The sequence below is a fragment of the Microcaecilia unicolor genome, chromosome 2 (genome assembly GCF_901765095.1).
Source record: "Microcaecilia unicolor chromosome 2, aMicUni1.1, whole genome shotgun sequence".
In the NCBI taxonomy this organism is placed as follows: domain Eukaryota; kingdom Metazoa; phylum Chordata; class Amphibia; order Gymnophiona; family Siphonopidae; genus Microcaecilia; species Microcaecilia unicolor.
The window spans coordinates 347,635,774-347,707,862 of record NC_044032.1 but is presented as its reverse complement, the minus strand read 5'-3'; the positions used below and the strand labels follow the sequence as shown (position 1 = coordinate 347,707,862).

General features: G+C 45.1%; 1 protein-coding gene across 5 annotated transcripts; it reads right to left on the bottom strand.

Annotated features, from left to right (window-relative positions):
• Positions 1 to 34,073: 34,073 nt before the first annotated feature.
• LOC115463717 lies at positions 34,074 to 67,994 on the bottom strand. 5 transcript variants are annotated; one of them, XM_030194438.1, is made up of 6 exons: positions 67,894 to 67,994; positions 64,333 to 64,444; positions 47,013 to 47,151; positions 46,597 to 46,744; positions 45,901 to 46,026; positions 34,074 to 36,504 (listed from the first exon to the last, which is right to left on the bottom strand). In XM_030194438.1, exon 6 carries the CDS (start codon positions 36,478 to 36,480, stop codon positions 34,918 to 34,920), a length of 1,563 nt encoding a protein of 520 aa, XP_030050298.1. In that variant the 5' UTR covers positions 36,481 to 36,504; positions 45,901 to 46,026; positions 46,597 to 46,744; positions 47,013 to 47,151; positions 64,333 to 64,444; positions 67,894 to 67,994; the 3' UTR covers positions 34,074 to 34,917. The 5 variants fall into 5 exon arrangements, with proteins under 5 accessions (XP_030050298.1, XP_030050297.1, XP_030050299.1 ...); XM_030194437.1 differs by having other exon boundaries at positions 45,925 to 46,026; XM_030194439.1 differs by lacking the exon at positions 47,013 to 47,151 and having other exon boundaries at positions 45,925 to 46,026.
• Between the last annotated feature and the right edge of the window lie 4,095 nt (positions 67,995 to 72,089).

Sequence of the window (72,089 nt, the reverse complement as noted above, 5' to 3'; positions counted from 1 at the left end):
GGGCAGGCCTCAGGCAGAGAGGGGAAATGCTGGATTAGGGATGCATGGAGGGGGCAGGTGACAGAGTAAACATGGATGGCCATGGATTGGGAGGGCAGGGCTCAGGGAGAGAGGGGAATTGCTGGAAAGGGATGAATGGAGGGGGCAGGGGACAGAGGAGCATGGATGGGCATTGATTGGGAGGGCAGGGCTCACGGAGAGAGGGGAATTGCTGGAAAAGGATGAAATGGAGGGGGCAGGGGACAGATGGCCATGGATTGGGAGGGCACGGCTCACACTCTCTCTCTCATATACAATGTTCTTTCTGACTCTCACTCTCACACACTCTGTCTCACACTGTATCACATTCACTCTCTATGTGCCACACAGTGACTCACACACTCGCTTGGTCTCATACACTCACTCTCACAGAGAATCTGTGTCTCACACACACTCTCTCTCTCGCCCACACACACACACTCTCTCTCACACTGTGTCTCACATACACACTTGCACACACTGTCATTCTCACACACACACTCTCTCACAAACACACTCACACCCAGACTCACTCTCTCTCTCACACACTCACACTTTCACTCTGACTCTCAAACAGTCACTCTCACATACACTCTCTCAAACATACACACTCCAAGGAAACCTTGCTAGCGCCCGTTTCATTTGTGTCAGAAACGGGCCTTTTTACTAGTTTTTAATACTTTGCAAACTGATCATTGATGGGTGGTATACCAAATAAACTATAACCTAAGGACCTAATATCGGTTGCACCAACATAACAGTACCAGTATCCCTTCCCAATCCCCTTTCCCCTGCACACTGTACCCAACAGCTTCCTCCATTCTCTCTCTCACCCCTTGCACTTCCCCACGGGCCACTTGACTCTCATTTCTTCATCTCGCACTACACTTATCTTGCTGTCTCCTTAGTGTCTCTCTCTTCTCCCATCCTCTCACTTCCCACTACCTTCTCTTCCCTGCCCCTCCTTACCCCATCTCCTCTCTACCTGCCCCCTTCCATTCAATCTTCCTTTCGTATGCCCCAGACCTCCCTCACTCTGCCCACTACACCCCCTTTCTTGTCTTTTCCCCTCCTTTTATCCTCCACTTCCCCTCTCTCGTTCTATCTTGCCTCTGCTTCTCACTTCCTCTCTTGCCACCCTAAACTCTCCTCTCTGAACTGTCTCTGTACATCTCTTCCTCCAATTCATTCCCTCTATCATTTCTTGACAAGGCTAGAGATATGCAGCTCAATACTCTCTTCTGTATGCACCTTCTCCCTTTCCCCATCTTTCTTCCTAAACTCGCCACTTTGGCCACTCCTTACCAGGCACAAAAGGGCACTGGACCTCACGCAGAGATAGGAGAAGGGACCTGTTATTATGATGACCAGACCTCTCTTTTCTTTCTTCAATGGTTCATTGGCCCAGCTGGGCCACACCAGCCAAATTTAGCAGGTAGCAAAACTAGTAGAGACACACTGACACTTACAGGGATGCTGATAGGCAAAGTCAACACTGGCAATCATATGAGACCCAGAAGAGACATGGCAGTAGGCTCAGGAGAGGGCGGGCATGCGGACCTGAAAGCAGTCAGGGCCCCCCGGGCAGTAAGATCATTATGGTCCCACCCCTGGCCACTGTCCGCAGTCACCACCACCCCCCTCCTGCATTGCCACCACCCTCCCTGGTCTACCTTGAAGGGCTTGGTGGTCTAGTGGCTTCTTTATGGGCAGGAAAGAACCCCTCTCTTTCCTGCCCATTATTGAGGCAGCACCACTGTGTTTTTCAAAAATGGCTTCCGAGACTTACCACGGTAGTCTTGTGGGTTTCAGCAGTCATTTTTAAAATTCAGCGGCACTGGCGCCACCATGCAGAGTATCAGAAAAAAGTGGGATTCTTTCCTGCCCTTGCAAAGGCCACTAGACCACCAGGCCCTTCAAGGTAGGACCGGGGAGTGCTGCAACCAGGCAGAGCCAGGCAGACGTTTACGGTCTGTGTTCCAAAATTAGCAGGGATAGATAGGGATCAAGTATACCAGTATTTAATCATTAAGAAGTGGAACCTATGCAGAATGCCAGATTCAATTTTGGCCACCTTGTTGGATGGACCATGAAGGACTTTATCTGTCGACACTTACATATTACTATACTCTCCCCCCCCCCCCCCCCCAGCAGTTTCCCATGCACCTTCCTGCAGACCTCAAACCATTCCCATAGCACGCACGCACACACATTTTTCCAGCCCCCCCCCCCCACACACACACACTCCATTCACCTTTTCTAGCCCCCTACCCCACACTCCATCCACATTTTCCAGTCCCCCCCCCCACAAGCACACCATCTCTTTTCCAGTCCCCCCCCCCCACAAGCACACTCCATCTCTTTTCCATATGGCCTATCCAGTCTGTCCAGATGAAATTTAAACAAATTCACCACTCCCTTCACATTTGCCCTCTCTCTCTCTCTTCTGCATCCAGTATCTCCCGCTCTCTATCCCTCACCTCAGTCCACCCTATTCCCCCTTTAGCCTAACCTAGCATCTATGTTTTCTCTGTCTATACCGGTCAACCCAACATCCCCCCCCCCCCCCCCCCCAGCTACCTCTCAGCCCATAAGTTTCCATTAGCCAGGTCCCCAATTTAGTGATACAGTTTTTCCCTCATTGCAAAAAGAAGATGCCTATTTGAAGATTTGTTTTGAGTGGGCATCAGAAGAGGATGGAGCAGGAAAGCAAGTATTCTACATTAAGGGCTTTATAATTTGGAGTCCTATAGGTATTAGGTTTGCATCTCCTGTTATTTAATATCTATATTGCACCCATAGTACCCTCGTCAAGGACTTTGGATTTCCACCTTTTCATATAATATGAAGTTGATTTTCCTAATGATCATAGATCAGCTACAATCCTTTCAGAAACTGACCCCGCTCCCCAATATTCAGCAGGTGGCAGTCAGCGAAATCAAAGATACAGCCTGCTGTGGCTTGCTTTGTGCTCAGATCTTCAGTGTCAGGCCCTTTCTGGGTACCAGTACTGAATGTTTAGGCACTTCACAGCTCAGAAGTTATCCAGCTACTGGTGATATTTAGTGCTGGTTCCTGAATATCACTGTGGCAGTCCCTGAATTTACCTAGGCACCAATTCTGCTCTCAGACCACCCTGGCTGACATGAGGGAAGCTATCCAGTCAATTGCCACTGAATACCAGCAGGAGTGCCAGAGGAATTTTCTACCACCCCTTTCAAATCATTCTGAATATCTACCCCTGAATTATTATCTGCAGGACTGTATCCACTGCTTAAGCACCCATAAACTGAAACTTAATCCAGAGAAATTGTAATAACTCTAAACTGAAAATAGGAGACCCACTAAGCTGAGTGGGAGTCCTACACCTATAGTCCTGCCAGTGGGGGGCACTATTTCATTATCACAATTTCAATAGATAGGGACAGGCAACCTCTGCAGGATTCCAGGGAACCTGCCTGTCCCTAGTACTTGAAAACACAATATTGAAACAGCCCCCCCACACACACACACACACACACACTGGCAGCCGTGCAGTTGGAGGACTCCCGCTCAGCTTAGAGGGAACAGTGCAAACACCACTTGTAACAGTTCCAGAAATAATGTGGATAACACCGTTTCCAAAACAGTAATTATTTCATTTGATATTAAGTTAAATAACCTATTAACCATGAATTCCCACGTCCCACACTGTAAAGGCAATTTTCATGACTACACATCAGAGAAAGGGCTTAACTATGGTGGACTCTGATTTCACATGCCCAGATTATTGACATGAACTATACCAAAGTCCGCCTGTCTGTCAATAAGAGCAAATGTTTTGCTGCTATTACAGAACATAGTAACAGAGCTAGTAATTGGTAAAAATAAATTTGATCCTGTTGCTCCCTTTCTGAAGAAACTACATGGGCTTTACTATCCATTGTTCTGCTGATAGCCAAACATCACAAATATCATAACACTGCATATCAGCCTTCAAATAGTCTACAATGGTAGCATGTACTAGGCAGGAAACTTAGTTAAGGTTAAAGCAGGGCTGAAATGTCCGAGATGGCCTTATAAGGAGATTTTGCTGGTATTTTCATTTCATGTTATAATTTAAGTACATGAGTATAATCTATGCTTTGAGCTCTCACTATTATGCAAAACCATAAGCAGTTTTGTTCTCTCTCCTCTACTTTTTAACATTTTCATCAGCCCTCTTGCTTCTCTCATTCAGGAGTCCTTCATTAAATGCTATTTCTATATGGACAACATTCTCCTGGTTTCTTCTCAGAATCCCTGCAATCCCGACCTTACCTCTCTCAATCCTGTATTGATAAAGTTACCGTCTGGCTCTTGGACCACCACCTTCACCTCAACCAATCACCCTTTGGATCACAGGCCACTACTCTTACCCATCATTTTCTCTTATTATCATTGGTTCCCCCATCCAGTTGGTGGATTCTTTCAAATATCTTGGTGTTCAGTTTGACAGTGTCTTGACCTTCTCTTCTCACATGGCTTCCACGGTAAAAGCTACTTCTCTCTCCAACCTTACCTCACTGATGAAAGCTGCGCCACTCTCCTTTATATTCTTTGTAGCATCTAAGCTCGACTACTGTAATATCATGTATGCAGGTCTTCCAGCTATGTCTCTCCGAAAAACTTCAAACAGTACAGAACACTGCAGTGTGCATTCTCTCCAATGCTAGATGTTTTGATCACATCTCCCTTCTCTTAAGCCAACATCACTGGCTACCTATAAAATCCCATATCCTTCACAAAGCCCTGACTCTCACCTTTAAGGTTCTGTACTTGGGTTCCACCCTTTACCTTGCAAGTCTTATCACTCCTTACACTCATAAGAATATAAGCATTTCCATACTGGGACAGACTGAAGGTCCATCAAGCCCAGCATCCTATTTCCAACAGTGGGCAATCCAGGTTACAAGTACCTGGCAAGATCCCAAAATAGTACAATACATTTTATCCTAAAATAAGCAGTGGATTTTTCCCATGTCCATCTTAATAATGGCTTATGGACTTCTCTATTAGGAAGTTAGCCAAACCTTTTTCAAACCCCACTAAGCTAATTGCTTTCACCATATTCTCTGGCAACAAATGCCAGAGTTTGATTACACATTGAGTGAAGAAATATTTTCTCTGATTCGATTTAAATTACTACTTTGTAGCTTCATTGCATGCACCCTAGTCCTAGTATCTTTGGAACTAGGGTTTTCATGTGGAATTCTGTACGAATAGCTAATTTATGGGCTCTATCTATATCTGCCCAATCAAGAGTTATACTTTCCTCAGCAGATGTGAACAACCTATCACCCATCAACAGTTCTTGTATGCGTTCAGCAGGTAACCCAGATTTGGAGCTCCAGCCTGTCGCCATTATAACCCTTGAGTCTTAAGTAAGCTTGATAAATGTTCTGGGTTTCAAGAGAATTTCGGTTTCTGATCAGTGAACTGGAAAATGTTAAAGAAACCAAAGGAAATATAAAATAAAAACAAAACTGTGTCTTTTGTGTGTAAGACTTATAGTGCGATAATAAAATATGTATTTATAAAATTATACATTGTGCTCAGTTTTTGGTGTATTACAGCGACCCGAAGACTCGAGATATGTAAAAACACCATTCCACCATCATAGCACTCCCTGCCTCCACTCCTATCTATTATGGCATACCAAATTTGTTTGCACCGCTTCCAGTCTTTTTACATCTTTAGCAAGATACGGCCTCCAAAACTGAACACAATACTCCAAGTGGGGCCTCACCAACGACTTGTAGAGGGGCATCAACACCTCCTTTCTTCTGCTGGTTATGCCCCTCTCTACGCAGCCTAGCATCCTTCTGCCCACGGCCGTCGCCTTGTCACATTGTTTCTTCACCTTCAGATCCTCCAACACCCCAAGGTCTCTCTCCTGAGTCGAGCTTACTAATCTCTCCCTTCCTATCCAGTATCTCTCTTTTGGGTTTCTGCACCCCAAGTGCATCACTCTACACTTCTTGGCATTAAATTTTAACTAAATACTCATTTTAAACCCCCAAACCTCTGTTCAAACATTCAGAAAATCAAAATATAAATTGTGCAAGCGTACAAACTCAATTTTTTATTTTTTTTTGCTAAATGTGCTCAGTGTTAGGGTATACCCTTATTGCATCAGCTAGTCATCCAGATTTTAGGGTTTTTCCCTTTTTAACATCATAGCACCCTACCGCCTTCTGTGGTGTTTTTCTAATGTTCAGTTCTTGATAAAACATCTTCCAATTAATCATTGGTTATATCATTTATACCACATAGCGGGGTACTTATCTCACTGCTTGAACTGATGACTTCACTCCTGCTGGCTAAGCCCCAAATTCGTAATCTCTTTAACGTGTATTTCTAATTCTCTGAGGTATTCATAGTCCTTGATGTTATGATGGCATCATATCAGCAGGTCCCGACATGTATACACATTTCGCCCTAAGCGTCCTCAGGGGAACCAATGGACTAGGAATGAATTGACACCAAACAACTAGTTAAAATATGAGAATTCTATTATTCAACCATGATCTATACTCTTATAAAATTAAATACAAGTATATACTACATTGATTGCTTCTTTGTTATTATCTCAAAATTTATATTATACTCATAATATATCGTATAAATTCTTAGTGGCTAACCTGTGATGAATCAGCCTTGCCTCCTCTCAACCGGCTGGAAAACGCCGGTACATGCGCAGTAACAGCATGCAAGCTAACCGCCAATCCCTTTAAAACTCCTTAGGGGTGTGTCACAGTCCACCAATCGATCTCCTTATTCAGTCCATGCGGGATCACAGTGCACCACTGGTAAATCATCCACTGCTCCCTCCATATTGCTCCGGATGACCAGCCGATGCAATAAGGGTATACCCTAACACTGAGCACATTTAGCATAAAAAAATAAAAAATTGAGTTTGTACACTTGCACAATTTATGTTTTGATTTTCTGAATGTTTGAACAGAGGTTTGGGGGTTTAAAATGAGTATTTAGATAATAATACCGAAAACCTGACCAGTATAGACACCCCAGTGGAGAACATATTAAATTTTAACTGCCAGACCCTCGACCATTCTTCTAACGTTCGGAGATCCCTTCTCATCGTTTCTACTCCCTCCAGGGTATCCACTCTATTGGCTATTTTCATGTCATCCACAAAAAGGCACACCTTTCCTTCCAACCCTTCAGCAATATCTCCCACAAATATATTAAACAGAATAGGCCCCAGCACCGACCCCTGAGGATCTCCACTGCTCACCTTCCTTTCTTCTGAGCGGATTCCATTTACCACCACCCTCTGCCACCTGTCGGTCAACCAGTTTCTTATCCAGTTCACCACTTTCGGTCCTATGTTCAACCCTTTCAGCTTATTCATGAGTCTTCTGTGGGGGCCCGTATCAAAGGCTTTGCTGAAGTACAAGTAGATTACATCTAGCGCACGTCCCTCATCCAGTTCTCTGGTCACCTAGTCAAAAAAGTCAATATTCATTTGGCAGGATTTTCCTTTGGTAAAGCCATGTTGCCTCAGGTCCTATAACCCGTCGGTTTCTAGAAAGTTAACTATCCTTTCTTTCAGCAGCAACTCCATTATTTTTCCTACCACCGACGTGAGACTTACCGGTCTGTAGTTTCCCACTTCTTCTCTGTCTCCACTTTTGTGAAGAGGGACCACATCCGCTCATCTCCAATCTCGCGGAACCTCTCCCATCTCTAAAGATCTATTAAATAAATCTTTAAGAGTTCCCGCCAGGACCTCTCTGAGCTCCTTCAGTATCCTGGGATGTATCTCATCCGGCCCCATAGCTTTGTTCACCTTCAGATTCTCCAGTTGTTTATAAACTCTTTCTTCCGTAAATGGCACAGTATCCACTCCATTCCCAGACGTTCCCTCAGCAGCCAATCGCGGTCCTTCTCCAGGATTTTCCTCCGTGAACACCGAAGAGAAATAATTGTTTACTTATTTATTTATTTATTGCATTTGTATCCCACATTTCCCCACCTATTTGCAGGCTCAATGTGGCTTACAGAGTATGGTTATGACATAATCATTTCGTGATAACAGGTACACGTTCACTTTATCTTCATCACTCTCCACATAACCATTATCATCTTTCAGTCTCGCAATTCCATTCCTATCTCTTCTCCTTTCTCCAATAAATCTGAAAAAAGTCTTGTCACCTCTCTTTACACCTTTGGCCATACTCAGGTCCATCGCAGCAGTATGCAGGTCCATGGAGCAGTTTTAGTGAGTGCAGTGCACTTCAGGCAGGTGGACCCAGGCCCATCTCCCCCCTACCTGTTACACTTGTGGTGGTAAATGTGAGCCCTCCAAAACCCACCAGAAACCCACTGTACCCACATCTAGATGCCCCCCTTCACCCATAAGGGCTATGGTGGTGGTGTACAGTTGTGGGTAGTGGGTTGGGGGGGGGGTTGGGGGGCTCAGCACACAAGGTAAGGGAGCTATGTACCTGGGAGCTTTTTCTGAAGTCCACTGCAGTGCCCCCTAAGGTGCCCAGTTGGTGTCCTGGCATGTCAGGGGGACCAGTGCACTACGAATGCTGGCTCCTTCCACGACCAAAGGGCTTGCATTTGGTCGTTTCTGAGATGGGCGTCCTTAGTTTCCATTGTCGCCGAAAATCAGAAATGACCAAGTCTAAGGACGACCATCTCTAGGGATGACCTAAATGCCAAGATTTGGGCGTCCCTGACCGTATTATTGAAACAAAAGATGGACGCCCATCTTGTTTCGATAATACGGGTTTCCCCGCCCCTTCGCCGGGACGTCCTGCAAGGACGTCCTCAGCAAAACTTGGGCGCCCCTTTTGATTATGCCCCTCCATGTCTACAGCACTGGTCCAAAGAGACAACTTTGGAACAGAGATTCCGATAGAGTCTGGGCCCCTGCAAGTTCCGTTTGGTGACTAGCTTTCTGTCTCTCAGAAGGCCGACCAAGAGTAGTTGGTACACTAGAATCAAGACATATTTTCCAGTGTGCTAAGCCAAACCCACCTACAATCTCCCTTCTGCGCTCAGATACTGGAAATCACCCCAGGAACGAAGTGAAGCCTTGGGAAATATTCTGCAAACAGACTCCATAAAGGGGTCCCTGGTTAAGAAACCAGACAAAAAAAAAAGGGGGAGGACACATATTTCTTTTGTAAGCCAAGCAGTATGAGACTGAACAATAACATGGTTGAATTCCTGAGGCCACAGAGTTTTACTATTTACAAGTTAACAATTAGTGCAGCCTACATGTTAGGGGTCTGCGCAACATTACATAGTTTTAGCAGCTGGATTTTATACTGATGAGGAAGAAGAAAGGTGACATCTAGTGGTAGAAAGTGGAACTTAACATATAACCATGGAGCATTCTAAAAGTAAACCAAGTTGCTGATGTTTACCTCTGGTGCATTGCATAACCTTATTTCAAAGCTGACATTTAATTTCAAAGCAGTTCAGAGTTGCCAAAGTAACAGTCCCAGGAAAGAGAAGTTTTTAGTCAGTCCTGGTTTTGAAGCAGAGTGGCAATTGTAGGCCTCAATTTTGTCCACTGAAATCAATGCTGCAGGTCACATATTGCATTTGGACATAATCCAGCGCTAGCCTAAAAGTTCCCTCCTGGAAGTAGTTAGATATGTGTGGTTCCTACTGCCACACAGGGTGCAAGGGAAGCCAGGGTGGCAAAATTGCACCCCATCCATTGGCTTCCCTTGCTGATGTCATACAAGTGGGCAGGTGGGAGGGTGATGGGAGTACTTTGCACAGGGCCCATTTGTGATTTGCAACACTCCTGTCTTAGCATTCTGAGACTTTTATACATCAGTTTCAGTAATGGGCTTCCAAGGTTGTCATTCTCAAAGTATCATCAAGGACCTCTCAGGCAGTCAGATTTTTCACATATTCACTGTGAATATGTATGAGACAGATCCTTATGTATTTATCAAAAACAGTTTGGGCTCTCAGCTTTGTTGTGTTTTGTAACTGGCAATCATCTGCACAAGGTCAAGAGGAAGGGTGGCCCTGCATTCTTCTCTGTTCCCCCATATACTCCCCACCTCATCCCTATACACAGAAACTACCCTCCAAATAATGTACAGAAAGCCACCAACTTACCTCCACTCATCTGCTCAGCCCACTGGCATAGCTATGGAGAGCCACAGGCCTGGGCCCCCCCCAAAAAATTTTTTACTCTAAGCCCCTAGTCCAGCATGCTCATTTTACTGAAACTGAGCATGCACGCATGCTCAATTTCATTAAAATGAGCATGCCACATGTAAGGGGAAGAGAGAGCAGGGCAGGCAATGTGGTGGTGCTGGAGACCAGCGCTAGATGAAAGCTTCAGCTGATGTGGGTTAGGGACCGCCACCAGCCAACATATGTACAGCAGCGGCAGTGGGTGGGGAGCAGCAGACCAAAATGTGCCCCCCACCTTGGGCTCTGGCCACCTTCTACCTCGAGGTCTGGCTACACCCCTTACCCAGCCTACTAAGCCCCAAGCTTAAAAGTATCAAGGGTGGGGGTCTTTAACATCACTTTTGTTGGAGAAGCTATGAGGAGGAAGGGAAAGGAGGACTAATGGGTACAGAAGACACAGTGCAATTTATTTATTTATTCATTCATTCATGACATTTATACCCCACGTTAGCCCAAAATAGAGTCAAGTTCATTTTGGCTTACAAACAACAATAAAGTGAATAAAACATAATAATGTACAGAATATAATACAAATTACAATACTTCAAGAAGCAAATTAATACATGTGCAGAAGATTCACAGGGAGAGGAAGTCTCCCTGTCGCCACCATTGTTGATACTCCCTCGTTGCCCTGCGACGAAGACAGCCCTGGAGACGACGTACCAGCCACCGGAAGTGTGGAAGAGAAAATGCCATCTGAGGGACTAGCGCTGTCGGAGGAGACGTCAGGAACTGAGACATGTTCTCAAGGAAAATCTCTGGAGGTAAATCTGGGAATGATTTGGACTATGTTGAATAAAATAGAAGGAACTTTGCACAAGACATTGGGTGAGTTATAAACTTTAAATGGAAAATTTGATGAGATGAAAAATGTTGTGGACACGGTGAAACAAGAATTTGCCGCAAAAACTAGCAAACTAGAGAGAGAAATAGAACAACTACAAGACTTTAAAATAACAACAATTAAAGACACTATATATTTAAGGCGAAAAATAGAAAAAATAGAAAATTATAATAGACGCCTGAATCTTCAAGTCCTGAACTTCCCTAAGCTCTTAGGAAATTCCCCGTTGGACTTGTTTAAAAGATACCTTAGTGAAAATTTAAAAATTCCTAGAAATGCTATACCTCCAATAAACAAAATTTATTATATTGAAAACTCCAAAAGGGAAGAGGGAAAGACTGGAACCGACGGTGAAGGACAAATTGATATAAATAATATTTCGCTTTTACTAGAACAGTCTTTGGAAAATGTAACACAAAGAGCTACTCTCTTAGTATCGTTTGTGTTTGAGCAGGATTTGAATTCTGTTATGAGATTGTACTTCAGAAATTCAAAATCTCTTTTTGGAGGAGAGCAAGTGTGGATTTATCCCAATGTCACTAAACAAACTCAGCAAAAGAGAAAGGCATTTCTAGCTTTGAAAAAAAGGACATTGGAAGTTGGGAGTTCCTTTTTCTTAGCATACCCATGTAAATGTATTGTAAAGCTGGGATTAACAAAATATGTGTTTTATTCACCAGAAAAGCTCAAGTCATTTCTAGAGATGAGACAACTGAAATGATAAGTAAAATGAGAGATATGCAACCTTGTTTAATTACAATAATATATGATAAGTAATCTTCTCTTTTCATTAGCCCCATGATTGCACTATAATTTGTGGTCTAAGGAAGCATGATCATTTCATTTTGCTGGTTTTACCTATGCTTTGTAAAATATTATTGCTGTATTTCATACGACCTTTGTTTAAAAGGTTGAAATAAAGAAATATATTAATCTTAAAGATTTTCTTACTATTTCTGATTAAGTTCTTGTTTCTTTTTAAGATTTATTAAGAGGTAGTCGTGATCTTAATTTTATTGTAAAATGCTTTGAACAGAATTGGTATTAGCGGTATATAAACTGTAACCTCCTTTAGAACATAACTCTTAGCTCGAGTACCCCCCAGCCAGTGGTGTGCTGGAGCAGGCTCTCACAGGCTCTCGAGAGCCGTTTGTTAAGTTTTTAAGAATTTTGGGAGCCGGTTCTCTATGGCTACTTTAACAAATGGATCCCAAAATGTGGGCTTGGGCCCCTCCTGAATTCTCTTTTACTTTGCTGGCAAGAGAGAGCCCCCTGTTAACAATTTACCAGCACACCCCTGCCCCCAGCTGCAATAAAGATCCCTGAAATTGGAGCAAAGATGCCAGATTTAACAAACAATCAGATTAAGCAATGAGGTGGGGGGCAGGCTGGGACAGGTGAATGAGCCACCACTGAGGAGCAGGAAGAATCCTGAACCTGAGGCATTTGCTTAATCCAAAAGCAAAGACCCCTCACCAGGGACTGAGGAAATGCTCCCCATTCAGGGAGAATATCTCACTGCTAAATTTTAAAATTAATCTGCACTAGCCAAGCTCCCTGCCATCCTCTTGTTTTGGCTCCTTCTTGAGTCATCAGGCCATCCTCCACCCCTTAGTTCCTGCTAGCCCCCAATGCCACGTTTATCCAGACTCAGTTAGGTGCAAGGGATTTGGGCCTGTCACTGCCACCTATGAGCCATCCCCTGTAAATAGGTGGGCTTCTGGACAAGCCATCACCTTCGATAGCAAACAATAGGGAAACATTTTCTTATATCACACCTCTTGGCTGCCATTTTTGTATGGGCAAGGTGCAGGATCTTCAACATTCCAGATTATTACAAATTAATCTAATGAGACTCTTGTGCATTCGCTTGTTTCTTTTGGAAAACCCTGGTCTCTGAGAACAGCAGCTACAGAGAGAAACATCTTCCAGTCATGAAAACAAGACACTTATTTTAGTCCTTCCCCTAAAGCAAGCCAGCCCATCCAGAGGGATAGCGGCATCAGACTTTTTGTTTACATATACCAAAATGCAAACAAAATAGGTTTGGGTTTTTTTACTTTGTTTACACAGCTGACAGATTAAACAAAACAGGCTGGGTGTTTTTAAAGCAGAAACACAGGATCTGGCTTGTACCCAGTGTCATGGCTCTTGGAGCTTTGTAATTAGAAGCCCCAATATCATGGAGTATAACTCTGGCCAAGCAATCACCTGAAGTCTCTATTATTTTATGAAGTCTCTTTTATTGAATAAATCACAGATAATTTACTCACAGATAGATGTTCAGGATACAGAGACTTCTTAATCTGGAGGTTGTGGGAGGTGGAGATCTGAAGAGAGGTAGTTGTATTGCAGGGGGAGGGGAAGGTAGTTGAACAGGTAGAAATAGTCCAAAGCTGGGTGACTGGAATGTGTGATATCTCATTTGGAAGGAGATATTCTCAGGGTAAAAAAACAGGTTCTTTACAGGGAGTTCTCAGCAGGACAGAGCTGTCTGGAGCCAGATGGTGTTAGCTCCATGTCCCTGGCTAGAGTGGTGAAAGAAGCCCCTCGTGGCTGAAAAGGACAAAGAAGTGGTGGGGCTTCACACAGGGAGGTGCAGATAGAGACCAATGGGGACAGAGCCTGCCATCGGATAGCAAGGGGTGGTCCTAGGGATAGGAGGGGAGGGTCATACCTGGCTGACCTCTTGGGACAGAGATAGTAAGGCTGAACAGGAAGTGGTAGCAGAAAGACAAAAGAGCCAAGCTCGGCAGAGAGGGAAAGGAGGTCTGGGCAGCCTCACAACCAGTGGTAACAACTCTTGCACAACCAAGCAAGTGTGGTTGCATTGCCCATGTATTTTTCCAGTGAGAAACTGCAGCAATGATAGTCCTTGGAACTGAGAATAACAGTAAAGGCATTACACACATTTCAGGATCACGTTATAAACTAGTGCGAGGCTGTCGGAGGACAGAACACCCAGTATCAAACATATTTCCAGCCATGCAGGAATATTCTGAGAAAAGGTCCCAGGTGGCTGCCACATAAGCCACAGCACCCTAGCCTGGACTCCCTGGGCCAGCGTGCCCCTGGTCTGGTCATCCTACACAAGGAAACCCTTGATCAGAGATCCCCCAAAGCTGCAACACCCTGGTGCAACAGTACCTGATGACTTTTGATATAGCTTTCTTTGATGAGGAGCGTATGTATCAGAGATTACTGATATTCTTTCCTATCTACATTTGTGGAGTTCTTTTCTCATTCTTAATTAGTCTTTGTAAACTGTTTTGACCTTTTTTTAGCTAGGTTGTGTAGCAAATTTTTATGTTGTAATTCAACAAAACCCAACAACAGCCAAACATTTTATACAAAGAAACCACAATTCCCCCCCCCCCCCCTCATCTGGCAGCCCCACCGCACCCCACCCTAACAAAGGCTACTAATAATGACAAGCTATAGATCACTTAAATATTCAAGAGGTAACTGCGGGCTCTCAAAGTTAATGTTTTCCAAAATGGCTCCCAGTCTGAAAGTGGATTCCTGACGTATGTGTAAAGTCCTTCACCACCATGCATTCCAGTCTCATATAAGCAATCATGAGGACTCGCCACTGCTGTAAAGAAGAAATTTTTTTAACACAAACATTTTTTTATAGATATATTGCTTACCTGGTACTGGAGAAGCATTCTGCAGTGTCCTCTACTTGCATCACCATCAGACCAAACCGCTAGGGGTCTGCCTGCCAAATACAGTAACATCCCTTACTTGGCAGGCTGACCCTTTATGGTACATTGCGACATTGCTAGGGATCAAGCATCACCCTTTTCTAAGATGCAGCATCATTCCTGATTCCCAATCTAAACAAGAGTTGCTGAGGGAGGTATGGGTTTGGGTCTGCCTACATACAAAGGATTGTTTCAAAGAGGAGGGGCTTTTAGGCCAATAAGGATTTTTTTTTTCTGGAAGGGAGATGGGTAGTTTTGGACACACTTGGACCATCAGGAAGTACTTTTAGGAAGGGCAAAGAAAGGTTTTTGAGCCTATCTTGATCACGTTCAGGAAGGTGGAGGGGGGGGGGGTTGAGCATCTGATCCACTTTTATGAAGGGGGAAGAGTGCTTTGGACTACTTGGACCACCAAAGATCTTCATATAAATAAGGAAAGGGTCTTTGAGGCCCAGTTGGGTCAGCAAGGGATTTTTTTAATTAGGGTCATCTGAATTAAAATGCTGAGGAAAAACTAATAAAACTTTTAAATTACAAAGCTGAAGTGTCATTAAGTTTCAAAGAAGACAATGCCAGAGAATCTTAGGTTTTGACATAGGGACAGACCGAAAGGACAGACCAAAGGTCCATCGAGTCCAGCATCCTGTTTCCAACAGTGTCCAATCTAGGTTACAAGTAACTGGTAAGACCCCAAAACCGTACAAGAACTTTTTGCTGCTTATCCTAGAAATAACCATCAAAAAATAACACAAAAATGGCAGTGCTCCACCTTATTATAATTGAAAATACACAACAAACTGCAGGAGGAGCAGCTATTACTCAATACACCTTATGCTGTTTACTAAGGGGACGTCTCATACCATCACATTGGCATTCTATATCATGCCTCTCTTAAGCCTCTGCTTTTGTAACTCTTTATAATCATAGACTGCCCCCAGCCTCCGATAGTGCACTCAACTTGCTTGCTATAAATGTCCTTTAGTGTATAAACTTGTCTGTGCAACAATTCATTATATATTTTTTTTGTATTTTTATAGTGCAGTGTCGCTTAAATTCTGGGCTGCAAACAAACTGCAGCCCTACTGAGCTTAATCTAGTATTGGTGTACTGAAATTAATCCTAGAAATAAGCAGTGGATTTTCCCCAAGTCCACCTTAATAATGGCTTATGGACTTTTGGGAAGTTAGCTAAACCTTTTTTACCCCGCTAAAAAGCTAACTTCTTTTACCACATTCTCTGGCAACAAATTCCAAAGTTTAATTACATTTTGCATAAATAAATATTTTCTCCGTTTTATTTTACGTTTACTAACTTTGTAGCTTCATTGCATGCTCCCTAATCCTAATATTTTTGGAAAGAGTAAACAAGAGATTGACGTCTACCCGTTCCACTCATTATTTTATAGACCTCTGTTATATCTCCCCTCAGCCATCTCTTCTCCAAGCTGAAAAGCCCTAGCCGCTTTAGCCTGTCCTCATAGGGAAACTGTCCCATCCCCTTTATCATTTTGTTGCCCTTCTCTGTACCTTTTCTAATTCCACTATAACTTTTTTGACATGCAGTGACCAGAACTGCACACAGTATTCAAGGTGCAATTGCACCATGGAGCAATACAAATGCATTATAACATCCTCATTTTTGTTTTGTTTCTTTCCTAATAATACCTAACATTATTTGCTTTCTTGGCCACCACCGCACACTGAGTAGAGGGTTTCAAGTATCATCAACGATGCCACCTAGATCCCTTTCCTGGTCACTGACTTCCTAATGTTGAACCTTGCATCACATAGCTATAAGCTCGGGTTCCTCTTCCTACGTGCATCACTTTCCACTTGCTCACATTAAACATCATCTGCCATTTGGATGCCCAGTCTCACAATCTTGTACTCTACTCTGCCTAGGGATGGAGGCAAACTCATAACTGATTTCCAAAAAGACGCCTTTCATGAGGTCGGAATAGGCTATGTGAAGAAGGGAGGGTCCCTTGGACCGTCTCTGCTCTAACTTCCTAGCTAAGAGTCCCTGCTCTAGTACTCTAGCAGCATGCTGTCCCCAGAAGCAATATGCCTGATACATCATTGTTATAAATCCTGGAGAAAAAAAAATCTGACCAGAGTTCTCTGTGGTCAGAGAAAGCCCTGCCACAACACTACTTGCAGTCCCTATTGCCCACTGTTCTCTTTCTGGGATGCAGAGCCAGCTACCATTCTACACTGTGGGGTTGTGCTGGTGGGATATCTCCATTTGCACCAGATTCCTTATGCAAGGTTATTTCAGGGAATTCAGGCAAATTTATTCTGCTACTCTGCTTTGTCTCCCTGTACAGGAGCACCTTCTGCCCCTCTTTTGGGCTTTCAACATTCTGGTCGAGGGCCCTAAACCCCTGCCATGGGATTTGAACTAGAACACTCAAATGCAAACACTCAGAAGAGAGACTTCTTTGTAGTAATGGAAAATAGAGGCCCCCAACAGAAGTATGCAAGATTACAATATAGTGGATGGGGACTAATCGCAGGAGGCCTATAAAGGCTTCCTGGGATCAAACAGCTCTTCCCTTTTATGTTCCTCCCTACCCCTCCCCACGTTCAGCAAAGCAAACTGCTGAAAATGCATACTAAAGCCAATATAGTAACTACTGTTGTACCTGCCTACCCAGCCTACCCAAAGACAAAGGAAGGGAAACCTGGCCCCTCCAACAGGCCTCCATATGACCAAGAGGCAGATCACTAAAGCTAAATGAGCCTTTAATGACTCTCCAACGAGGAAAATTTGATCCGTTGCATGCATCAAAGGGCTTTACCGAGGAAGCCAGCAGCTAACGAAAACGGAATGGAGATGAGCAATTAGTGTGAAAACCCCATTGAAACGACATGCACTAACCTTTTCCGATTGCTTTACGGCAGGAAAAAGGCAGGAAAACTAACGAGAGGTCTGGACCTCTCGTTAGGACAGCTCTGTGCCAGGAAAAAGTGTTAAGTGAAAAAATAAACAAACTTTGAGCCAATCCCAGGCATTAGCAGAGCTAAAAGCGCTGTGATTGGTCCAAAGGACCTCAGAAAACACATAAAAAAATAAAAATAAAATAAAAAAAAGGATCGGGAGGGGGCAAGGGCGCTCATCAGGAGCGTCCTGTACGGACGGCCTTGCCCCCCCCCCCCCGCTGCTCCCACTTTCCGCCGCTCCCCCACCCCGAAAAGCAAACTTCTAGAAGCCCCTGCCCCCCTCCCTTCCTCACTACTCTCTCACCTCAGCTCCGCCTCCCGACATCCTCCGTCCGTGCCCCGCCCCCTTTTGGGTCGTCGCCGCCATTCCCCTCCCTCCTCCATCGGGCCCCCCTTCCTCTTACCGGGCCCGTGCAGCGCCTCTCTCCTCTGTCCAGAAGGCGCTGCACGGGCAAGAAGAAAGCTGAATCAGCTGATGCCTGCCTTCGCGATGGCGCGTCTTCTCCTGCTGCGCCCGCCCTGTCTGACGTCAGTAACCTACGTAGGTTACTGACGTCAGACAGGGGCGGGCCCAGGAGGAGAAAGACGCTCTATCGAAGCTAGGCGAAGGCAGGCATCAGCTGATTCAGCTTTCTTCTTGCCCGTGCAGCGCCTTCGGACAGAGGAGAGAGGCGCTGCACGGGCCCGGTAAGAGGAAGGGGGGCCCGATGGAGGAGAGGAATGCAGCGACGACCCCAAAAGGGGGCGGGGCACGGACGGAGGATGTCGGGAGGCGGAGCTGAGGTGAGAGAGTAGTGAGGAAGGGAGGGGGGCAGGGGCTGCTAGAATTTTGATTTTTCGGGGTGGGGGGAGCGGCGGAAAGTGGGGAGGCAGCGGGGGGGGGCAAGGCCCGTCTGTACAGACGCTCCTGATGAGCGCCCTTGCCCCCTCCCGACCCTTTTTTTTTATTTTTGTTTTTATTTGGGAGCCATGTGCTTGCGATTTGACTGTGTTTGACTGTTTGTGGCATGCGCAGAGCAGCTAACATAACGCTTGGCTGCTCTGCGCATGATTTGGGGGCCGATTACACGATGGTGTATTGTGATTCTTTGATACATTGTACGTTTCACTACCGATCTCAGCATGTGTGACTTTTTTTTTGGTGCATTTTTCGTTATTTTAAAATCGTTAGGGACTTTAACGATTTAGATTTTTTTACGTTTGGTTGCTGCATCTGCCTCCAAGTCAGGAACCAGAAAGAAGTGGAAAGTAGTGCTTGGTATCTAGCAGCATTTTCTTTTCACTATGCACTGCCTCGAAAACTTATTCAAAGTTGCCAGTCATGCTGTCTCCTGTGCTGGCCAACTTCCCCAACAAGCTTGTTGCCTAATCTGCATTGGTTTCCTTTAAAACTGTATTAATCTTGGACCTGTGATTCCTGCCTGGAATAAAAAGGACTCCACTCCAGTGCTCTCAAGTGGAGAGAGGTGTGAACTCAGAAAGACACAACAAAAGCGGAAAAAGGAGATTGAGACCAACACAAAGAGCAATAAAATGTAGGCATCAAATATGGAAAAGATACAATTTTATTTTACATGTCTGAGAAATGTGTTCTTTTTTTGTATTTTGCAAAATATAGGAGGAAATGCATTTCTCATTTTTTATTTTTCAATATTGTACACCTCAGAATTTTGATTCTTAGGGATTCCATTTCAGTTGTTTGCATGTTTGTTTCTAGTCTGTGGTTCCTTATTTTGTATTAGGTGAATGACTATGGAACGTTAGGTCCATGTTTTACAGAATTATGCTAATGTATTTTGTTTTACTGCCTTTCTATGGTATAACCAAGGTGGTGTACCTATTATATACAGAACTACAGACAGGGTGAGGCAGATGGAAGATCCAAGGGAGGAAAGATAGTGTTGGAATGGGCCAAAGGGAAGCGATGAAAAAAGCTCTCTCTGTCACCTCCACTGTGGTGTTTCCTTGCTGGTTTTTTGTGGATTGTGGTTCTTCTGTGTTTTCTTTGAATGGGCCTAACGAAACAGAGAGACTGGTGTAATCAGCCACGAGTACATAGAGGTAGTGGTAGAGGTAAGCTTGCAAATGATACAGTGGTATGGGAGGAAAGAGAAACGTGTGAATTGGCTAGAAATTGGAGGTCCATGCAAACTGAGGATGAAACCGAGACATGCTTGTATTCCTAAAGAGGTGGTGGAAAATAGTTGGAAAATGTATCAAGTGGTGAGGGTCTAGAGGACAGGAGAGGAGAGGGGTGTAAAATAGTTTGGAAAATTTATCAAGTGGTGAGGATTTGGAGGAGAGGGGACGTGCTAAAGAAAAAAAAAACACACCTTCCAGAGGTATCTGACCTACAAGGACTGTAACCAGCAGTAGTGTATCTCACCTGTATTTCTCAAAATTGAGTCTGACAAGTGACAGATCCACATCCGGGTTTTTAGCCAATCAGAAGTGAGGACATGCCCAAGCCACGCCCACTCCCTGCCCCTTGAATGATGGCTTGACCCTAAGCCCTGCCCCTTTTACGTAACTCCACCATTTACCCCAGCTTATTTGCATAGCCCCAGCCCAAACCACCACCCCCTTTGCATAACCCTGGCCAAAGAAAAATCACACCTTCCAGAGCTACCCGACCTACAAGGACTATAACCAGCAGTAGTGTATTGCACCTGTATTTCTCAAAATTATTGATTTTGGACAGGTGACACACTCACATCCAGGTTTCAGCCAGAAGCAAGGGCACACCCAAACCATGCCCACTCCCTGCCCCTTGAATGACAAGATATGATGGCTTGACCCCACCTAAGCCCTGCCCCTAACTCCAACCTTTGTCCCACCTTATTTGCACAGACCGAAAACACTATATATGCCTTGTATCGCTCCATGGTGTGTCTGTATCTTAAGTATTGTGCTCAGTTCGGTCACAAAATCTCAAAAACATATAGCTGAATTAGAAAAGGTTTCAAAAGGTGACCAAAATGATAAAGGGGATTGGAACTCCTCTTGTATGAGGAAAGGGTAAAGAGGTTAGGGCTCTTCAGCTTGGAAAAGAGCCGGATGAGGGGAGATATGATTGAGGTCTACAAAATCCTGAGTGGTGAGAACGAGTAGAAGTAAATCAATTTTTACTCATTCCAAAAGTACAAACACTAGGGGGGGACATCGAGAATGTACATTGAAAACAAATAGGAGGAAATATTTCTTCACTCAACGAATAGTTAAGCTCTGGAACTCTTTGAAGAGAACATGTGGTAACAGTGGTTAGCATATCTGGGCTTAAAAAAGGTTTGGACAAATTCCTGGAGGAAAAGTCGATAGTCTGCTATTGCAGCAGACATGGGAAGCAACTGCTTGCCTTGGGATTTGTAGTCTTTAGTGTTGCCACGATTTGGGTTTCTGCCAGGTATTTGTGACCTGGCTTGGCCACTGTTTGAGAAACAGGATACTGGGCTAGATGGACCATTGGTCTGACCCAGTATGGCATGTCTTATGAACCATGCCCCTTGCATAGTCATGCCCCCACACCCCACCCCTTTTCCAAGATGCCAGCCACTACTGTATACATCGCATCACTTCCTGTTTCCCCTACTAGCCACCATCTTGGATGGAGGCACGTGATTCAAAGGGACATCAAAAACCATAATTTATTTGCACATGCGTACCTTCATTTTTTTTCCAAAAGGAAAGGAAAAATGGCATTTGTTTTTTTTCAAAAAAGAGACACCTTTCTAAAGCTGGATCATCTGCTTTTTTATTTATTGTTGCATTTGTATCCCACATTTTCCCACCTATTTGCAGGCTCAATGTGGCTTACAGTGTTCCGTTATGGCATTCGCCATTCCAGAGTGAAAGATAACAATTGGTTTAACATAGAGAACATGGATGATATAATAGAATTAGGCAGACAGATAAAGGAAGAAACAATTCAGAATATAAGGTACAGTGGTGATGTATTACATTTACAGTAATCGATCGTTGTGGTATGCCTTGTTGAAGAGATAGGTTTCTCAGAGATTTACGAAAGCTGGTTAAGTTCGTAAGTTGTTTTTAGGTTAAGTGGTAGTGCATTCCACAACTGCGTGCTCATGTAGGAAAAGCTGGACACGTGTTTGTTTGTATTTTAGTCCTTTACAGCTGGGGAAGTGAAGATTAAGGAATATGTGGGATGATCTTTTAGCATTCCTGGCTGGCAAGTCAACCAGGTCTATCATGTAGGCCGGGCCATCTCCATGAATGATTTTATGAAATAGTGTGCATACTTTGAACGCAATGCGTTCTTTAAGTGGAAGCCAGTGTAGCTTTTCTCTTCGGGGTTTTGCACTTTCATATTTTGTTGTTCCAAATATGAGTCTGGCTGCAGTGTTCTGGGCTGTTTGAAGTTTCTTGATGATTTGTTCCTTACAACCAGCGAAGAGTGCATTGCAATAATCTAGGTGACTCAGCACCATTGATTGTACTAGGTTGCGGAAGATGTACCTTGGGAAGAAAGGTTTTACTCTTTTAAGTTTCCACATTGCATGGAACATCTTCTTAGTTGTGTTCTTCACAACAGGAAGGACTAGCCTGCTGTACAAAGCCTCCTTGCTTTTTCAAGAGAGATCACAATGGCTCTGTTAAAAAAAAAAAAAATTTAATTCAGGCTACAGTCACCGTATGGGGCTGTTCCAAGCACTCTCACAGTCCTGTTTTTTTTTTTTTTTCAAGAGCTGTTTGTGTTTTTTCTGTAAACAGGATGTTCTCTGTCTGTGTAAGATCAATATAGTCTGTAGTCTCGTCCCCTTTCCCACAGCTAGCAACAAACTTACAGGGAATCCCGGATCCACCTCCTTCCAAGAAGTGTGGACAAGTAATAACCATAAGGCAGGTGTACTTTTCCTTCCTGCTTTTTCAAGACAGATCACAACAGCTCTCCCTGCTTTTTCAGAGCCCCCTCCATCTCCCTAGCCGTCCACCACAGAAAGAAAATAGACATTTTTTTTCTTTTTCTTTCAAAACAATACGAATCTGAATGCTTTATTTTGCTTTTTGCAGTGTTCACCTAAGAAACATGCAAAGCAAACCTCTCTTCTCTGCTTTATACGGGAATTGTTAATAGAACAGATAGCTTTTTTTTTTTTTTTTAAGCTGAATTGCAGAATAAATACTTCTTATACAGGGATTTGCTCAGTAACCATAAGGCAACGTGTAAAATTTTACAGGCAGAAGCCGGTGAGCTATGCCTAGGTCTGCATCCTCCATCGCGACCCCCTCCCTTTTTCCCTAGCCATCAGCAAACTTACAGGGAATCCAGGCTGTGCCTCTACCTCTTCTTTAGCAAAATCATCAGCCCAAGCAGCTGCAATCAGGCTGTTGTACATAGAAGAGATGCAATGTGCATGAGCACTTAATCCTATGCACCTAACCCCCTCACCCCCTTTATACACTAGTGTAGAAACATGCGCCACCCTGTGAAGTCATGTCTAAAAAAAAACATAAGCAGAATTTATTACGATGCAGAGGTTAGGAATTTACATTCTCGCAATGGCTACTGACAAGTTTAATGTGGGCTTGTGCCATCCCTTCTCATGCATCATACGAGGACCCTCCAATAGTGGTAAAAGTTTCTTTGTTAAAAAATTGTTAGAACACACCAATCTTATTTCAAACTGTTACCCATTTATACATTTTATGGATTTGCTGATGATGATGTTTCACAATGACCTGTTTCCACCCCATAAACTAAATCTGGTCAGTGTCAATGATTTTATGGAGACCAGTTGTAAAAATGATGAGATTGAAAAAAAAACCTTTACCAAATATACACACCAGAGAAATTTAAGTATTATATATCGTCCAAAACATTTTGTGTCAAGGCAGAACAAGCTGCACCATCACCTTAAATACAAAATATATGGTGTTAAGAATCCAAGAGAGAAAAACAAATAGTTCTCTCCAGACAAATGTATCCAGGCAAGACGGCGTTTCTTTTCCGAGGCCTTTGAAGACGCTACCAGAAAACTATATGGCTATCTCATTGTGGATTTAAATGCCTTGATGCCTGAGGCTTACAGATGGAGGACGGATATCTTTCCCCCCACTCTGACAGTCATATACAGTGAGAAAACAATGGGCGCCTATAAAAAGAAGTGATGAGCAGCCACTTTTTCCACATGCTGTAATTGCACTCTCACAGGCAACAACATGTCTAGCCGTCTGAAGAGGAACCTAGAGCTTTTAAAACTTTTAGTTTCTGCTTGGCCTCATGAAAGAAAGGCCATCCTAGGTATTGCTTCAGATGATTTAATAGCGGCTACAGCGGACATAACCCTAAACACTCTGAAAGGTAACATACTGTTATCACAGCACCAGATTAGCGTCCTGAAAAGACAAAGGTGTGCAATAAAAAGTCTCAGGGACAAAAGGATACCTCTTAAAACAAAGAAGCTGGTGATACAGTTTAAGGTTTTTATTGGACCCTTGCTAAGCTCATCACAAGCCTTATTGGTAATGCAGTACGCTGAAAAGATGTACTTGGTCCCTAGCCGGCAGCTCGATCGTTTAAGAGGTCCTCCGGCACCCCAAAAAAATATCTGAATGGATGCTATTCAAAAGCTCAATGAAGAAATGAGCAGTAGTCTTCAAAGTTCCAGACTGACTGACTATGAAAAGGCCAAATGCTATTCAGCCGTATTATAGCAGTACCTGTCATGTGCCAGCACAGGCAAAAGGAAAGAGAAAAAATAAACCTATATCTCTCCAAAGTCCTAAACAGACACACGTTTGCTAGATAACAGACCTCCTGACTCTGTTCTTCAGGAAGTGTTAAAGGAATTGCATGTACTATAGGAAACACACCAAAGTGTTGCTCAATAAGCTATCAAGAACAAGGATGTGGCGACCTGGGATGCAATGTGACTTTTATATAAGGGTATCCTGTCAGCGGTTCTAATCTGCTTGACCTAGGTTTGCACACCTATGCAGACACCTATTTTCCAACAAAGGACACCCAGAGGTTGGCAGGGAGTAGTGCAAGAGCTTCATAGCTGAATGCAATATGCCCTCGACGGTAGTCAGCAGGAGCGAACAGGCATTTGCTTGAACCCCTCTGAGGTTTCTGTGAAATCACCACCCTGTAAAAACCCAAGAAACTCTTCTCCTTAAAAAAAAAAAAAGAAAAAGAAAAAAGAAACCTGCGAAATAGATTAGCCTCTCCTATAAGAAACAATTTGCATTCAACAGACAGTAGATAAATATGTAATATGTATAGTTGTAATAAAAATACTTCGTACACATACACATGGCACGAGAATGTTATTCCTTTACACATTTATTTAGAAGATGTATGGCACTCTTTGTAGGAAACACATCTCTGTAAGTTACGTGGAGGGGCATAATCGAAATGGGCGCCCATCTTTAAGGGATGCCCCGGCGAAGGGGCGGGGCATCTCGTATTATCAAAACAAGATGGGCGTCCATCTTTCGTTTCGATAATACGGTCAGGGACGCCCAAATCTCAACATTTAGGTCGACCATCTTGACATTTAGGTGGGGCCTTAGAGATGGGCGACCTTGGTTTTCGCCGATAATGAAAACCGAGGACGTCCATCTCAAAAATGACCTAATCCAAGGCATTTGGTCATGGGAGGAGCCAGCATTTCGTAGTGCACTGGTCCCCCTGACATGCCAGGACACAAACCGGGCACCCTAGGGGGCACTGAAGTGGACTTCATAAATTGCTCCCAGGTACATAGCTCCCTTACCTTGTTCTGAACCCCCAAACCCCCCACCCAAAAACCAACTACCCACAACTGTACACCACCTCCTTAGGGATGAAGGGGGGCACCTACATGTGGGTACAGTGGGTTTCAGGTGGGTTTTGGAAGGCTCCCCATTTACCACCACAAGTGTAACAGGTAGGGGGCCTGGGTCCGCCGTTCTGAAGTGCACTGCACCCAGGAAACCTGCATACGCCTGTCATGGAGTTGGGTATGACATTTGAGGCTGGCATAGAGGCTGGAAAAAATGTGTTTACATTTTTTTTTGGGGGGGGGGTGGGAGGGGGTTGGTGACCACTGGGGGGAGTAAGGGGAGGTCATCCCCGATTCCCTCCGGTGGTCATCTGGTCAGTTCAAGCACCTTTTTGAGGCTTGGTCGTGAAAACAAAGGGACCAAGTAAAGTCGGCCAAATGCTCATCAGGGACACCCTTCTTTTTTCCATTATCGGTCGAGGATGCCCATCTGTTAACCACACCCCATCCCGCCTTTGGTACACTGCTGACACATCCCCTTGAACTTTGGTCATCCCTGCGACAGAAAGCAGTTGAGGACGCCCAAAATCGGCTTTCGATTATGCCAATTTGGGCGATCTTAGGAGAAGGACGCCCATCTCCCGATTTGTGTCGGAAGATGGGCGCCCTTCTCCTTCGAAAATAAGCAGGATAAGTACATACGTGTTGCCACACTGGAACAGACCGAAAGTCCATCAAACCCAGTATCCTGTTTCCAACAGTGGCCAATCTGGGTCACAAGTACCTGACAAGATCACAAAACTGTACAATACATTTTATGCTGCTTATCCCAAGACCACCTTAACAATGGCTTATGGACTTTTCTTTTAGGAAGCTATCAAAACCTTTTTTAAACTGCTTTTACCACATTCTCTGTCAAAGAAATTCCAGAGTTTAAATACATGTTGAGTGAGGAAATATCTTCTCAGATTTATTTTAAATTTACTACTTTGTAGCTTCATTGCATGTCCCCCCTAGTCCTAGTATTTTTGGAAAGAGTAAACAAGAGATTCATGTCTATCCGTTCCACTCCACTCAGTATTTTATATACCTCTATCATATCTCCCCTCAGCCGTCTTTTCTCCAAGCTGAAGAGCCCAATCCATTTCAGCCTTTCCTCATGGGGAAGTCATCCCATTCCCTTTATCATCATTTTCGTCACCCTTCTCTGTAGATTTCTAATTCCAAAATATCTTTTTTGAGATGCGGTGACCAGAATTGTACACAGTATTCAAGGTGTGGCATTATAACATCCTCATTTTTATTTTCCATTCCTTTCCTAATAATACCTAACATTCTATTTGCTTTCTTTGCCACCACAGCACACTGAGTAGAGAGTTTCAAAATATCATCAACGATGCCTCCTAGATCTTTTTCCTGGTTGGTGACTCCTAACGTGGAACCTTACATCACGTAGATATAGTTCGGGTTCCTCTTTCCCACATGCATCACTTTGCACTTGCTCACATTAATCGTCATCTGCCATTTGGATGCCCAGTTAACCAGGCTCGTAAGGTCATCTTGCAATTTTTCACAATCCTCTTGCAATTTAACAACTGTGAATAACTTTGTGTCGTCAGCAAATTTAATTACCTCACTAGCTATTCCAATATCTAGATCATTTAAAAAGTGGGGTTCCCCAGCAGTCTCAACACAGACCCCTGGGGAACCCCACTATCTACCCTTCTCCATTGAGAATACTGACCATTTAATCCTACTCTCTGTTTTCTGTCATTTAACCAGTTTTTAATCCACAATATGACACTATCTCCTATTGAAAAAAATCTACACACGCGTTCTTTGTTATTTTTCACAAACTGTAACACCATTTTATCATTTTCTAGAGGGTCCTTGGAATATAATCGTAAAACATCTTCAAAAGACAAGTCTTTACAATGCAATGGTGACCACAGGTAATCGACAGAGGATGCTGTAGCCATCTGTTGTGGTACACAATAGTTTCACAGTGCCTCTGTAAAAACTCAGTAACACTACTAGGAAACAAACTATCAGGGGGGTGTCCTTAAGAATCAAAAAAACTCACCAACATCGTTCTGAGACAGACAGATGGCTAACCAGTACTCACCGGGTAGGTCATTGGGTGGGTATTTACCATTAACGCTAAAGGTCTCCATGACAAGTGTTGCCCGAGTAACCAATCGCTGGGAAAAACGTCTAAAAACATTTCTGCGGCGTATGAGTCCTCCTTCAACAAACAATAAATCTGTACAGTGTTCATTGTTTTATATATAGATATATATATAGATATATATATATAGTCAAACCGGACGTTTCTTCAATTGTTAACTTCTATTACATTGTCAAACACTCCATAGATGATCATGTTTAAGGTAGGGGCAGAGCATTCACAAAATAGATTTATGTGCACAGATTACTGGTTTTGATCAAGAAGTAGTGATCTGCGCATTCCTGGTCAGATGACAGATCAAAAGCCAGCAAAGTATAACCTCTGTAAAACTATGTATGGTCGATCATCAAAACACTATCTTTCATATGTTTACCGGTTGCTTGTACCAGCTGCATTTCTTCTCTCATGCAATGACAGTGTCAAAGTCCAGTTGAAGAGGCTTTCCCGGTACTTGTTCACTATCTACATACAAAGCAACAAAGTTGATATCCTAATGTTGAAAATTAAAGGGTTTTTATTTTAGGATCCGCTATAAGCATCATTGTCCACAAAAACCAGGACAATGAGCTTAGGCAAGTACCCCAGAAGAGGTTTCCTGGTTGGTAACGCATCCTCCAGTAGGTATACTAAACACCTTCAACCCCACGTGACCAAAGGCATACTCGACTTTGGACCAATAGCGCTTCCACGTGACCCAATCTTACTCCCGGTGACACTTTTATGAACAGCGATGCAGACAGATCTGTACTTTGTAATGTTCACTGGCATCACTGCTCATAAACAGAAGGCACCTTTACTTCTCGTCAGTTTTATCTTAACATCTACCCCATTGATTTTCTTGCAAAAGCAAATCAGTGTGTAAATGGCTCAGTAATTCTACCTTCTTGCTGTAAAGTGAGCCCTTTCATTGAAACTGGCATTGCGACCGCCAGGGTCTCCAAACTTGTGGCTCCTGAGTCTTTATAAAACAGACCACTTGTAAACTGCATTTTGAGGGATCCTTCGCCGTAACTGAGATGCAGTTCTACGAGGGTTCTATAAAGGTAGCAGTTGTTGCTCTGACTGATAAGCCTATCTCCGATCATGACGTCCAGCTGGCTGAAGAGGGAGGCTATCAGATAATTTACTAGCACCACTTTGGCTGCCCCTGCGATACCTGTTGCATCTTCTTTCATGATCTTGCAGGTCAGATACATGTTGTTCAAATCCAAATAATCTTCACTGTGACCGGCTATGTGCTTAGGCTTCAGAGCTGCTACACAATTCTATTTCTTTCTTTTAAAGGGCTCAGGCAGACCTTCTAAAAGTGTTTGCCCTCCTGTCTTTAAGAGCTTTTCACATCACCGCTAGTCCTGATCAGGTCTGCTCGGCATTGTTTTTCATGTTATTTAGAACAGCAGTGGTAACATGACCCATCACATCTTTTGCTATGTTTTTAGAAGCTTTTCACATGCAGTTTAACAATCTCCGTGCCCCTTCTCAATAACAGTAGCGCTTCTTTAAAGAGACTACTAAACACTGCTGATCCCTGCTCCATACATAACAGGTGATCCTGAAAATCCCAGGAGCCTGTGACTGGCCTACATAATAATCTCTGTACACTGCCGGGTCACCGTAAGTTTTAATCACACCCATATTAAAATACATTTGCTTTCCAAGGTCGCAAGTGAAGCTTAAAGATCACCTTCCCATAGCATGAATGGGAAAATGAGATTTGCCTGTTCTGATCAGTATTTATTTCAAAGACTACTACTACTACTATTTATCATTTCTATAGCGCTACAAGGCATATGCAGCACTGTACACCATAGACAATAGTATTGATGTTGTTCTTGTTCACAGGGACATAATGGGGTTTATTATATGTGAAGGTGACAAGCTCGTTACGTTTCCCTTTAACCGGTACGCAATGTAACAACGGTACAAAATTATCCATACTAACTGATGCTCCATGATGTCTGGATAGAGGTATAAGGGTTAAAACCAGCTGTGATGTCAGCAGGCAAGCTCTCACTACTAGTAAAACCATTAGGTTCTAACCCTAAAATGATTGCTAATTCTTTGCTCAGATGAGCGCTGGTGTGCCCATATTTCTCATTATGGCTCTACACCCAACGGGATCAAAAGAGATTAACTGGGGTTACTTACATAGCGAATGGCGATGGCATTATTCATACTCTCCGATAAACTTTCCACGCTCGAGTAATAACCTCTGTACTACAAATGTTTCATTTGGTAAGCCAAACACCATCAAGACGTAAAATTGGTCTTTTTTAACATTGTCTTATGTGTGTTGGTATTGTATTTCCACCAAACCTACTTTCCACGGGCCTTGTAGATCCAGAGGTCTTGTTAAACATACTATAAAATTAGAACTGGTGTTTGCGGGAATATTTCCCCAGAGGCATTACTAGAAACTGAAATGTAGAATCCTTCATCATCCATGTTGGTTCTAGTGCATATCCCTTAGATGTCTTGTACCTCGCTAGCCTGCATGCCAACTGTTAAATTTCTCAGGCTCCATTTCACTAGGTATTTTTTGTTCCAACCCCTTCTCCTTTTACTTCTAGAACACTTTCAATATGGTAGACCTTGTTGATGTCGTTTGATTTTTAATATTTCTTCGGGAGTAAAAAGAACCTTCCATGGTTTCCCAGTTGTAATCCTGTATTTTGTAAACAGGCTTCTGCCCCCGTTTAACACATCCGTGATTATAAATATCTCATCAGTTCACATTTGTTTGTACCCCTTTTGAAAAATGCCTTTTGTTTTAGACAGTCTTATGAGATTGCCTTTTGCAAAATGTTTCACGGCCGTTTCTAGTGTTGCATTCCTTCTATAGATCGTTTCCCAGACCTGCAGAGAATTTAGAGGCATCACGTTGATAGGTCTACCCCTTATGGTTCTGTGAATACTCCGATTATAGCTATGTAGCATGGCCTGCAACACATCTACATAGCAAAAAATGTTGCATGATTTGAAGAACTGCCACATTTTAGACTTTAGTGTGTGGTTAAACTTCTCTACTTTTACATAGTTTTTGGTCACAAAGTGACAGATTCCTTTCCTTTTCAGTAACGTCTGTACGGGTTTATTTTAAAACTCTTTACACCCTTATCCATTTGTATTTTTTTTGGGCGTGTGGCCTAAACTAAATATCTTATCAAAGGCTTTAGCATCTTCACAGCTGGTTTTTGGTTTTTTTTTTTTTAGACATGGCCCATTGATAGCAGTGGTTAAAAGAAGACAGAGCTGCCATATCCACCAGGTCCGCTTGCCACTAAGCGTCCACCTCTGAAACTATGGTTTTGTTTCTTTGAAAATGAATGCGAGCAGGTCAGTGTACGGTATAAGTGTCTTGCTCCCTGAGCCATTCTTTGACCTGTATTCTGTTGAGAGCTTTATTATGCATTCTAGAGGCCCTGAGCAGAGGCGTGATGCCTCCTAAACTTTCAACTGCCTCCAGATCATTGTAAATTTAGAATTATTTTGTACATAAGTTCATAGGGCGGTGCACGTTTCAACACGAGCACTATAGGATGGGTGGGGGGTGGAGGGCATATGATTAGCTGCATATACACATTGCATCTATGTACAATGACCTGATTACAGGCAGTTAGGCTTATAGTTTTGCTAAACAAAAGGTAGAGGCAGAGCCTGGATTCCCTGTAAGTTTGCTGGTGGTTAGGGAAAAAAGGGTGCAGACCTAGGCACAGTTCACAAGCTTCTGCCTGTAAAATTTTAGCATATTGCCTTATGGCTACTGAGCAAATCCCTGTATAAAACGCCATTTGTTCTGCCATTCAACTTTTTTTTTCTTTTTAAATTGTCTGTTCTGTTAGGACCAAAACAATTATTGTATAAAGCAGACATAGATGTTTGCTTTGTATGTTTCTTAGGTGAACACTGCTAAAAGCAAAATAAAGCATTCAGATTCGTATCCTTTTGAAACAAAAACAAACAAAAAAAACATCAAAATATCTAGTTTCTTTCTGTGGTGGATGGCTAGGGACAAGGAAAGAGCTGGATATCTGTGTAACTTTTTTCTCTAGCTCTGAAAAAGCATGGAGAGAGCTGTTGCAATCTCTTTTAAGCACATACTTTTATCATAATGAACGATCAGTACATTTAGCAGGTAATGGTCAATGTTTTGGACTACGGAGATAGCCATAACCATATATATGATGCAGGGTTTTTCAATACAAGTTGTTCACTATGTGCATGAAGGGAACACAGGTATAAGTGAGAATAAGTACCTGAGCTAGGAAATAAGGTCACAACAGTGTGCCAAAATAGAAGCGTAAAGCTTCCCACTAGGTTGCAAGAACGTTTGGATGGGGGGGGGGGTGGAGGTGGGGGGAGCTACAGTCACACACAGCCGCAGTAGGTGTGTGGCCCTTATATAGAAGTCATGAAAATACCAGTGGCACTCTCCCATTCTCCAGCTATACAGAGAAGAACACAATTGGTCAGGTAGACTTTGGCATTCTAAGGGTGTATGGCCATATCTCACATGCATACCCTTCACATCCTATTGAAATGGGCATTATGATACTATATAGCAAACAGTCCAACTCTTAGAAAGCGCTAGATAACTACAGTGCTTGGGAAAGTCTTGTTTTCTTTTCCCAGCTGTAAGATCACCTGTTGTGGACTCACTTGAGCAAGCAGAAGCAGCACAGTAGATTTTCTGGCTGAGGTTATTTCCAGAGCCGGTGGTTGGGAGGCAGGGCTGGTGGTTGGGAGGTGAGGATAGTGCTGGGCAGACTTATACGGTCTGTGCCAGAGCCGGTGGTTGGGAGGAGGGGCTGGTGGTTGGGAGGCGGGGATAGTGCTGGGCAGACTTATACGGTCTGTGCCGTGAAGAACACAGGTACAAATCAAAGTAGGGTATACACAAAAAGCAGCAAATATGAGTTATCTTGTTGGGCAGACTGGATGGACCGTGCAGGTCTTTTTCTGCCGTCATCTACTATGTTACTATGTATGTTTTGAAATAGCAAGGAGGAAATCTGCCAAACGATTCCCTGTTTGTTGCTAGCTAGGGGAAAGGGGAGGAGGCTATAGACCCTTATTGATCTCACACAGAGAACATCATGCTTGCTCTTGAAAAAAAGCTGGATCCTGAGAGTGCTTGGAACAGCCCCATAACGGGTGGCAGCAGGCTGATTTTTTTTTTTTTTTACAGAGCAGGGAGGCTTTGTACAGGCTATTCCTTGTCATTCTGAAAAGCAGACAAACCCAACATGATCCAGCTTTAAAAAGGTGTCCTTTTTTTTTTTTAAAGAAAAATACATGAAAAAAAAAACAAATGCCCATTTTTCCTTTCATTTCAGAAAAAAAAAGTTAAGCTGCACATGCGCAAATTCCACCGAGGCTGTAGGGAGCGGGTTTTTTTAAATTTTTTACATCACTTTCCATTACGTGACCCCCATCCAAGATGGCAGTTAGTAGGGGAACAGGAAGTGATGTGATGTGTACAGTAGTGGTCTCAATCATGGAAAAGGGGCATGTCTATGATGTCACTTCCTATGATATCACCAAAAGGGGCAGGGTCATATCCAGCAGCCATCAGAGGGGGAAGGGAGTGGGCGTAGCTTGAGTGTATCCTCACTTCTGATTGGCTGAAAACCCAGTAGTGGGAATTTCACCTGTCAAAATCAATTTTGACAAATGCAGGTGAGACACACTACCTCCAGCACTCAGTCTGTACTATGCACATGATGTGTCTTCCTAACAATTCTACCAATTATAAAAACAACAAACTTCATTTCAGACTTAGGTGTGATTTAATATTTTTATTTACAGATCTTTACAATGATTTTTCCAACATGTAAAATCTTCACCACACTGCCGTATTTATGAAAACAATGACAGTTACAAACTGTCTAAATCAGGTAAAGATGTGAATTAAAAGCTTTCATACCAGAACAAAATCTCCAGGTAACAGCATAAAGAACAACTCTCTGCATATACAACATTAGAGGAAGTAATAACACCTCAAATACAAAACTTAGGGAAATACCTATTGTACCTGAATGTAACTTACTTGAACTACTACTGAAAAGGTACAAGCTATTTATATGAAAACTTCACCAACATATCAACATTATCCACACACCATGCAGTCATGTGAGAGTGAGCCCATGCAGCAGTTCAGAGATTAGGTGATTTATATATATATATATATATATATATATATATATATATATATATATATATATATAAAAATTTCAACCATGTCATAGTATGCAATAAAAACCAAAACTATACAGGCAGTCCTCAGTATCAAGTGTGGAATGAAGAAAGATTATCTTAGGATGTACGATATGCAAAGCGATTAAATAATGGATCAGTCCTTGAATGTCATCAGGCAGTAGGGCCCATTTTTTGATTAGTCCTCGCTCCTTGCCGTTTTTTGTGGGGGGGTTTTTTGCCTCCTTCTCCTCACTAGACAGATGCCTAAGTCTCTTTTGGGCTATGGCTAATATGGATGAGAATGGGTCACTTTGGCAGCTGGCAGTACCAGGTATGGAGCCTCAATGTGCAATTGCCCCTCTCTGGGCAGAAAGCAGAGAACTTCCACAGAATTCACATCTGCTGCAAGCTCAGCTTCTCTTCTCAGTGATCTGTATTCATACAGATCCTTGGCCTGGGCTTTCTTTTCATGCTTTCCCCATCACAATCAGTTTTCTTCTGTTTTCACCATCAGTTTCACTGAAGAAAACTGCCTGATGTTCAGGAGTAGCTGAAATTTCTCTCATCTTTTTTTATCCAGGGACATTCTGTTCTCTGCAGGCTTCTGGCTCATTGGCCAGGAACGGATGACCCAAATTCACAAGCTGCTCTCTCCTCTCTGTCTCCTTCGTGTGACTAACAGTTCATCTTCCAGCTGCTAACCAATGCTCAGGGTATCAGGCACTGTCCATAGTGTGCGCACCAACTTCCTCCAGGCACACGGAGGGTTAAAAGAAGGCTGCAGGACTCTGACAGGCAGCATTTTCTTCAGCTTTTCTCTGGTGTGGCACAGCTCAACTACTGGGAAGTCACATGCTTTAGTGATCTTGATTTTTCTGTTTTTCACAGACTGTGCTCCAGCTGCAGCTTTTAATATTCTTTACTGAAGCTTCTGGGAACTTCCTGACACTTCTGGCTGCTGTCTATTTATGGTGAGGAGAAGGAGGGTTTCTTTACATGCCCAATGCAGGCTCATGACCTATCCATCTCTGCTTATTTTTCTGTTTCAGGTCATTTGCCAGGTAGAAGTTTCTTTTCAAATCTTTGCAAACCGTAACTCCGATTGTCCCCTGGCAATATCCAAAATAACCTCCGGGTTGCAGTACATTTTGGGAAATGTAACATCTTCTAGCAGCTTAGTGTAGCTCATGAATTCTTCTCTTAAGTGATACTTTCCCAAGTGGCACTGTCCACGAAGCAGTTTTGTAATATAATAATTTTGTAGATAATAGAGAGAGAGAACTAAAGTTTCCACTGGCATTTCCTGCCCCTCTAGCAAACGCTTAAGAACAACATTGAAGCTCTCAGAAATGTTTGTCATTATTCCACTGCTGGGTTCAGAAACCAAGTGCTCTTTTAATACCCAGGCTCCAGCATGTTGCACTATGCTATTGAGCAAGTCACTCTCAAAATACTGTACAAATGATCGGCTCCATTTACCCTGTTGTTCTCTTAGCTTTTCTTCAAAACACTCTTTGGAATCTGACCATAAAAGGTTTACAACACTGCTCATGTAAAACTCAATTTCATCCATCGAGCCGCCATCCTTTGTAACCCACGCATTGATGTGTTGCCTTATATGGTTCCAACAGACCACTCTCTTAGCGGTTGGTAACACCTGATCAATTGATTGAATGGCAGTTTCCTCATTAGATGCAATAACAATTCTCTCTTTACACAGTTTTGGGCAGTGTCTCAAAATCATAATAAAAAACAACCAGTGACTGAGCTCTTTCTTAGCTTTATGCAACATAAATGCAAGTGGGACGATGGGACTTTCTTTAAAAAATCCATGTAGAAAAACCAGCGTTGAGATATAATAATCACCGAGTTTAAACGTTGTATCGTAGGACACCAATACTGGTATATCATTTGTTTGTGAGGCAAGTTCTTCAAATATTTTGCACATTTCTTTATGACCCAGCATGACCACAACTTCAGGCAGAAGAGAATAAAGCCAAACAAAATCATCCAACAAGGAACTGTGCAGCTCCACACTGTTCAAGTCATCTAAGATTACCTGATTCTTTCTTTTTTGGGCTTTTTTAGCATTTCTAACTTGCTGAACATCTCTAGGCAGCATCACAGTTGATGTATTACTGCTACCTTCAGAACAAAGCTTCTGAAAAATTTGGATGGGTTTTCCCTGTTCCTTTTTCATACTTAGGAGGATTGATGGTGGACTTCGAATGTGGAACCTCCCTAAATTTTTCTTGCGATTGCCATGAATTTGCATCTGGACATCTGGAACCTTACCAAGGTACTGAATTAAAACAAGAGTACTATCAACTTTTAGGAGTCTGTAACTGTACCTAAAGAAGTTACCTGCCCCATTTTCAGATTTAACTTGATGGTACATCTTTAAAAGCTTGGGGTTTTTTTTGGGCCATCGACGTACACCTTGATTTATCCATAGATACTGATCTGCTCTCCAATCCTCTTTTTTGTCCGCACATTCAGCATAAGAAAATAAAAAGACTTGCCCTGGTCTAGGATTGACTGGAGGAATCTGGGTGGCTTTTGAGAGTTCAGGGTTTCTTAATATATTTAATGCCTCTTCCACTGTATACATCACTTCTTTACATGCGTATACTGCCATGATGTTCCTTTTTTATTAATTATCCTACAAATAAAAGATAAAAGCATTAATATGGGAAAACAACATAATATTTAAAATTATCACTGTCATAATTTTCCAGATATTTTACTCACACCCTCTGTCTATACTTAGTCAGAATTGTTTGACGGATTCCAAGTCAGAATTTATGGGGAAGATATATTGATGCTTTAAAAATCAGATGATTTTTTTAAAAGAAAAAGTTGCCTTGTATACGAAAGCTGTCCATCTATTACAAACAAAATCAAACAAATGTCATTGCCTGAAAGCAAAGGTTATGTGTGCGCTCGAGAAAATGAGAAGTGAAATTGAATGTGTTTATTATAACCAATTATATCAAAGTAATATTCTACTTAAGATATGGCCTTTCAGAAGTTGTAATATTTCAGCATTCAAGATCTTACAGCAGTGTACTGAAATATAAATGTCTAATTGTTTCATGCAGAAATCACACATACTATATTTTTGCTTTCACGTGATATTATATATTTACCCACTATCAAATACCTACAGGACACAAACCTCCAACTGTTTGTTCCACGCTAAAAGAGGCACTGCCAAAACCCTGTAGGCCAGAACAGAAGATGTTCTTTATTTTGATTTTCCCAGCCTCTAGGACAAAGAAATAACACTCTAGAGGGTTGTAGAGGAAGTACATATAAGCAGGGCTGCAAAAGGCAGGTGCATGAGAACAAGCCTGGTTTCAATGAAAACCTCTTGTACAAAGGGCTCAGCTAGATGTGGTTGATAAAGCAAATGATACATACCTGTAGCAGGTGTTCTCCGAGGACAGCAGGCTGATTGTTCTCACGACTGGGTTGACGGCAGCCCCTCGAAACCGGAAGAAAAAAATCTCGCGGGAGGTCCCGCACGTGGGGTACGCCCACCGCGCATGCGCGGCCGTCTTCCCGCCCGTGCGCGACCGCTCCCGCTCAGTTATATGACAAGCAAAGAAATGAGGAAAACACGCAACTCCAAAGGGGAGGAGGGAGGGTAGGTGAGAACAATCAGCCTGCTGTCTTCGGAGAACACCTGCTACAGGTATGTATCATTCGCTTTCTCCAAGGACAAGCAGGCTGCTTGTTCTCACAACTGGGGTATCCCTAGCTCCCAGGCTCACTCAAAACAACAAACAGGGTCAATTTGGCCTCGTAACGGCGAGGGCATAACAGAAATTGACCTACGAAGAACAGCTAACTGGGAGTGCAGCCTGAACAGAATAAAAACCGGGTTCAGGAGGGTGGAGTTGGATTCAAACCCCAAACAGATTCTGCAGCACCGACTGCCCGAACCGACTGTCGCGTCGGGTATCCTGCTGGAGGCAGTAATGTGATGTGAATGTGTGGACAGATGACCACATCGCAGCCTTGCAAATCTCTTCAATAGTGGCTGACTTCAAGTGGGCCACTGACGCTGCCATGGCTCTAACACTATGAGCCGTGACATGACCCTCAAGAATCAACCCAGCCTGGGCTTAAGTGAAGGAAACGCAATCTGCTAGCCAATTGGAAATGGTGCGTTTCCCGACAGCGACCCCCTTCCTATTGGGGTCGAAAGAAACAAACATTTGGGCGGACTGTCTGTGGGGCTGTGTCCGCTCCAGGTAGAAGGCCAATGCTCTCTTGCAGTCCAATGTGTGCAACTGACGCTCAGCAGGGCAGGTATGAGGCCTGGGAAAGAATGTTGGCAAGACAATTGACTGGTTAAGATGGAACTCCGACACCACCTTTGGCAGGAACTTAGGGTGAGTGCAGAGGACTACTCTGTTATGATGAAATTTAGTATAAGGAGCATGAGCTACCAGGGCTTGAAGCTCACTGACTCTATGAGCTGAAGTAACTGCCACCAAGAAAATGACCTTCCAGGTCAAGTACTTTAGATGGCAGGAATTCAGTGGCTCAAAAGGAGGTTTCATCAGCTGGGTGAGGACGACGTTGAGATCCCATGACACTGCAGGAGGCTTGACAGGGGGCTTTTACAAAAGCAAACCTCTCATTAATTGAACTAAAGGCTCTCCAGAGATGGCTTTTCCCTCTACACGATGATGGTAAGCACTAATTGCACTAAGGTGATTCCTTACTAAGTTGGTCTTGAGACCCAACTCTGATAAGTGTAGAAGGTATTCAAGCAGGGTCTGAGCAGGACAAGAACGAGGTTCTAGGGTCTTGCTCTCACACCAAACGACAAACCTCCTCCACTTAAAAAAAAAGTAACTCTTCTTAGTGGAATCCTTCCTAGAGGCAAGCAAGACACGGGAGACTCCCTCAGACAGACCCAATGAAGCAAAATCTACGCCCTCAACATCCAGGCCGTGAGAGCCAGAGACTGAAGGTTGGGGTGCAGAAGCGCTCCGTCGTTCTGCAAAATGAGGGTTGGAAAACACTCCAATCTCCACGGTTCTTCGGAGGACAACTCCAGAAGAAGAGGGAACCAGATCTGACGAGGCCAAAAGGGCACAATCAGAATCATGGTGCCGCGGTCCTGCTTGAGCTTCAGAAAGGTCTTCCCCACCAAAGGTATGGGAGGGTATGCATACAGGAGGCCCTTCCCCCAATGGAGGAGAAAGGCATCTGACGCTAGTCTGCCGTGTGCCTGAAGTCTGGAACAGAACTGAGGCAGCTTGTGATTGGTCTGGGAGGCGAAAAGGTCCACCAAGGGAGTGCCCCACTCTCGGAAGATCTTGCGTACCACCCTGGAATGGAGCAACCACTCGTGCGGTTGCATGAGTCTGCTCAGCCTGTCGGCCAGACGCCTGCCAGGTACGTGGCTTGGAGAAGTATGCCGTGCTGGCCTGCCCATCGCCACATCCTGACGGCTTCCTGACACAGGGAGCGAGATCCGGTGCCCCCCTGCTTGTTGATGTAATATATTGCAACCTGATTGTCTGTCCGAATTTGGATAATTTGGGAGGACAGCCGATCCCTGAAGGCGTTCAGCGCGTTCCAGACCGCTTGGAGCTCCAGGAGATTGATCTGAAGACCTGCTTCCTGGAGGGACCACACCCCTTGGGTGTGGAGCCCATCGTCATGAGCTCCCCACCTCAGGAGAGATGCATCTGTCGTCAGCACTTTTTGCGGCTGAGGAATTTGGAACGGGCGTCCCAAGGTCAAATTGGTCCAAATCATCCACCAGAAAGCGAATTGTGACAACTGATGGGCAGGCGGATGGCATCTTCTAGATTCCCAGTGGCCTGGCACCACTGGGAAGCTAGGGTCCATTGAGCTGATCTCATGTGAAGACGAGCCATGGGAGTCACATGGACTGTAGAGGCCATATGGCCCAGGAGTCTCAACATCTGCCGAGCTGTGATCTGCTGGAACGTTCTGGCCTGGGAGGCAAGGGACAGAAGGTTGAGCCCTCGCCTCAGGAAGATAGGCATGAGCCGTCTGTGAATTCAGCAGAGCTCCTATGAATTCCAGAGATTGGACTGGCTGGAGATGGGACTTCGGGTAATTACAAACCCCAGCAGCTCCAGTAGTTGAATAGTGCACTGCATGGACCGAAGAGCTCCCGCCTCTGATGTGCTCTTCACCAGCCAATCGTCGAGATACAGGAACACGTGCACCCCCAGCTTGCGCAGGTACGCCGCAACCACCACGAGACACTTCGTGAATACCCGTGGTGCAGAGGCAAGCCCAAAGGGCAGCACACAATACTGGAAGTGACGTGTCCCCAGACGGAATCGCAGATACTGTCTGTGAGCTGGCAGTATCGGGATGTGGGTATAAGCATCCTTTAAATCCAGGGAACATAGCCAATCGTCTTTCTGAATCATGGGGAGAAGGGTGCCCAAGGCAAGCATCCTGAACTTTTCTCGTACCAGATATTTGTTCATGCCTCTCAGGGCTAGGATGGGGTGCATCCCCCCTGTCTTCTTTTCCGCAAGGAAGTATCTGGAATAGAATCCCTGCCCCTTCTGCCCGAGTGGTACGGGCTCGACCGCATTGGCGCTGAGAAGGGCAGAGAGTTCCTCTGCAAGTACCTGCTTGTGGTGGGAGCTGAAAGATTGAGCTCCCGGTGGACAATTTGGTGGGGTGGAGACCAAATTCAGGGTGTATCCGCACCACACTATTTGGAGAACCCACTGGTCGGAGGTTATGAGAGGCCACCTTTGGTGAAAAACTGTCAACCTCCCCCCGACCGGCAGGCCGTCCGGCACGGCTACTTTGATGGCGGCTATATTCCCATGGATCCAGTCAAAAGCCTGTCCCCTGCTTTTGCTGTGGAGCCGCAGGGGGCTGCTTAGGCGCACGCTGTTGACGGGAACGAGCGTGCTGGGACTGTCCTGTGCCTGAGGAGGCCTTCGGGCTGGCTGGTTGTACCTACGCTTGCTGTAAGCATAAGGTGCAGCCTGCCTGGCCCGGGAAAAACGTCCACCTGTGGAGGTGGATGCTGAAGGCGCCCGGTGGGAGAGCTTGTCGAGAGCGGTTTCCCGCTGGTGTAGTTGGTCCACCAACTGCTCGACCTTCTCGCCAAAAATGTTATCCCCCCGGCAAGGGACATCCGCCAGCCGTTGCTGGGTGCGGTTGTCCAGGTCAGAGGCACGCAGCCATGATAGTCTGCGCATCATACCCTGGGCCGCGGCTCTGGATGCCACATCACAGGTGTCATAAATACCCCTGGACAGAAATTTTCTGCACGCCTTCAGCTGCCTGACCACCTCCTGAAAAGGCCTGAACTGCTCCGGAGGGAGCCTGTCAACCAGGTCCGCCAATTGCCGCACATTGTTCCGCATGTGGATGCTCATGTAGAGCTGGTATGACTGGATTCTGGTCACGAGCATGGAAGAATGGTAGGCCTTCCTCCCAAACGAGTCCAGAGTGCGAGACTCCTGCCTTGGGGGCGCCGAGACGGTATCCCTCGAACTCCTTGCTCATTTGAGAGCAGAGTCCACGACCGCTGAGTCATGTGGCAGCTGAGGCCGCATCAATTATTATTATTATTACATTTGTATCCCACATTATCCCACCTTTTTGCAGGCTCAATATGGCTTACAATTCATCATGGATACTGGAAATAGAAAAGAATGTACATTTGGTTTTACAGCAAGTTTTGGGTACATGATGGTGAAATACATAATATTGGAAATAGAAAAGAGTATACATTTGTTTTGGCAGAAGTTTTGGTTACATGATAGTGAAATACATGATAGTGTTAGAGCCATAGACATTAGGTGCATGATAGTGTGAAAGCAAAAGACATTAAAGAAAAAAGATATAGTGGAATTAGAAAAGGTGCAGAGAAGACGACGAAAATGATAAAGGGGATGGGGCAACTTCCCTATGAGGAAAGGCTAAAGCGGCTAGGGCTCTTCAGCTTGGAAAAAAGGCGGCTGAGGGCAGATATAATAGAGGTCTATAAAATAATGAGTGGAGTTGAACGGGTAGATGTGAAGCGTCTGTTTACACTTTCCAAAAATACTAGGACTAGGGGGCATGTGATGAAGCTACAATGTAGTAAATTTAAAACAAATCGTAGAAACATTTTCTTCACTCAACGTGTAATTAAACTCTGGAATTCGGTGACAGAGAATGTGGTAAAGGCGGTTAGCTTAGCGGAGTTTTAAAAAAGTTTGGACAGCTTCCTAAAGGAAAAGTCCATAGACCATTATTAAATGGACTTGGGGAAAATCCACTACTTCTGGGATAAGCAGTATAAAATGTTTTGTACTTTTTTGGGATCTTGTCAGGTATTTGTGAGCAGGATTGGCCACTGTTGGAAAGAGGATGCTGGGCTTGACGGACCTTTGGTCTGTCCCAGTATGGCAATACTTATGTACTTATATAATCATAGGTTTATGTGAGTAAAAGTATTGCCACACAAGAAAAGAGGTGGAATTAAGAGAGGGAGTGAAAGCATGCACAAAGATCGCATTTTCAAATCTCCACACTTAATCTCACACTCCTGTGGGGAAACTGTGAATAATTCTCCATGTGTGCTGAATGCTACATTGACAGTCCAGAATTTGAAGAGATTAGCCTATGCAGGCAGAGGAGAGGGGGCACCCTAAGGTGTGCCTTGAAGCCAAAAGAAGAATCAAGGGTTAGAAGACTCCTCAGGAGGACAAAATGGTGGAAATCAAGCCAAAGCTAGTGAAGGAGAAACCTGGGAAGTCAGCCTTGGATTAAGGGAGAAAGCTGGAGGTCAGCTTAGGATGAAGGGAGGAGGAGGTAGTTGAGCTTTTTTTTTCGGTGGGGGGGGGGGGGGGAAGAAGAGAACTAGGAGGTTAAACATGAGCATGGAGGGAGGAGCTGAGCTGGGGAGGGGAGGAGCTGGTGGGGTGGGAAAAGAATGAGCTGAGAGATCAAACCAAAGGGGTGGGAGTCACAACACTGAGTATGAAGTGTAAGAATCAAGCCGAGAGAGGGGAAAGCTGGGAGAAGACAGACTTTTAAGAAGTCCTCTATTGTACATTTGTATGAATTCTGCAACATACATTAAAGAAGTGTGCATCTTTAGTATGTTTTAAGTATGACATGTGCACCAACTCAATTCCGGGTCCGTGTGGACTCTGTATTGGGACTCCGTTTTCTTAGGGATGGTGGGATTAGATAAGGGCTTCAACCAGTTCCGAAGCAGTGTCTCCTTGAGGACATTGTGCAACGGTACCGTGGAAGACTCTCTAGGTTTTGATGGATAGTCGAGGACTTCGAGCATCTCAGCCCTCGGCTCATCCACGGTGACCACTGGGAAGGAAATGCTAATAGACATGTCCCGGACAAAAGAGGCGAAGGAGAGGCTCTCTGGAGGCGAGAGCTTCCTCTCTGGTGAAGGCGTGGGGTCGGAGGGAAGACCCGCAGACTCCTCGGAGGAGAAATATCTGGGGTCTTCCTCCTCCCCCCACGAGGCCTCCTCCTCGGTGTCGGACATGAGCTCTCTGAGCTCAGACCGCAACGGGCCCGTCTCGACCCCGAGGAACCACGTCCTCATGATGGTACCAAGAGGTGGACTCCCGCGCCGGTGGGGACGGATCTCCCTCCATCGACGTTGACGGGGATTCCACCTGAGTGGCGATCGAGACCGGTGCCGCAAGCGGTACCGGTGTCGAAGACCGCATCACAGGGCCAGAGCCAGCCGGCGCTTCCATCAACGGCAAAGCGGGCGCAAGCACCCCCAGTGCCGGCAAGGCCTGGTGCATCAGCCCCTCCAGGACACCCGGGAGGATGGCTCGGAAGCACTTGTCTAGGCTCGCTGTCAGGAGAGGCTGGGGGGGCCGGTGCGGGGGTCGGTGCTCGAAGCTGCCCGGGTCCAGGAGACGGTACCGGGGTACCCGACGACCTGCGCATCGACACCTCTTCAATAGAGGGGGAGCGCTCCTCCCAGCGTTGGCGCTTCTTAGGGACCGAGTCTCTCGACGTCCCGGAGCTGCTAGTCCCATGCGCTGTGGGCGACCGATGACGGTGCTTCTTCGCAACTTTCTTTCGATGCCCATCATCGGCGCGCCGCGGCATGGACGAGGAGGAGGTGGAGTCTCCGCGCCCTATGGGAGTCGGATCCGTCAGGGTTTGGTCCCGATGGCCCTGAGCAGCGGGAGCAGCCGGGGTGGACTGCCCACTCGGTCGCTCACCCCCTCCGTCGCTGGCAGATCGTCAAGCCAAGGGAACCTGTACTCCTGGGGTCGGTGCCATAGTTGGCGCCGAAGACATCGACATCGGTACCGAAACCGAAGACCCGGCCGTCGACACCGATGCCACCGACGTTGAAGGGCCGGTGCAAGTTCCAAAAAGACGGTCCCGAAGAACTTGCCTCGCCACCTGCATCCGCTTTTTCAAGCCGAGACACAAGGTGCACGACTTGGAATTATGCCCCGGACCGAGGCACTGGAGACACCAAGCGTGAGGATCAGTTTGCGAGATCTGCCGGCCGCACCGACCACACTTCTTGAATCCGCTCGGGACCTTCGAGGACATCGACGGAAAAATCGCGTCGGCGAGGTCAAAACCATTGATGTGGCGGTAAAAAGTAACATCACAAAAATAAAGAAATCGTTGTGGCCGCGACGAAGCGAAACAAAAAAAGAGAAAACTTGACGAAAGGAATATTTTTTTTTATTAAAGGAAAAAAGGGGCGCGCGAACCCGCAGAAAATCAAAAGAAATCGCGGACTAGGCCGCACAATGGTTTTCCGGAGCTGACACGGAGAGGGACGAAAACGCGTCTCTCTCCAGCACGGAAATCAAAAAAAACTGAGCGGGAGCGGTCGCGCATAGGCAGGAAGACAGCCGCGCATGCGCGGTGGGCATACCCCGCGTGCGGGACCTCCCGCGAGATTTTTTCTTCCGGTTTCGAGGGGCTGCTGTGGACGTCAACCCAGTCGTGAGAACAAGCAACCTGCTTGTCCTCGGAGAAAAGGCAGATATAAAGTTCTGAAGCTCTGATGCTGCACCTGCCTGATCTGCTCTGGAATGTTCATGTCACAATGGTGCAAAATGGAAATACATAGTAACATAGTAGATGACGGCAGAAAAAGACCTGCACGGTCCATCCAGTCTGCCCAACAAGATAACTCATATTTGCTGCTTTTTGTGTATACCCTACTTTGATTTGTACCTGTGCTCTTCAGGGCACAGACCGTATAAGTCTGCCCAGCACTATCCCCGCCTCCCAACCACCGGCTCTGGCACAGACCGTACAAGTCTGTCCAGCACTATCCCCGCCTCCCAACCACCAGTCCCGCTTCCCACCACTGGCTCTGGCACAGACCATATAAGTCTGCCCAGCACTATCCTCACCTCCCAACCACCAGCCCTGCCTCCCAACCACCGGCTCTGGAAATAACCTCAGCCAGAAAATCTACTGTGCTGCTTCTGCTTGCTCAAGTGAGTCCACAACAGGTGATCTTACAGCTGGGAAAAGAAAACAAGACTTTCCCAAGCACTGTAGTTATCTAGCGCTTTCTAAGAGTTGGACTTTGTTTGCTATATAGTATCATAACGCCCATTTCAATAGGATGTGAAGGGTATGCATGTGAGATATGGCCATACACCCTTAGAATGCCAAAGTCTACCTGACCAATTGTGTTCTTCTCTGTATAGCTGGAGAATGGGAGAGTGCCACTGGTATTTTCATGACTTCTATATAAGGGCCACACACCTACTGCGGCTGTGTGTGACTGTAGCTCCCCCCCCCCCACCCCCATTCAAACGTTCTTGCAACCTAGTGGGAAGCTTTACGCTTCTATTTTGGCACACTGTTGTGACCTTATTTCCTAGCTCAGGTACTTATTCTCACTTATACCTGTGTTCCCTTCATGCACATAGTGAACAACTTGTATTGAAAAACCCTGCATCATATATATGGTTATGGCTATCTCCGTAGTCCAAAACATTGACCATTACCTGCTAAATGTACTGATCGTTCATTATGATAAAAGTATGTGCTTAGCTGCAACAAAATTCATAGCCCCAATATGCTTAAAGCTGGTTACCTTCTTCCAGCCACATCCGTTCAATGATGCCGGCTACGAAAAGCCTACTTTGCCCTTCTGCTGGCTCTGTACTTGGCCTCTATGTCTCTCTTGATGCCTGTTCTGAAATCACAACAAAAAAAATGATAGGTCACTTTTGGAAACCTTCAACATACAAGCACTACTACATAATACCCCAGGGATACCTCTATGTAGAGTACAAAGCAAATATATGCATTGCCATATCTCAGCTCTCCAAAACTGGCTTCCCACTGTAACCGCACTGTATGTATGTAGATGAGCCTTTATACACAGACAAAAGGTGAAATTTGTGCAAAAAAAGCAGCTAAGTTTTTAGAAGCAGCCTATTATCCATTCTTCTCGTTCCTCAGCGCAGGCATATCCTTGATATAGCGCCATATATAGTGACTCAGAGCTCATGGGGTTTTATTTTTTGCAAACCCTCCCCCCTCTACACCAGCAACTTGTACCCTAACTATATAAACTCCTCATAAGTGTGGATGTTATGACACATGCACTGCATCTGCTGGACAACTGTATTTGAGGGATTGAAGGAATAGGATAAAGGAAAGTATATCCTTAATAGTGTTGTAGCAGCATATAGTACATATGTATTAATGTTATATCCACCCTTCTTCCACTACTCTCCTCCAGACATTAAATGTGCCTTACCTATACAGGGACCAATGGTTCTGAGTTCAGGCTTTGCAGGTCCGGTGTACATTGGGCCTCCTGTCATTGCTTGGATACAGCAGGCCTTCCCAGTGAAACACCATTCTAGCCAGCATAGCAATCTCCTCAGGCAAGGAACTGGGCTCTCCTGCATAAGGCACAGTGACCGAAGGCTCAGCAAATGCAGGAAGCACCATCTACAGCAATGTGTTTTCCACAAGTACATGATCTCTATATGGATTTCTGAAAGTACTCAAACAATGTGCAAACCAGGACAGTTGCCTCTATATGTGCTATACAGCAACAATAAGTCACTGGCACAGCACATATTTTCAGATATCTATTCCTACATATATGTAATCTCTATCATACATATGATATGCAAGTGAATATATAAAGGCTAAATTTGGTCTTACCTGCTAATTTAACTTCCATCAGTTCTGCTAGACCAATCCAGACATAAGAACATAAGCACTGCCACGCTGGGAAAAGACCAAAGGTCCATCAAGCTCAGCACTCTTGTCTCCGACAGCAGCCAATCCAGGCCCCAAGAACCTGGCAAAAAACCCAAAATTTAATAACGATCAATGGACTTTTCCTTCAGAAATCTGTCCAGACCCCCTTTAAACTCAGCAAGGCCAGCTGCTGTCACTACCTTCTCCGGCAATGAGTTCCAGAGTCTAACTACGTGCTGAGTAAAGAAAAACTCTCTCCGATTTGTTTTAAACCTACCACATTCTAATTTCATCTTGTGTCCCCTGGTTCTATTATTGTTAGAAAGCGTAAACAAACGCTTCACATCTGTCCGCTCTATCCCACTCATTATTTTGTAAACCTCTATCATATCACCTCTCAACCGCCTTCTCTCCAGGCTAAAGAGTCCTAGCCGTCTTAACCTCTCCTCATAGGGTAGTCATCCCATCCCTTTTATCATTTTTGTCACCCTTCTCCGCACCTTCTCTAATTCCTTTATATCTTTTTTGAGATGAGGTGACCAGAACTGAACACAATACTCCAGGTGCGGTCGCACCATGGAGCGATATAATGGCATTATAACATCTTCATGCTTGGTTTCCATCCCTTTTCTAATAATACTCAACATTCTGTTCGCCTTCTTAGCCGCCACAGCACATTGAGCTGAAGATTTCAACGTCCTATCCACGATGACTCCCAGATCCCTTTCTCGGTCTGTAACTCCTAACATGGAACCTTGCATAACATAGCTGTAATTCGGGTTCTACTACTATAAATCATTTCTATAGCGCTACCAGTCGAACGCAGCGCTTCACAATGGAACATGAAGAAAAGGCAGTCCCTGCTCAAAAAGAGCTTACAATCTAAATCAGGACAGACAGACAGGACAAATAAGGGATAAGGGTAGGACACACAGATAGGACACATAGGGAAAAGGGACTAGCACAGCAACCATCCTTTCAGACCCAATGGTAAATTTCTCACGTTGTGCTTTCTTTGAAATAGCCAGTGCACTTCTCTGCATTCATTTTTTAACATACTCTGTGCAAAATCTACCACACAAATTAAGGTGCTGAACCCCTTTCTGTATCATTCATCTGCTAATGTGTACCTATTGAGCTCTCAACTGCCCCAGTACTTGTGCAAAAGAGTCCAGTATGCTTACCCTGATTAGCATACAAGTTCTGTGCATTTCAAATTTGCATATGATTAGCTCACAGCACAGGCAGGCAAAACTTTCTCTTAGTACTGTACCTTGTTCCACTCTCCATCAAGAGGCCACCCTACTTGCAAAAACTTAACTGTAGTATCCAATAAGATCAAGGAAAACCACTGTGACCCAACATGACCTGTTTCCGTAGATTTACATCAGGGGTCTATTATGCAGCCTTTCCTTTTATTTCCAATTTGTTCTGCCAGTTATAATAGAACATCATAGTAACATAGTAGATGACGGCAGAAAAAGACCTGCACGGTCCACCCAGTCTGCCCAACAAGATAAACTCACATGTGCCATTTTTTGTGTATACCTTACCTTGATTTGTACCTGTCTTTTTCAGGGCACAGACCATATAAGTCTGCCCAGCACTATCCCCGCCTCCCACCACCGGCTCTGGCACAGACCGTATAAGTCTGTCCAGCACTATCCCCACCTCCCAACCACCAGCCCTGCTTCCCACCACCGGCTAAGCTTCTGGGGATCCCTTCCTTCTGAGCAGGATTCCTTTATGTTTATCCCACGCATGTTTGAATTCCGTTACCGTTTTCCTCTCCACCACCTCCCGCGGGAGGGCATTCCAAGCATCCACCACTCTCTCCATGAAAAAATACTTCCTGACATTTTTCTTGAGTCTGCCCCCCTTCAATCTCATTTCATGTCCTCTTGTTCTACTGCCTTCCCATCTCCAGAAAAGGTTCGTTTGCGGATTCATACCTTTCAAATATTTGAACGTCTGTATCGTATCACCCCTGTTTCTTCTTTCCTCCAGGGTATACATGTTCAGGTCAACAAGTCTCTCCTCATATGTCTTGTAACGCAAATCCCATACCATTCTCGTAGCTTTTCTTTGCACTGCTTCCATTTTTTTAACATCCTTCACAAAATACGGCCTCCAAAACTGAACACAATACTCCAGGTGGGGCCTCACCAACGTCTTATACAGGAGTATTAAAACCTCTTTTCTTCTGCTGGTCACACCTCTCTCTAAACAGCCTAGCAATCTTCTAGCTACGGCCACCGCCTTGTCACACTGTTTCGTCGCCTTCAGGTCCTCAGATACTATCACCCCAAGATCCCTCTCCCCGTCCGTACCTATCAGACTCTCACCGCCTAACACATACGTCTCCCGAGGATTTCTACTCCCTAAGTGCATCACTTTGCATTTCTTTGCATTGAATTTTAATTGCCAAACGTTAGACCATTCTTCTAGCTTCCGCAGATCTTTTTTCATGCTTTCCACTCCCTCCAGAGTGGCCACTCTGTTGCAAATCTTGGTGTCATTCGCAAAAAGGCAAACTTTACCTTCTAACCCTTCGGCAATATCACTCACAAATATATTGAATAGAATCGGCCCCAGCACCAATCCCTGAGGCACTCCACTACTCACCTTTCTCTCCTCCGAGCAAACTCCATTTACCACCACCCTCTGTTGTCTGCCCGTCAACCAGTTCCTAATCCAGTTCACCACTTCGGGTCCTATCTTCAGCCCGTCTAGTTTATTCAAGAGCCTCCTGTGGGGAACCGTGTCAAAAGCTTTACTGAAATCTAAGTAGATTACGTCCATAGCACGTCCTTGATTTAATTATCCGGTCACCTAGTCAAAGAATTCAATGAGATTCGTTTGGCACGATTTCCCTTTGGAGTGCTGACAAAGGTGTATTTTACATTCAAACAAAAAATATAGCCAAGGTCTCTGGTTTCCTTCCCTAATGCAAAACTTTATTGCAATATCAAATAACTAGGGTCATAAGAGCAGTAGTGTGGGAGGGGCGGTGGGGGATGTCTGCCACAGGTGGGTTCCTCCTTCCCACATGCATCACTTTGCAATTGTCAACGTTGAACTTCATCTGCCATTTGGACGCCCAATCCCCCAGTCTCACGAGGTCTTCTTGTAATTTTTCACACTCCTCCCACGACGAGACGACCCTGGATAATTTTGTGTCATCTGCGAATTTAATTACCTCACTAGTTACTACCATCTCGAGGTCATTTATAAATATGTTAAAAAGCAGCGGTCCCAGCACAGACCCCTGAGGGACCCCACTAACCACCCTTCTCCATCGAGAATAATGGCCATTTAACCCTACTCTCAAGATCCTATCCTTTAACCAGCTCTTAATCAATAATAATACACTGACTCCGATCCCATGACTCTCCCAGCTTCCTTTGGAGTCTTTCATGCGGCACTTTGTCAAACGCCTTCTGAAAATCTAGATATACAATATCCACTGGCTCCCCTTTGTCCACATGTTTGTTCACCCCCTCGAAAAAATGCAGTAGATTTGTGAGGCAAGACTTCCCTTCACTAAAACTGTGCTGACTTTGTCTCAGTAGCCCATGCTTTTGTATGTGCTCTGTAATTTTATTCTTAATAATAGCCTCCACTATTTTTCCTGGCACCGTCAAACAAGTTAAGATCTCCAACAGCAGACAGAGGCAGAGAACACACTGGCTTTTGGTGACATCAGCACCCTATAAGGATTGGTGCATATTTGAATCATGTCAGTATACTTTTGACAAAGCAGATTTAACCTATAAGTCACTGGACAACAAATATGTGAACAACCAAAAATCACATACATGGAACACATATGTATAGAAAATTACTTCAGGGCCTACACCCTTGAAATGTCAATAGGTGCACAGCAGTAAAACATATATGTTGCAGCCCATAGTCTTTGTGGGTACACCCAGGACTGGTCTAGCAGGACCCAAGGAAAGGAAATTAGTAGTTAAAGATCAAATTTCACCTTCCATATCATCCTGTTAGAATAAACGCAGTGAAGACCAAGTCCCTGCCCTACAAATCTCTTTTGGTCACACTGTCCTGGCCCAAGAGGTGGACTGAGCTCTATGTGCTTGCAAGCCATGAGGCACTTCACTCCTGTTCATCATGTACACTGTTCCAAGTCTCCTTTATCCACTGGAACAGTAAGGACTTAGAGGCCTCCCTCTCCTTTTTGTGGCCCTCAACGTAATCCAATATTGGTTGAAAAACGTCCTATTTTGGTTGGGGTGGGGTCCAAGATGGCTTCCAGAATGTAAAGCCACTTGTGACACTCCTCTCTCTATTCCTAGTTTACAATGCCTAAGCGCCGGGAAGCTGTCGGCTTTGCCTGCTCAGCATGTGGTTTTTACCCTTATGCGTCAATCAGAGACCACGGCATTTACTTGTATGACCTCAGGCGAACCAGCTGCTCAAGGCAGGGAGAACCACCTGAGCTTTGGAAGCGATATGTCGCTTAGCCTGGCAGGTCCTATTGCTCCCCCGTGTCCCTCGAGTTCTTCTGGGTTGGCACCAGAGATGTTGTCTGACTCGGGAGAGAGCGGGTCCAAGACCAAGGCTGTCACTGGAGTGGTCACTTCTCAACCAGCACCATTGGGTGCAGGTTTGGAGGGAAAGAGACAGGGGAGACAGGCAGAGAAACCATTTTTGGTTCTCCCACCACTGGCATGCTCTGGAAGCTCTTTACAAAATTTCCTACCTGCAATGGTCCAGAATGTCAGATATATTTGGGGCCTGAAGGACAGTACTACTACTTTGAAAAGCAAGGTGGAGACCTTGGAATCACAAACGCAGCAGGTGAAATCTATAAACTACTATGTTGCAGGATAAAATGATTTTGTATAGTAGAATAGAATATTTTGAAAATCATATTAAGAGTTTAAATTTGAGATTACTCAATTTTCCTCAATTAGCAACATCTATGCCTAAAGAAACTTTCAATCAAAACAATGCAGAAAAAACACGTCTCATACTCACATCTCAATATAACACAAGTAAATTCACCTCTATAACCACACCAAACTTCTCCCTTCCCATGTCAGACACCCTGAAAATTCTTGGAGTTACCTTTGACCGAAATCTCACACTTGAAAACCATGTGAAAAATACAACAAGGAAGATGTTCCATTCTATGTGGAAGCTAAAAAGAGTAAAACCTTTCTTCCCAAGAAACATCTTTCGTAACCTGGTACAATCAATGGTGCTAAGTCATCTAGACTACTGCAATGCACTATATGTTGGCTGTAAAGAACAACTCATCAAGAAACTTCAAACAGCCCAAAACACAGCTGCCAGACTCATATTTGGCAAAACAAAATACAAAAGTGCCAAACCTCTAAGAGAAACGTTACACTGGCTTCCACTTAAAGAACGTATTACGTTTAAGGTCTGTACTCTGGTTCACAAAATCATCCACGGAAATGCTCCGGTCTATATGACAGACCTTATTGACCTGCCATCCAGAAATGCTAAAAGATCAGCATGCACTTTCCTAAATCTTCACTTCCCCAGTTGTAGAGGACTAAAATACAAACTAACACATGCGTCTAGCTTCTCCTATATGAGCACGCAGCTGTGGAATGCATTGCCAATGGACCTGAAAATAATTTACAATCTAATCAACTTTCGCAAATCACTGAAGACCTCTCTCTTCAACAAGGCATACCACAATGACCCATAATAGGAACTGTAATACATCACCACTTACTTGATATCCAAAATGTTTTCTCCCTATGTTTATTGCTTAGTTCTTGTATTCTCTATATTCTCTGTAGTATACAAATTGCATCTTTACTCTGAAATGACGTCTATTAATTTATCTGTTTAATCTACCAGGTCATCAATATTCTTTAGGTAATACCAATTGTCTCTTTTACTCTGTAATGGTGATCCATTATGTTATTCACATAATCTATTATGTCATCCATGTTCTCTATTTAATATCAACTGTACCTTTTACTCTGGAGTGGCAAATGCCATGAAGGAACATTGTAAGCCACATTGAGCCTGCAAATAGGTGGGAAAATGTGGGATACAAATGCAACAAGTAAATAAATAAATAAGGTATTCTATCTTCTTCTAGAATTTTCCTAGGTCTTGGATTCCCCATGTGGTGGGCTAATAAGCAGAGTTTATATTGTCTTCCTTGTTTGTAGTATCGTGATGTTCTTTGTTTGATCCTGTGCTGTATTTTCCACAAAGATTGTCTTTCTTTGTAATTACGTCTAGTAGCAGTAGTATTTCAAAATGTAATTTAAAAAAAAATGCCCCATTTTTTGGAAATCAAAGTGAATGGACTCAGTCTCTGTTCCTACAGTGGAACTGGGAAGACAGTCCCCAGCTGATGAGAGTGAGTTAGCGTTTTGACCACCAAGAGCCGCATTTGGGGGGGAGGGGGGATTAAAAAGGTGTTGGGTAAAAGTTCTGCAAAATCCAGAATATCTATGCTGAATTACATCAAGGACCTACTAGTCCAATGCAATGTGGAATCAATATGAGAGGAAGAAGTGGAGGAACCCCTCCCCCAACCTTTCTGACAGATCTTGTATCGAGTTTGTAGGCACTCATTATGTACCCTTGCCCTTCCCCACCCCAGGACTAGGTACTGGCTCCCTCTTGGGAAGTCCTGGCACCCTGAAAGAACTTCCATTTTTGCAACTCACATCACCATAGGTCAAGGAAGATTGATACTTTTGTTTGGTCTGGCAATCTTCCGGCCAAGTTCTGGGCTCCAACTTCCTCCTAAACCTTATAACCCAATCTTCAGGGAAGCACTGGGTCCTCATCTCACGTAGGTCCTTCACTAGCTTCAAGGACCTCTCCAAATAGAGGTTCACCCCCCCCCCCCCCAAAAAAAAAAAAAAAAAAAAATCTCTTACTGCACCAATCCAAACCACAAACCTTCTCAGAGAATACTGACAGGATTTAGATAGGGTGACATCACCAGAAGTCAGTGTTTTCTGCCTCCATCTGCTGGTACTGGTCTAGCAGAATAAGGAATAACTATTTTTAGCAGTGGCATGCACTTAGACACATTAAATACTAATACAGTCCATGTTTTTGTTTTGTTTTATATACACACAATAGATGTGGTTCCAGCTCCATTTATGAAAATTTACATGTTGATGGTGTATGCGGAATCTCGTATGTTCCCCTTCAATTTAAAATATCCCACCCAATATTAACCACATTAATATATGACACATCCTATATAATAAAACTCACCCTCAACGTTCCGAGGACACTGACGCCACTGTCAGGTCCACCGGGCACTTCCTTCCGGTTCGAAGCCTTCGTGGTGGTGAAGCCAACGAAAACACTGTGTTGGGGCCCCGCCCTCGCGTCAAACGTCATGACGTCGAGGGCGGAGCAATGGCGTCAGTGGCTTCACAACCAACGACGCAGCAGATTGAAGGTGGCGTGCCAAGGTCCGCAACAATGGCGGCCAGTGCCAGCAGAACACCGAAAGGGGTGAGTAGGGAGGGGGGAGGTTCGGAAGGAAACCGTGCTAGCGCCCGTTTCATTAACGCAAGAAACGGGCTTGTTTTACTAGTATATACATATGCTCACAGTTGGGTACCAACCTCATTCTGGGTTCCAGCTGCAATGTCTTCTTTTGCCAGATGGGACAACATTAAAACCTTCTTAAATCAGGGAAATCTTACCTCAGGACCTCCCAAAGTAAGTCATGTAGACAGAGAATTTCAAGATATCAAATGCCCACACATCAATACTATAGCTTCATACCAGGAACCTAGGCTCTGCTTGGAACCTTGTCCCATTGCAACCTGGCTAACTCTAGAGTCTTAGTTTTGCTTACATCCTCAATTAACTCACAGCGCAGCCTTAAAACAACCCCTTACAACGGTCTAGTGCTGCCCAGCTCTAAGGTGCATAGCCTAACTTTAAGGTTGCATACCTAAGAAGAACAGACCTTTACCCTCTAAAGGTTTACAGCCTAGTACTGTTCTAACATGAACCCACTTAACTTTCTCTTTCACATCCCAGGCTTCTGTCTTGAGCAGGAAAGCAAATTACAAAACAGATACTTTAACTCATCCTGACGCAGGGCCAATGTTTTCCCAAGCATAGCATTTCTGCCCTACTGTATTCTCTCCACCCCACTACTAGGGCTCTGGGATACCTAGGAACTGTAAGATGTTGGCAATACTTCACCCTCTAGGGCAGTGGTTCCCAAACATTTTGGGTTCACGGCACCCTTAGTGTCTGAGCAATTTTTTGTGGCACCCCCTCCCCCCAGCCACAAAGGTCTCTGCACCCTCCCCGACCCCTCCAGTCATACAGGTCTCCACACACTCCCTGCCACACGTCTTTACCCCCCCCCCCCCAAAGATAGTAAAACATATGTAGACAGCACTGATAACAGCCCCATCAAATTCCAGAGTAAAATTTCATTTCACTTCACATATCTATACTATGTTACTCAAAAACAATGGGCACAGCAAGTTAAAAAGTACATTAAAAATTGTAATTCACAACAAATCAAATACAAATCAAAAGTTATGAATATATAAAACATGAATAATCTACAACCCTAACTTAGTGACAAAAAGGAGAGAGATCTTGGGGTGTTGGTGTCTGAGGATCTAAAGGTGAAGAAACAATGCGACAAGGCGGCGGCTGTGGCCTGAAGGATGCTAGGCTGCTTAGAGAGGGGTAAAACCAGTAGAATAAAGGAGGTGTTGATGCCCCTCTACAGCCCCACTTGGAGTATTGTGTTCAGTTTTGGAGGTGTATCTTGCTAAAGATGTAAAAAGACTGGAAGTGGTGCAAAGAAAAGCTACAAAAATGGTATGGGATTTGCGTTGCAAACCGTACGAGGAGAGACTTGCTGACCTGAACATTGTGACAAGGCAAGCCCCAGAGATTGCACAGTGAAACAGTTGAGCCCAGAATTATGGGTCCCAGAAGTCCTTGCAAGAATGAGAGAAGAGTGTAGTCCTAAAAAATGGAATGGATTCCCAGCCCCAGCAGAGGGAGCAATGGCTCGAGGCAGGGTGAGCCTGTTACTCCCTTCCCCACTGGAGGGAGAGGGAAGGATGAAGCTCAGTTTCCCTGGCTTCGCCATCAGTATATAATTCCCCCCCAGATGTGAGAAGGGGGGAGCAGATTTCCTGGAGGCTCTCAGTCACCAGGAGAGAGGGGAGACGAATGGAGAGAGAGATTCCATGGAGTATGTGGAGGAAGGAAGTAGCCTGCCACTAGAGATGCCTAAGGGAGAGGAGTCTGCCACCATGGAGTGGGAGAATTCAAAGGTTGCCCTGCCCAGCACTTGAAGGAAGTGGAGGCGGCCACACCGGGCGTGGTGCTGAGAGGCGGGAGAAACTGCCAGCCCTGCTCCTTACAGGGTTCCCTCTGTGCTGTGAAAAGGCAAGTGATTTGTGGTATTGGTTTGATGTGCAAAGACTGTCCATGAAGATTTGTTCTTAACTGTCCTGCTATATTGGAAGTGTGCTGAACTCTTACTAAACCCTTCTGAAGCAGGGGGAAGGGAAAGCTAATGCCCTAACAGAAGATCTGAGGTCTTGAGGAGCTAAGCGTTTGCTGAGGGATTTTGGGACTGGACTTAGAGGCGTACCAAGGGCGGGGCGGTGGGGGTGGTCCAACCCGGGTGCACGCTGCTGGGGGGGTGCAGAGAGCAGCCACACGCCTGTCGGCTCCGCTGGTTCCCTGCTCCCTCTGCCCCGGAACAGGTTACTTCCTGTTCCGGAGCAGAGGGAGCAGGGAGCCAGCGGAGCCATGTGGCTGCTCCCAGCAGCCAAAAATGCACCCCGGGGGGGGGGGGGGGGGGGGGGTGCGCATCGGTGATCCGCCCCAGGTGGCAGCCGACCTAGGATCGTCACTGCCTGGACTGTACCTTTTTTTCTTCTGAAGATTATCTTATGAGGACTGTACCTTTTTCTTTTGAAGACTATATTAAGAGGGCTGTACCTTTTGTTTTGAAGAATATATTATGATTTTTGGTATGAAATTGCCTTGATAATAAAATACTTTGGCTCTGAGTCCCAGTATCAGCAGCATTCTGTCCTGGAACCCTGGGAGCCCCGCAGGCTTGCTGGCTCCACCCAAGAGGAGGAAGCGGACCCCTCACTTCACAACATGTATACCTTAGAGGAAAGGAGAAACAGGGGTGACGTGATATAGACGTTCAAATATTTGAAATGTATTAATCCACAAATGAACCTTTATCGGAGACGGGAAGGTGGTAGAACTAGAGGACATGAATTGAGGTTGAAGGGGGGGCAGACTCAGGACTAATGTCAGGAAGTATTTTTTCATGGAGAGGGTGGTGGATACATGGAATGCTCTCCCGCAGGAGGTGGTGGAGATGAAAACGGTAATGAAATTCAAACATGTTTGGGATAAACACAAAGTAATCCTGTTTAGAAGAAATGGTTCCGCGGAATCTTAGCGGAGATTGGGTGGCGGCGCTGGTAATTGGGAAAGAAAATGGGAGCTGGGCAGACTTCTACAGTCTATGCCCTGATTGTGACTGTATAGATAGGGATGGGCTGGAGTGTAAATTTTAAGAGGCGTCGACGTTAGCTTCAGAACTTTTAGTACAAGAACAGTGCTGGGCAGACTTCTACGGTCTGTGCCCTGAGAAAGGCAAGGACAAATGAGTTTATCTTGTTGGGCAGACTGGATGGACCATACAGGTCTTTATCTGCCATCATTTACTATGTTACTATGGAAAACTAAAGCCCCATGTCATCTTCATCGCCTCCTAAGGTACCAAACCTTGCTTACTTCTTAAATAGTCCTTACTGCCTCTCCTACTGCAAGGCTGTTTGTTTTTTTTTGTCTAAGAAGTAATTTGAAACAATTCCTTTTATACTAAATCACTCACTTGGGGACACTTCGCTTGTTCTTCAAAAACATCCATCAAAGCCTGAGCGTAACCAAACCTGTTATTTTGGGTGGGCCCCAAGTTAACCCAGGTGAGCCCTTCCCATCCCCACCCCTGTCCGTACATACAGTTTTTCCTCCCACTCCCCCGCTCAGCATCCATTCCTTTCTCTTTCCCTCCCCCCAAGCATCCCTTCCTCTCTCCCCACGCTGGCATCTGTTCCTCTCCCCTTCCCCGATCTACCTGCAAGCCGCCACTGTCAGTGATTCCAGTAAGCAGCCTACGCCAGCCCTGCAGGCTGTACTTACTGCGACCACGCCAATGTAGTCTGTTCAGATCAGCTGGCTTCCTCAGAATCATCCTCCGGCAAAGAGTTCCAGAGTTTAACTATTCGTTGAGTGAAAAAATATTTCCTCCTATTTGTTTTAAAAGTATTTCCATGTAACTTCCTCAAGTGTCCCCTAGTCTTTGTACTTTTGGAACGAGTAAAAAAAAAAAAATCGATTTACTTCTACTCATTCTACACCACTCAGGATTTTGTAGACCTCAACCATATCTCCCCCTCATCTGTCTCTTTTCCAAGCTGAAGAGCCTTAACCTCTTCAGCCTTTCCTCACACGAAACTTGCAGCATCTCTCTCTCTCTCCCCCACCCCACCCCCATGTCCAACAATGATCTCTCTCTTCTACCCAACTGGGCAGCATCTCTCCTTCTCTCCAGTCCCATGCCCAACAATTTTCCCTTCCTCCTACACCCCCCCTCCTGTGCAGCATCTCTCCTTTTCTCCCTCCACTCCAATCCCATGCCCAACAATTTTCCCTGTCTCCAAACCTCCTCCCTCAACTCCCATTCCCCACAGTTTTCCCTCTCTTCACCCCCCCCCCCCCTCCAGTACAGTATCGGGAGATTTGCAGCACCTCTCAAAGAGTCACTGGCAGCGTGTAAGAATTATTGATGCTGCTGCCATCTGACCCAAAGGCCTTCCCTCTGCCACCTTCCTCCCAGGAAATATCATCATAGTTGAAGGGAATGACGCAGCAGAGGGAAGGCTTCTGGGTCTGCCAGCAGTGATTCTTACACATTTCCAGTGACCCTTTGAATGGGCACAGCTGCAGAGGGAAAGGCAGAATCGGGAGTCTAGCTTGCTCCAACGTTGGCAAGGGGGCACCGCTGCTGGGCGGGCCTGAGCCCAAACTGGGTGAACCCAGGCCCACCTGTGGCTACGCCCCTGCCTGGAGCTGGTGAATATTCATGGAAATGACGCACTGAATATCGCAGTTATTTGGATATCGGTACACTGAATATCTGGGTATAATGGCCAGTGCAGAATATTTAGGGGACTGGGTAAAAGTTGAATCCGGATTCTGAGCATTTCACCTTAAAAGGCAGAACTACTAGGGGAGTTGAAGGATTTGGCTTTTGTAGTACTCAGAACGTGGCTTTTACTTATAGGGCTGTTATATATATATACACATATGATCTTGCTCCAGCTTTCAGACTTTTTTGCACAGCCAGCAATGAGAACAAAGCCAGATCCTGCTGCCAACAGCCCCTGGTGCTGTGGAGCAAAAGCAGGATCCTACCCATACCCCTACTTCAGGATCCAATAGACTTGCTTTTACCAGACCTGATCGGGAGTTTTGATTTTTACATTCAATCAGAAAATATCCATCCTCAGTGTTTCTTCATTGACTCCCCATTTCTCCCCTAACTGAAGCTTACCACCAACTCTTGCTTAGAAAGGATATAGTTTACCAGGACCAAAATGAAATAGCTCATACCAGCCTCTCCCCATATGTTTACGAAGCTAAGCAGGGTCTTCTGAGGGTGGGAGAGCATTTAATACCCGTAAGGAAATTTACATCAAGAAAATCTTTACATTAGGTTTGTTTTTAATCACTGAAATGCAGGGAGCATCATAGCAACATCACTGAGTAGTTATGGTAAAGACATTTGTTATTTATTTGTACAGGTTTGTACACCTAAAGATTAAAAAAAAAAAAGAAAACACATACACAAGTGCACCAAACATGTGCAAAGCTGCTGTTTCATACAAAAACAGAAGAACACAACCCAGTTCTTAATCTTTAGTGACTCATCAGATTAAACACCGCCATCTTTCAGTCTGATGTCTGTGGTTGGAGTTCAAGTCCATCACATCATCATCAATCCAGTTTTTCACCATTTTATCCTCATGTCCATAAATCTTCCATTCAGTTCAATTTAAATTAGGAGTGGGCAATTAACGCATTAATAACCTCTCTCACAATATGCTAATATATCAACCTAAGCGTTTATTGTACTTCTGTATTATGTACTAGCCTTCTGCAAATCTACATTTTGTAACCGCCTTTTTAGCAATATGTAAGCCACATTGAACCTGCCATACAGTGGGAAAATGTGGGATAGTAACATAGTAACATAGTAGATGACGGCAGAAAAAGACCTGCACGGTCCATCTAGTCTGCCCACGATAAACTCATGTGTATACCTTACCTTGATTTGTACCTGTCTTTTTCAGGGCACAGACCATATAAGTCTGTGCAGCAGTATTTCCCGCCTCCCAACCACCAGTCCCGCCTCCCATCACCGGCTCCGGCACAGACCCCGTATAAGTCTGCCCTCCCCCATCCTAGCCTCTCAACCACCAACCCCTCTTCCCCCCGCCACCCAATTTCAGCTAAGCTTCTGTGGATCCATTCCTTCTGCACAGGATTCCTTTATGCCTGTCCCACGCATGCTTGAATTCCATTACCGTTTTCATCTCCACCACCTCCCGCGGGAGGGCATTCCAAGCGTTCACCACCCTCTCCGTGAAGAAATACTTCCTGACATCTTTCCTGAGTCTGCCCCCCTTCAATCTCATTTCATGTCCTCTCGTTCTACCGCCTTCCCCTCTCCGGAAAAGATTCGTTTGCGGATTAATACCTTTCAAATATTTGAACGTCTGTATCATATCACCCCTGTTCCTCCTTTCCTCCAGAGTATACATGTTCAGGTCAGCAAGTCTCTCTTCATACGTCTTGGAACGCAACTCCCATACCATCCTCGTAGCGTTTCTTTGTACTGCTTCCATTTTTTTTAACATCCTTCGCAAGGTACGGCCTCCAAAACTGAACACAATACTCCAGGTGGGGCCTCACCAACGTCTTATACAGGGGCATTAAAACCTCCTTTTTTCTGCTGGTCACACCTCTCTCTATACAGCCTAGCAACCTTCTCGCTACGGCCACCGCCTTGTCACACTGTTTCATAGCCTTTAGGTCCTCAGATACTATCACCCCAAGATCCCTCTCCCCGTCCGTGACTATCAGGCTCTCCCCACCTAACACATACGCCTCCCTTGGATTTCTACTCCCTAAGTGCATCACTTTGCATTTCTTCGCATTGAATTTTAATTGCCAAACGTTAGACCATTTTTCCAGCTTCTTCAGATCTTTTTTCATGTTTTCCACTCCCTCCGGGGTGTCCACTCTGTTGGAAATCTTGGTGTCATCCGCAAAAAGGCAAACTTTACCTTGTAACCCTTCGGCAATGTCACTCACAAATATATTGAACAGAATGGGCCCCAGCACCGATCCCTGAGGCACTCCACTACTCACCTTTCCCTCCTCCGAGCGAACTCCATTCACTACCACCCTCTGGCGTCTGCCCGTCAACCAGTTCCTAATCCAGTTCACCACTTCGGGTCCTATCTTCAGCCCTTCTAGTTTATTCAAGAGCCTCCTGTGGGGAACCGTGTCAAAAGCCTTGCTGAAATCTAAGTAGATGACGTCCATAGCACGTCCTTGATTTAATTCTCCCGTCACCCAGTCAAAGAATTCAATGAGATTCGTTTGGCACGACTTCCCTTTGGTGAAACCATGTTGTCTCGGATCTTGCAACTTATTGGCTTCCAGGAAATTCACTATCCTTTCCTTCAGCATGGCTTCCATTACTTTTCCAATAACCGAAGTGAGGCTTACCGGCCTGTAGTTTCCAGCTTCTTCCCTATCCCCACTTTTGTGAAGAGGGACCACCTCCGCCATTCTCCAATCCCTCGGAACCTCTCCCGTCTCCAAGGATTTATTAAACAAATCTTTAAGAGGACCCGCCAGAACCTCTCTGAGCTCCCTCAGTATTCTGGGGTGGATCCCGTCCGGCCCCATGGCTTTGTCCACCTTTAGCTTTCCAAGTTGTTCATATACACTCTCTTCCGTGAACGGTGCTCTATCCACTTCGTTTTCAGGTGTACTTTTGCCAGTCCCTCTCGGTCCTTCCCCAGGATTTTCTTCAGTAAAAACAGAACAAAAGTATCTATTTAGCAAATTGGCTTTTTCTTCATCATTTTCTACATAGCGTTTTGCTGTATCTTTTAGTCTCACAATCCCCTTTTTAGTCTTTCTCCTTTCACTAATATACCTGAAGAAGTTTTTGTCTCCCCTCCGTACATTTCTAGCCATTTGTTCTTCTGCTTGCGCCTTCGCCAGACGTACCTCTCTCTTGGCTTCTTTCAGTTTCATCCGGTATTCCTCCCCGTGTTCCTCTACTTGAGATTTTTTGTATTTCTGGAACGCTAACTCTTTAGCCTTTATTTTCTCAGCCACTTGCTTTGAAAACCATATCGGTTTCCTTTTTCTCTTGCTTTTATTTACCCTCCTTACATAAAGGTCTGTGGCCCTGTTTATTACTTCTTTTAGCCTGGACCACTGTCCTTCCACTTCTCGTATGTCCTCCCAGCCCATCAGCTCCTTCCTCAGGTATTCTTCCATTTTGTTAAAGTCAGCTCGCTTGAAATCCAGGACTTTGAGTTTGGAGTGGCTGCCATCCACATGAGCTGTTACATCAAAACAAACCGTTTGATGGTCACTGTTTCCCAGGTGTGCAGCCACTCGGACATTTGACACACTATCCCCATTCGTGAGCACCAGATCCAACGTGGCTCCCTCCCTCGTGGGTTGGTTCACCATTTGTCTGAGCAGAGCACTTTGGAAAGCATCCACAATCTCTCTACTTCTTTCCGATTTTGCAGACGGAACCTTCCAATCTACATCCGGCAGATTAAAATCTCCCAACAGCAGCACCTCTCTTTTCTTCCCCAACTTTTGAATATCAGTGATCAGATCTTTATCTAGTTCTTCCAATTGTGTCGGGGGTCTATAGACAACACCCAAGTGGACCAAGGTTCTATCCTCTCTTTTTAAGGTGATCCATATTGCTTCTTCCTTTCCCCACTTCCCTGTCATTTCAGTTGCTGCGATATCATCTCTCACATACAGAGCTACTCCTCCACCTTTACGTCCCTCTCTATCCTTCCTAAAAAGATTATAGCCTGGTATGTTTACATCCCATTCATGGGAACCATGGAGCCATGTCTCTGTGACTGCAACTATGTCCAAGTCAGTCTCCAACATCAGGGCTTGAAGGTCATGAATTTTATTGCTTAGACTGTCCCAATGGGTCAGCTTAAGTGCTGCTATCAAGGGAATTCTCTAGTTGAATGGACCAAAATGGTAGTGTCTGATCCAGCACTTTACAATTTATTATACTTTTTAAAACTGCCCTAAGATATTAATAACTTTCCTTTTAAATAAATCTAGATATTGCCAATAATTATAGCAGTGTCAGCTATGTAAAAATGCCCCTCCCCTCTATCAGAGTTTGGCAGGAACAGAAAGAAAGACAGACAGAGAGGTTTCCCAGTGCTAATTAAATTGATTAAGCAACAAGCCTTAAAAATTTTAGACAATATCAGGTAGGTTTCTCACCTAATGCCAGTCAATTTGAGAAGAGTCTGGGATTTAGGGGTCAGAATAAACCTGTCCTTTTTGTAGGAGCTTGGTTCAGTCCCAGCACCTGGAAGGTGGAAGTAAAAGTGGAATGACCTTTAGTTTGAGTCCAACAAATGCAATAAATAAATAAATATTTTAACAAGACCCAATTTTAACGCTGACTCGCAATTCACTCTTATTTCTACAACAGGGCTCCTCCTTTTCTCCCTACTTGGCACTCCTTGTCTCTGATATTTGAGCCGACACAGTGCAAGAAGTTGTGGACGTCTTACGGGACTTCCCCAACTTCCTGCACCACACGGCTCAAATATCTGCATAGCCGGTCATGCAGGGAGAGTCAAGAAAGAAGAAAAGGAGCCCTGCTGAAGAGGTAAAAACAGGGAGTGGGTCAGCGTTAAACGAGCACCATGGAAGGAGTGTAGGAGCCCTGCTGTAGAGGTAAAAGCAGGAGGAGGGAGAGAGAATCTGGATGAAGGCTGGAGAAGGGGCATGAAAGAATTTGGATGAAGGCCAGATGCTTGCCATGATTAATCGCGATTACAATTTATAATCGTTACCCATCTTTAGTTTAAATATCTTTAATTCAGTTCTTAAATCATAAGATGGTTTCACTCACTTTATCTGTCGAAATGCAGAAAGGCCATAACCGCTTGATCATTCAGCACTGAACAGGAGAACCACTGCCTACATAGCTATGTTTCGTTGTTTGCCGCAGGCCAATAAGTCTCCTAAAATATAAAACCACAACAATAAGAACAAAGTCTTTGTGACATTCATCTTAAAGCCTTCATCTAATTCATAATATCTTTGTAGCATACTCGCCATAGCTTCACCACAAGGCCCAAAAAGATGGTGGTCACTGACTGGTCCAAAAAATTTTTTTGAAAGTTTAATATGGTATAAGTTATGAAACTCTAACCCAGTGTTTTTCAACCAGTGTGCCGCAGCTGCTCTCCAGGTGTGGCACGATGAGCTGCTACATGGGAATGGGGTTTCTGGGAATCCCCTGCAGTTCCATGGGGTTTCATGGGAGTGTATGAACCTCTGTGACCAACTACCTACCCAGAGTCCTCCAGCACATCCCAGTACCGCCTACTCCCTTCAATAACTCAGTGCAAGCACACTTGCTCTCTGCCTGGGCTGATGCAGCAATTGGGAAGAATACATACTTTATAAATGGGTCTCTGCCACAGTCTAATGTAGTTAAGTAGCAGAATTAAATGAAATAACTACTTCTGAAGGTTACAGGTATGGGGGGGGGGGTAATGAAGATTACTTGCAGGGATGGAATGGATCTTGGCAGGTATGGGATAAATTCCAGTGGTGTGCCTTCACAATTTTTTGCGCTTTGTAAGTGTGCCGCCAGATGAAAAAGGTTGAAGGTCTCCACACTAACCCCCCCCCCCCCCCCATCCCCTGTTTATTAAGATGTGCTAGTGGCTGCCGCATGGCAATGCCGACACAATCCATTCCAAGTGAATGGGCTATGTCGGAATGAGCGCAAAGCAGCAGCTAGCATGGCTTAGTAAACAGTGGGGGGGTAAGACTAAGTTGTAAGTTAGATTTTATGAAATTCAGAAAATCCCATTTTATATTATGAATTTCATGAGAAAGTTTTCAGACTTTTATGGTTGTACTATTTCCTTTACACATTCTTTAGACCAAGTTTTTTTTTAGTTTAAATATTTTTATTCCAAACATTAACACATAAAAACATTAACAAAACCGATATACAAATACAAAACAAATGAAGCATTAAAACTGTGATACAGGATATGCTTGTGTACTTTGGTGTTTTGTGATTTTTAATTTGTTACACAGTTGTATCATTCACTGTTGGCAATCCTATATAATAATTTGCACTTCCAACATTCTACGTCTGGATGCCTGGGTTCAATACATCCATTCCCACTCATTGCCCTGCCCTCGCATCAAAACATAATGACATCAGAGGGCAGAACAGTGATAGGGAAGGGAAAGCTGGAGGCTGGCTGATGTCAGGAGGGATGTTACGAATGGAACGAAAGTCAGCACCAGCCAGCCAGAGAACGTTCAGGTACAAATCGAGGGGAGGAGAGAATCGCGGGACATCGAGGGAAGGGATGGGATAGGAGGACAGCAGAGGAGAGAATCACGGGACAGGGAAGAGAAGAATCACTGGACATGGAGGGGAGGGCAGGAAAGAGAAAAAAAAAAAAAGCTTACATGACAGCCTTTCAAGGGCCCGTTTCATTGTTGAGGAAACGGGCATGGTTCCACTAGTTTCTTAATAAAGACCTCCTTTACATTTTATTTTTTTTAAGATCCAAATGATATCCTTCATGTCCCCTGGATCATCAGAGGCCACCCAGTGCCGTTGTCACCAAAAGGACTGGAAGTGCCCGAATCCAGGTGCCTTTGATCCTAGAAGGGTAGGATCAACCTCTGTTTGCTACCAGAAAGGCTGGAAATACCCTGACTCCGCTGATTTTCCAACAGACATGATGGATCCACTGGGATCCATTTGTTAGTAGACAGTTTCTGCTTTAAACCTCCAAAGCTCAACTGTTCCTGCAGTGTATCTCACTAGAATGAGCAGAGATACTTCACACTCCTTCAATATATATGAACCAAAATCTGCCTTCATTCTGATCTACTGTCCACCCACCTCCAGCAGTAATTCCCATTTGAAGTGCTACATGTCCCTTGATTCAGATGCATTTTTCCCTCAGAACTGCTGCAACTGTATCCAGCTATTTCCACCAAAAAAATAATAATAATAATAATGCTGAACCCACTTAGATCCTGCTGTAGCTTCCAGCATAACTGCTGGATCTGGATGGATCCAGCCGTAGCCTCCAAAATAAGTGTGGCATCCTGCCGAAATTCACATTTAAAAAAAGCTGGATGTTCTAACTTAAGGGCTGGATCCAGCTTTAATGGTTTAATTCATCCCTCAGCTTCTTAGTGGCATTGAAGTGTACAGCATTTATAGAAAGTGTGTGTGCGCGTATATGCATGTGTGCATGCAGAGTCCATGGGGGGAGGGGAAGAATTTTTGCTAAAAGGGCTACAGGAATGTATGCAAACGGTGTGAGAAAAAAAGAAGAGGCGCAAAACTCAGCCTGTGGGCAGAGGTTAGGAGAAAACTACAGGGCTGTGTTTGGCCAGGAAGGGTTTAATAAAGCAATAGCCAAAGAAAATTGGAACCTTGCATGGGGAAAGGGAGAGAGAAAGCAAAAAAAAAAAAAAAAACCTCAGCAGTGTACACCTAGAAAGGGAACATGAAACTACTGAGACCTGAACCTGGCAGGGGTGGGGGAAGGAGATGAAGCCTAAGGTGAGGGTTTAGCTAGTTGAGCTTCACAGCTGTCTTTATTTCTAGCTGACAAAGTTCCACAAGGTTCATGTACTCCCCTTTAGTCCTGAGCTCTTATATTTCCTTGAAATTGTATTTTTATTTAGATTTTTACTCACACCTTTTTCAGTAGTAGCTCAAGGTGAGTTAATTGAGGTACACTGGATATTTCTCTGTCCCAGGAGGGCTCACAATCTGAGTTTGTACCTGAGGCAATGGAGGGTTAAGTGACTTGCCCAAGATCACAAGGAGCAGCAGCAGGATTTGAACTGGCCACCTCTGGATTGCAAGACCGGTGCTCTAACCACTAGGCTACTACTCCACTCCTGGCTTAAGTAGATACCAGCACACCTGCAATTTTGGGTTTAATATTTTAAATTCATTATTTTGCTCCTATTTTCAGTGTTACTCTCCCTTTGAAACTGAAGGCTTTAAGATTTAGGTGAAATTTATATTTTTCTTTTATTTGGAGAACTGAATTTGATTTTGAAATTTCTGCATTCACTCACACCTTCTTGTGAAGAGTAAGTCTCATGGGTGTGCTTTTTGAAGACATTTCATAAATATAATTTTTTTTAATGCTCTCCCATCTGCACACGAATCCAGAAGACCACACATAATTTTTTGAACATATGGAGGGGTTATTAGGATGAGTCAATACACTCCTGCAAGCAACTTTGCTCAGTAATAAACAGTATTTCTTTCTGCAGCGAATCCGGGAAGATCCCGATGTATCCGTCTTTTACCTTTTGCCCGCCCCGTCTGTCATGCCTCTCCCTCTCCTCCCTGTGTGCGATCCGGCACCTCCCCTCCCCACCCATCCTACCGTCAAACTCATACCTGAAATCGCCCACCCCAAGGCCCAATCCCGTAGCTTCCTTCTCCGGTGCCCCGTCACCTCTTTCTGAGACAACTCTCTCCTTTTGATAGGTGAGGTCCCATTTTACCAGAAACAGGAAATTGCATCACAGAAAGGCAGGAGCAAAGAGGTTTAATCAAGGAGGTTTAATAGACAGCTGCTGAAGTGACGTCAAGACGGTGAAACCAATTAGGTCAGTCTGGGTTTTCCCTTCCCCGCGCAGCCGTCATCCCTGTATACTCACAACAAAGCAAGCAAATCTATCAGCTGCTGCATCTATGTTGTCGTTCTTTATTGTTGGTAGCATTTTTATTTAATCTCACTTATATTGTCAAACATACCAGCTAGTGCAGCATACGAATGTACACAGAGGAAACATAAAAACTGGATAACCTTTCATAGTTAGAGTAGTAATTTGTAATAAATCTTAATTAGTGGTCAGTTGGAGAGGCTGGTTACAGGGACACCCTAGCACAGTGATGGCAAACCTATGGCACACGTGCCAGAGAGGGCACGCAGAGCCCCCTCTGTTGGCACGCGCGCCCAGCCATTTTTCCTTCATCCTTCGTGGCCGCTAAAAAAAGAAAAAGAAAAAACAAGCAATCGCGGCACCACAGCCCAGGCAGCCATCGCATTGGCTGTTCAGCTCTGCAGCCAGTAGGGGGGTGTCACCGGTGCACACCTTCCACTTCCGCCATGTTTGCTGCTTGCTCACTGCGTCGTCTCCTCCCACTGTAAGGCTCTTCTCTCCCGAGTCCCACCCAAGGAAGTTTGCTCCGTCTCCAGGCCAGCCCATCTGGACTAAACGTCACAGCGTCGCGTCTTCCTCCCCCTGCTGCACCCTGTGCGCCAGCACATCAGTGGTCTTCAGTGCAGCTGCTGCTCTGCGACTCCCGCCTTCTGCTTCAGCTGCAGTGCTGCACTCCACCCCCGCCAAGCCACCAGTATCGTCGGCACTCGGCAGAAGCGAAGAATCTTGACTTGCAGTTGGAGGAGCAGAGCAGACAGAGCCCAGGTAATATCCCCAAACTTTGGAGTTTTTTGTTTGCGAGTCCCTTTCCCTCGGCTGTCAAAAATCCTGTCTCTTTGTACAAGGCCCCGTGTGTACCTGGAGGGTGAGGAAGGCGTATTTAGAGTCGGTGTAAATGTTCACAATTTTTCCTTCTGCCCACACGAGGGCCCTGGTAAGGGCAATCAGCTCAGCCTTCTGGGCTGATATCCCGGGTGGCAGGGCCATTGCCTCGATTACATGATCTTCGGATACAACGGCGTAGCCAGCTCTCCGAGTCCCTTCGATCACTTGGCTGCTTCCGTCTGTGAACAAGGTAACTCCGCCTTGCCAGGGTTGGTCTTTAAGGTCGGGTCTGCTAGAATGTACAGTGCCCATTACCTCCTCACAGTCATGGAGTGGTGGTTCAGGAGCAGGGAGAAGGGTAGCAGGGTTCAGGTTGGTAGTGTCCTGGATTTGCACCTCCGGGTTTTCACATAGGAGGGCTTGATACTTGACTAGTCGGGAGTTGGACATCCATCGGGGCCCATGGCTCTCGAGCAGGCCCCGGATAGAGTGGGGCGTTGTCACAAAGAGTGTTTGGCCAAAGGTGAGTTTGTTGGCTTCGTGTATTAGCAGACATGCAGCCGCAATGCTTCGGAGACACCCCGGCCAACCTCTTGCCACGTTGTCCATGCCCTTGGAAAGGTATGCTACTGGTCGTTGCCAGGTGCCAACTGTTTGGGTGAGGACCCCAAGTGCCAGACCCTTCTTCTCATCCACAAACAAGTGGAACGGTTTAGTCACATCTGGCAATCCGAGCGCTGACGGGGCCACGAGGGCCTTCTTGAGGTCCTCAAGAGCCTTCAACTCGTGTTTTTCCCACTGGAGAGTTTGGGCCTCAAGTTCGGGTCCCTTCAACTTGGTGTATAAGTCTTGAGTCAAAACAGCGAAATTAATGATTCAGATCCGGCAGTATCCGGCTGCCCCCAATAGCGCTCGCAGTTCCTTCTTATTTGTTGGAGTGGGTTGGTTGCAAATAGCTTGGGTACGGGGTGTACCTAGCCTTCGGGTTCCTTCTCGGAGGCGAAATCCCAGGTACTTGACTTCGATCTCGCATATCTGTGCCTTCTTTTGGCTGGCGCGGTACCCTTGGGCTTCCAGGGTTTTCAAGAGATGAAGGGTAGCTTCTGCACAGTCCATGTACATTTCCCGGGCCACTAACAGGTCGTCTACATACTGCACAACAGGCCCGTACTCGTACTGGTATGACTTCAGGTCTTGGGCAAGTTGCTCTCCGAAGAGAGTGGGTGAGTTCTTGAACCCCTCGGGTCCAAGTGAATTGCTGCCAGTTTGCAGGTCTTCCCATGTGAAGGCAAACAACTGTTGACTATCAGCGGCAAGAGGGATGGAGAAGAAGGCGTCCTTCAGATCAATGACACTGTACCACTTGGTTTGGGCTGGCACTTGGGCTAGAATTGAATACGGGTTAGGCACGAGGGCAACTATGTCGGCCACCTGGTTGTTGACCTTCCTCAGGTCTTGGACGGGTCTGTACTCTGATGTCCCTGGTTTCTTAACGGGCAACAGTGGGGTGTTCCAGGCAGATCTGGCTGGTCGCAGGACCCCTTGTTGAAGGAGTTTTTGTAGGTGCGTTTGCATACTGTGGCGGGCAGCATAGGGAATGTGGTACTGTCCTTGATTGACGATCTGGGCTTTTGGTTTTAGTTCATTCCAGATGGGGATGGCGTTGACCGCCAGTCCTCCAGGGTTTGATTCTGCCCACACGCCGGGCACTCCAGCCATGAGGGTTTTCCTCTGCTGTGCAAAGGCGGTATCCTGGGAATAGCGGCAGTCGGCGGTGCTTGCAATCAGGGGGGCGTGTAGTCTCCACTCCTCTCGGACAGGGCAGATGAGAGTTACTGGTCGGTCTTCAAACTTGGCTTCTACTTCTCCCGTGGGCTTGAATTTTAAGGTGGCTTGGAGCTTGCATAGTAGGTCCCGGCCAATCAGGGGGACTGGACACTCAGGGATATGTATGAACTGGTGAGACACCATCGTCCCTCCAATTTGGACATGACGTTCCTTCAGGAGCGGGGCGGTGAGGGACTTTCCTGAAGCTCCCACAATTGGTATGGTTTCCTTCGTGGGAGGGGCTATGGCAGTGGTGATGATAGATCGTTGGGCCCCTGTATCTAATAAGGCCCTCATTAGTTGTGTCCCCACACGGATTTCCACCAGAGGGTCAGTGGGGACTCTGCCCTCCCGGTCGCTTCATGCTGGGTAGCCTTGGGCTGCATCAAGGGCCATCTGCCACTCCTGTTGTTCGATGCGTCCCCGGCCCTGGCCTCGTGGTCCTGGCCTGTGGCCCCTTGGACGGTCCTCGTCCGCCACCTCCCGGCTCTGGTCCCATGGACTCTCCGTGCAGTCCGCCTTCCAATGTCCTTCTTGTAGACAATTGGCGCACTGGTTCCGTCCTAGAGGGGGCCTCGCACCTCTACCTCTTCGGCCTCCTCTCCTGCCGCATTGGCTCGGTCCCAGGCGATCTTCCAGCACAGCAGCCAGCACATCCGCATTTTCACGCATCCGTCTACTTGCCTCTCTTCGGGCCTCGGATTTCTCTTCCTGGTCGCGGTATCCGAACACGCGATCAGCTATGGCCTTCAATTGGCTTATGCTCATCCCCTCAAATCCTTCGGTCTTCTGGAGTTTTTTCCTAATGTCCGGTGCCAATTGGCTGACGAAACTCATAACCACTGTGGGGACATTTTTCGGGTCCTCGGGATTTAAGAGGCTGCGTCTCCTATATGCTTCCACGAGGCGTTCTAGGAAATCCCCTGGGCTCTCATGTTTCTGTTGGACAACGTTGTGGATTTTTCCCATGTTTGTGATTTTCTGTTCCCCTTTTTCAAAGCCGCTAGGTAGGCCTGCTGATATTGGCGGTTGCGGTTCTGGCCATCCTCGGTCCGGTAATCCCAGTCGGGACGTGCGGTGGGCACCTCCCTCCTTAGGCGGTCTTCTATCTGTGCATTGTGTGGGTGGGCTCTTCTGACTGCTTCTTCCATGTTCTGTTGTAACAGGTGCCGTTCCTCAGTGGTCAGGACGTGGGCACTCAACTGTCTGAGGTCACCCCAGGTTGGGTTGTAACTGTATATTATGCCCTCCACGAGTTCTATGAGCTGCTCAGGT

Excerpts from the sequence above, each read along its gene's own strand:
- LOC115463717 (XM_030194438.1), bottom strand. The coding sequence starts at position 36,480 with ATGGCAGTATACGCATGTAAAGAAGTGATGTATACAGTGGAAGAGGCA.